Raw genomic sequence first — 60948 nt, 5'->3', positions numbered from 1 at the left:
GACTGGGTCATGTGTGATTGGAACCCAGGTCTCCCCCAGTTTGAGTCCAACACTGTAGCCACTATTCTATGCTGGCTCTCTTAAATGCAGCCTTTTAAGTGTATTCAAAGTACTTCACATTCATATTTCAGTCATGCTTACACAGCACCCTATAAAGTAGGTCACTATTAATTTATTATCTCTATATTGTAGATAGGGAGGCCTGAGAGACAATGGCTGCCCTAAGGATGCTTAGGGGGGATTCGCATAGTCAGCCCTGCCCGTGGAAGCTCTGTGCAAAGTAAAATTCTGAGGGTTGTGTTCAAAGCTCAGAGAAGATCCACTGAAATTAATGAACCTGTTAGTCATGTCCATTAATTTCAACAGGTCTGCTTTGTGTAGAACGAGCATTATACAAACCCTAACTTGAAAACAAAAACAATGAGAAGGTTTTTCACGGTAATGGTTTTTGTTGTTTCTGTTGGACTCAACACCCAACCACCCACAACAGAGGTTGGGTGGCTATCTGCCACAGATTCTTTAGCGGTGATTTCTGCACTGCAGTTGGGGTCTCTTTCCAACTCTACACTTCTACATATACAGTGGTACCTCAGGTTACATATGCTTCAGGTTACATACGCTTCAGGTTACAGACTCCGCTAACCCAGAAATAGTATCTCGGGTTAAGAACTTTGCTTCAGGATGAGAACAGAAATCGTGCTCTGGCGGCACAGCAGCAGCAGGAGGCCCCATTAGCTAAAGTGGTGCTTCAGGTTAAGAACAGTTTCAGGTTAAGAACGGACCTCCGGAATGAATTAAGTACTTAAGCCGAGGTACCCCTGTACTTGCTGATGGCTGGATTTATTAAAACATTAGCAACGGAAGGCAAAAAGTGCACCAGTAATTTTTTAAAGGTGGCTAGAGGTTGGTTTGTTTGTTTGGTGATTTATCACTATATAATATTTTGAATCTCCTCCATTAACTATAGTAATTAACAGGACAATCCAATGCATGTCAACTCAGAATAAAGTTCCATTGAGTTCAATAGAACTTATTCCCTGGTAAGGTTGTGTGATCCAGAGCATGACTGGGGTTCTTTCCATGTTTTCCTGGAAGTAAGTCGCACCCAGCTGGATGAGACTTACTCTAAAGTAATTATACAGAGGCTTGCAAGCTTTTAGGACTCAGCTACATTACTAAAAATAAAACATTATAAATGTCATATAACATTGTGACACCAGATGGTGGTGTGAAGCTGAAATCGGAACTCTGTGAAATTTTCCATTGTGAGCTTTAAAACGGTTTTTTGCAGAGCGTTTTCAGAGCGTTTTTTTTAATAGCTGTGTAGATGCAGCCTTGGTGACAAAGCAGGTGGGGAAAATCAGACCAGGAAGTGAGAGGAAGAGATCCCCCCCAAAAAATGTCTAGGGATTTGGAAAACAATTGCTGAGTGACCCACACTCTGCCTGTTTCATTCAGGCTAGCTTTGGCAGTTTCTTGGTCTGCTGTCTGGATAACCCTTCTGCAATCTCCAGACACCTGAGACCTGGAAAAGCCTTAAAGCATAAATCACTAACCTAAGATGTACAGGTCAACCTGACAAATTTGTGTCAAACATCTTTTCAGCTACTAGCTCAGTTGGTTAGAGCATCCTGCTGATAATGCCAAGGTTGCAGGTTTGATCCACTACATTCCAGGGTAGTTGGGTCCCTCCCAACTCTGCAATTCTATGATTCTATGACCCACTATTTGTGGATCAAAGTGGGGCCGATTGTCTTCTTGTGCCTGTCACATGGGAGTCACTTCAAATGGTTCCACATGGCACCTGCAATTTTCCACCAGTTTTTTTTTTTTTTTTTTTTTGGATATACAACATATTGGCCTGCAATGGTGTGGTGAAACTCCTCCAGACATTCTTTTGTTATCATGCATCCGTGGTGATGGTATCGGGGCAGTTACACATGCTCCCACTTTCGATAGTTTGCACATGGAAATGTTTTGGGGAAACATATTGCTTTGCTTGCAATAGGTACATGCCCTGTAGTTTCCTGATGAAATCCTGTAACTTTTTATACATCAAATGCTGTCAAGGTTGTTGGGGTTTTTTAAATGTTCCACTTTTGTTGCAGTATAGTGTAAGAGTGCACCCCCAGATGGTATTGGGGCAACACCACAAAATAAGAAAGGAGAATGATGTATGGATTGGTCCGGTATAAGCTCACCACTGTTACTGAGTCAATGACATGTTCCAGAAAACACCTGTCTGAAGGGGCCCCAATAGCCATCCAGTTAGCTTTTGCAAATGAACAGCTTGCAGATGCCACAGAGAACAATTTATTATGCCCTCTTTGTAGCTATAACATATAAATATACCTTAGCAACCCATGTCATGTCAAAATAAATTTCAACTGAAACCAGTGAGCAGCTGTTTTCTTGCAGAACATGAAGAGATATCCAGAGGAGCTTGACAATAAGGGGAAGAAATATATAATTTTACTGAGCTTTCAGTTTATATCGAATGATGACATCTCTCTCTGGCTGCAACATTCCAAAGCCGTATCTTTCCTTGTCGAAGGCTGGGATTGCTGCATTGGGATCTTTCAGCTCCAAATCAAAATAGCTTAAGAGGAGGAAAACACACCTGAAATGAGAAAAATAACATGATCAGTAGGGCCAAAGACAGGGATGTGACGACATGTGGCCCTGGGCCTGATTTCATGCATTCTTACAAAAGCATTTGGTGAGCTATCAGTTAGACCTCTGGCAAGATCAATCTATCTGCCCTGCTGCCGCCCACCATGCCAAGAAGCCTGTTGGGTAGGGAGGGAAAGAAAGATGGAAGTAGTGGCCTCCAAGATCTTGGCTCTGTACTTTTAAAATGTAAAATAGGTAGTATGAATATAAACCATGAGAGCAATACTTTAAACAGAGCATTCCAACAATTCCAATTTTGTAAGATGCACAGATTGCTGTATGGCCCCATACAGCACGAAGAAAGTTCTGTTTTATCCAGTAGCTCTTAACTGTAATGGAAACTACAGTTTAACAGTATAGTTTAGAGGAGCTTACTCCTGAATAAGTGTGCATAGGTTGCAGCCATACAAAGTAATCTTGTAGGCATGTCTACTCAGAAACAGCTTCCCCTGTCTTCAATGGGCCTCACTCCCATATTGTTGTTGTTTAGTCATTTAGTCATGTCTGACTCTTCGTGACCCCATGGACCAGAGCACACCAGGCACTCCTGTCTTCCACTGCCTCCTGCAGTTTGGTCAAACTCATGCTGGTAGCTTTGAGAACACTGTCCAAACATTTCATCCTCTGTCGTCCCCTTCTCCTTGTGCCCTCCATCTTTCCCAACATCAGGGTCTTTTCCAGGGAGTCTTCTCTTCTCATGAGGTGGCGAAAGTATTGGAGCCTCAGCTTCACGATCTGTCCTTCCAGTGAGCACTCAGGGCTGATTTCCTTAAGAATGGATAGGTTTGATCTTCTTGCAGTCCACGGGACTCTCAAGAGTCTTCTCCAGCACCATAATTCAAAAGCATTAATTCTTCGGCGATCAGCCTTCTTTATGGTCCAGCTCTCACTTCCATACATCACTACTGGGAAAACCATAGCTAAGTGTGCATAAAACAGTGTGATAAGCTTGTATGATTTTCTTTTAATGGAATCAAAGCTGCCGCCTTCAATGGCTTAGCAATGCTACCTAACATTTCTTTCCGTGGAAAAATAAATGGATAGTTTAGATAAACTTGAAAATATTGTGACCTGCTCATTTTAAATTATTCAAGACAGATGGGGGTGGCATCTGGTCACACCTAGGGCTCCTCCAAATGACATATTAGTTGAGCATTCATCCTGATTTGCTTGCACCAAAGCTTAAGAGGAAGTTAAATCATATCCATTCATTCATATTCATTCATTCTTATTTGAGATAATGAGCGCTGATAATGAGCGTTGAACCTGCATTCATCCAGATTTGCCTTCAGGGTGTTCATACATCTTCCCGCTAATAACATGCCCATCCCATACTTTTCAGTGCAATTCCCTGTCACTTTCCACACTGATTCTTTTTTTAAAGTGGATTTGTGGCACTAGGGCAACTGGGTGGTTTAATCTACTTTAACTGTGTAAACCTGCATCTCCTGGGATGTGCTTGAATCTCTACTGCAAAATACTGACAGTCTGGAGGCACTGAGATTGTAGCAAATAGAAGGCTCGCACAATTAATAACAACAACAACAACAACAACAACAACAACAACAACAACAACTTATTATTATTATTATTATTATTATTATTATTATTATTATTATTTATACCCCACCCAACTGGCTGGATTTCCTCAGGCACTCTGGGTGGCTTCAACAAAATATTAAAAATACATTTAAACATCAGTCATTAAAAACTTCCCTAAACATGGCTGCCTTCAGATGTCTTCTAAAAGTCAGATAGTTGTTTATTTCCTTGACATCTGATGGGAGGGTATTCCACAAGGTGGGCGCCACTACCGAGAAGGCCCTCTGCCTGGTTCCCTGTAACTTCACTTTTTGCAGTGAGGGAACTGCCAGAAGGCCTTTGGAGCTGGACCTCAGTGTCCGGGCTGAACGATAGGGGTGGAGATGCTCCTTCAGGTATAGAGGACCAAGGCTGTTTAGGGCTTTAAAGGTCAGCACCAACACTTTGAATTGTGCTTGGAAATGTACTGGGAGCCAATGTAGGTCTTACATTGCTTTCTATCAATTTGTGCACACTGTGGTCTAAACCACTGAGCCTAGGGCTTGCCGATCAGAAGGTTGGCGGTTCAAATCCACGAATGGTGTGAGCTCCTGTTGCTCGGTTCCTGCTCCTGCCAACCTAGCAGTTCAAAAGTACGTCAAAGTGCAAGTAGATAAATAGGTACCGCTCTGGTGGGAATGTAAATGGCGTTTCCGTGTGCTGCTCTGGTTTGCCAGATGACCCGGAAGCTGTATGCCGGCTCCGTCAGCCAGTAAAGCGAAATGAGTGCCGCAACCCCAGAGTTGTCCACGACTGGACCTAACGGTCAGGGGTCCCTTTACCTTTTAACTGTGCAGCATTGTGACCATGAGCTGAACGGTGGCACATCACATTTGATCACTGCCTTGAACTCCCTGGAACCTCTAACTTCCTCTGCATCCCCTGCAGATGTGCAATGCTGGATGACCAGGCAGCTTCCATTTAAATTTCCCACAATGCCCCTTGAGCAGTGCTATCTTGGAAACAGCAGGTGCCTGGCACCTATTTTAGGAGCAACATCACTAGACAAACCTGCCAGAGGGGTCCACCTGGGCAGGAGGAGGAGCTGTACCAAGTATATTCAAGCTGGAGCCAGCCCCACAGGTTACTGAGTAGCACTGTATACACACTGTACACACAACCATTTGCCTAGATCAGGGGTAGTCAACCTTTTTATACCTAATGCATCTTTTTTGATGGTAAAATTTCCAGTGCTCAATGGAAGGAGGATTCAGCTTGTGCCTTAGAACCCCCTACCTCCCACTTAGAATCCTGAAACGCCCACTAGTGGGCGGTAGGGACCAGGCTGACAACCCCTGGGCTAGATAGTTGCTGGTGTCAACCTGCTAACTCAGGAGAAATTTTTCAAAGCATGCTTTAAGTATCTGATTGGAAATGCAGGACAGCAAAGGAGTGGGAAGTTTGTCTTCTGTGCCTGACAGAACTCCGATGGCTTTTCTCTATATTGATGGAACGTTTTCGCTGCTATTTTATTGGGTTTATTTTATAGGCTATTGTACCGCTTTTATTGCAATACGTTGTTAGTTTTTTTCCTGATTTCATGCCATGCTTTATGCTTTTGAAATTCGGTAAGTCACTTGGAGAGTCCTTATGTGTCAAGCAGCTCATAAATCGAATTAATAACAATGTAAGTTGTTCCTCTGAACTATGCATATGGCTGGGAGGACGGCTAGGAGCAGGCTCTGCCCCCCCCCCACATGTGTTGGTTGCGTATCTCCCTGCAATATGCCTACATACACTGGGCCCCTTCCATGTGACTGGGAATCCTGTATGTGATAGGAAACTGCCATATTGGTCCATCTCAATATTGTCTACACCAGCCTCCACCAACCTGGAGCCCTCCAACTGTTGTTGGGCTCCAGTCCCCATCAGCCCCAGCCAGCATAACCAACTGCCAACAATGATGGAGCTTGTAGTCCAACCTGGGGACATCAGGTTGAGGACCAGACAAGTCTACACCGACTAACTTTCCAGCATTTCAGACAGACCAGGGATATGGAACCTGTGGTTGAATGATGATGGACTCTAACTCTCACTGGTCCCCAGCCATCATGGCCAGTGCTTGGCTGCAATGTAACTTACTAGGGAGTAATTCCTATCAACCACTTTACTTCTGAGTAAACGCCATGCTGTCATTTTCTGTTACAAGCCAGTGCTAGCTTCTTACGGTCGAAATTATTGCGAGAGGTGGTCATTATATCAACATGACAAATTCACTCACTGTTTGATGCTATTGACTGCAAGGAACTTTCCGATACAGACATTTATTCCCGCTCCCCATGGCATGGAGTAATACTTGAGGCTTTTCCCTCCTTTATAGAAATCTGTTTTTTCTGTGCCGTCTGAATTGAGGAATCGGTCATATCTGAATTTCTGAAAGAAAGAAGAGGTTCAAAGTGAGCAAATGTTTCTTTTAGGAAACATTAAAAATGCAGCGTGCAAGGATTTAGAGTCATGGGCAGGAATCTGTTTGGATTTTTAAAATATATATATACTGTAGGGGTGACTACAATAATAAAAGAATAAAAGTTTCTGTGATAAGGCACATTGTTTACATGTAGACTAGAGATAGCCCATGTGGTGTTCTTCAGATGTCACTGGACTACAATTCCCATAATCCCTTGCTGGCTGGGGCTGATGTCCAGCAACATCTGGAGAATATCACATTGGCTACTCCTGTTGTGCCCTTTTCAGTCACAAGATACAAGAGGAAGCTTAGAGTGGCAACACAGGGGAAAATCCACAGTAAGCTCTCCTCCACAAACTCTGTTAAAATTAATGGGGGTTTCCTTGGGGCAGATGGAAGTAAATGCATCTTTGATGCATTGCTTTCTTCTACCCAGTTGTCTGCCTGAGGCCCATTCTGACAAAGGAGGAAGGAGGAAGAGCATTTAGAATTGGCTGTTGAATGTATTGATGCTCAGTCTAAGTCTCTTTGGCTGTCCTTGGGAGTGGAATGGGGGAAATGGAACAACATTTCAAATCCAGAACCTCCTCTACACCCTTCCAGTCAGCCCACAGCACCAGTCTCCCGTCTCATGGCTACAGTGCCACTTTGGCATTGCTTTAGGCATTTAGGCCCATTTCCTTCTCCTCTACAGAATTCACATCTGGATCCTTTAGCAGGGGATGGAAGTGCCTGGGGAGCTGAAAGATGTTTGCTCTGGAAGCTTAATGGGGCAAAAGTGGAACATTTAATTGCAATTAAGGTTAACAACCTTATTTTTTTCTAAGCTTACTCAGACAGACTCTGCTTGCTCCAAATTAAATCTGTCATGTAAGGCATTGATGAGCATTTTGAGAAATACTTTAAAACATGCTGTTGGGTTTTTTTGTTGTTTTTGGATCCTGAAATAGAACACAGGAATTTACTTGCTAATTGAGAGGCAGGTGAGCCTCGTGCAACCTTACAAACAATAATTTAATGAGACTTGAGTTACAATAATATCAGCATCGTTTCCACCATAATGGTCCCTGGGAGGCTGTTCATAAGAGGAAGCAATCCCAGTTTGATTCTTTGTTAACAAAGAGAAAATTAACGTGGTGCTGGTGCGAGGGAGGTAGGAAGACAGAGAAGGAAAAACTCATTGATATATTAAAGAAGTGCCTTAGGTTGTCACAGCAACAGCCAAAAAGGAATTCCACTTATCAATTCTGGTCTGCACTTAGCATTCTTTACATCAGTGGTTCCTGAACTTTGCCCCCCACCCCCCGGACCATTTGAAAATTACTGATGGTCTTCCCAGACCATTAATGATTTTTCTACCTGTTGCAGCCAGTGTAATTGTAAAATAAACAATAAAATTACAATTAAAATTGGTATGAATATATAATTCAGATATGCCATCTCGTAGACCACTGATGGTCCTGGGACAACAGTTTGGGAACTCCTGGATTACATCATTCTATTTTTACATCCAGAGAGTTATTATTTTTACTCCTGGAATTGGTCCTGAGAGCCAATTTTTGAGGGATACGTATTACCTGAGCAGGTTCACACGTGACTGTAAAACCAACACATGCTGCGTGTGTGAATGAGCCACTTCAGATCTAACATCAAAGGTAGAAATTTTGTCATCGCCCAATGCCATCTTTTCCCCCAATCAAATCAGTTCACCCATTCAGCAGCCAGTCACCAAAGACAAAATAATCAGGTGTAGGAAAACCATATGTTTATGTGTCCATATGTTTATGTGAACCAGCAGCTCTTTGTGATTTGGATACAAGAAATCATAGCTTGTTGGCATATCTAATATCTAACTTGCAATGGCTGTGTAGATCCATTAAGTTTTCTACCGCAAGAGTAATTCCGGGAGCACTACCAAGGGTGGAACAGGTGAGCCAGATCAGTGTTGACAGTAACAGCTCAGGCACTTACGGATGGAGGATTTCGCCATTTCCAGCCAAGCTGATACAGTGTATGCGACATCCACAAACCATGAGGACTTTTGCCCCCTCTCTGTTGCTCTCCACTATTTCACATGGCAGGCCGGGAGATAAGTGAGATCAGTATGTCCAAATGATGAATTGCAAAAGGACAGTCTGTTTTTCTAGGTCTGCCTTGGCACTCCTGTCAAGCAACACATTTCATATAGAATGTGCTTAAGGACATAAGAAGAGCCCTGCTAGATCATATCCAAGACCCTTCTAGTCTAGCTTCCATTTTCCTTATAATGGCCAGCTAGATGCCATGGGAGACCCTTAAGAAGGACATGAGGGTAATTCTCCTCCTGTTGTTCTCCAGCAACTGATATTCAGAGGCATCCACTGGTAGCACGATCTTCCATCAATTTGCCTCCCCCCCCCCGTTGCCTTTTAAAATAACCTAAATTGGTGGCAATTGCCACGTCCTGTTGAAGTGAATTCCATAAGCTAACATGGCTTAAGCTGCAGGGGTCAGCAAACTTTTTCAGCTGGGGGCCAGTCCACTGTCCCTCAGACCTTGTGGGGGGCTGGACTATATATTGAAAAAATAATAATGAACGAATTCCTATGCCCCACAAATAACCCAGAGATGCATTTCAAATAAAAGGACACATTCTACTCATGTAAAAACACCAGGCAGGCCCCACAAATAACCCAGAGGTGCATTTTAAATAAAAGGACACATTCTACTCATGTAAAAACATGCTGATTCCCAGACTGTCCGTGGGCCAGATTTAGAAGGTGATTGGGTCAGATCCGGCCCCTGGGCCTTAGGTTGCATACCCACCTAATGGCTTAAGGTCATTAGGTGCAAGGTGCAGCGTTACTTCTGGTTCAGCTAGTCTTTGGTGGGGCAAAAAGTCTGCTGAGCATCCAAACTGCCTTTCCTGATCACTGGAAATTGTACCTCCCTCCCCTTTGAGATGTCAACAAGTGCTTTCAAACCTATCTCTCTAGCTTTAAGGGCTAAAACTTGTTTCTTTTAGAAGAAAATGGAAATCCTTGAGAAACTGGTAGCAGTACCAGTTTGTACGCTAAAGATAAAGGTACCCCTGCCCATACGGGCCAGTCTTGACAGACTCTGGGGTTGTGCGCCCATCTCACTCAAGAGGCCGGGGGCCAGCGCTGTCCGGAGACACTTCCGGGTCACGTGGCTAGCGTGACAAAGCTGCATCTGGCGAGCCAGCACAGCACACGGAAACGCCGTTTACCTTCCCACCAGTAAGTGGTCCCTATTTATCTACTTGCACCCGGGGGTGCTTTCGAACTGCTAGGTTGGCAGGCGCTGGGACCGAGCAGCGGGAGCGCACCCCGCTGCGGGGATTCGAACCGCCGACCTTTCGATCGGCAAGACCTAGGCGCTGAGGCTTTTACCCACAGCGCCACCCGCGTCCCTTGTTTGTACGCTAGCATGGTGTTAAGAATCCTGAAACATGTGCTATCCTCCCCAGAAAGCTAGGTTGTTTTTAGGAATGGGATTGTTGACTCTGTCAATATTGTGCTATTTCCACATGTTGGCATGGGTTTTATGCCCATGTCAAGCTTTAAGAGAAATGAGAATAAACAAAGAGATGGAGCAATCCCCCGCTGAGGAATGATTGCAAGGTTGCAGCATTCGGGACTTTTTAGTTTAGAGAAAAGGTAATTAAGAGGAGACGTGATGCAGGTGGTCAAAACTATGCAAGGCATGGGGAAAGTGGATAGAGAAAATATTTCCTCCCTCTGTCATAATACCAGATCTTGGGGTTCATCCAAGAAAGCTGATAGATTCCCTTATTCCCACAGCAGGCAGCTAAACTGTGCCATTCACTCCCGCAAGATAGAATGAAGACCACCAACTTGGATGGCTTTGAAAGAGGATTAGGCGGAATCATGGATGTTAAGGCTTCCAGTGGTGACTAGCCATGAAGTTTCTGTTCTACCCTCATCATCATTGGAGGCAGTGTGCCTCTGAATACCAGTTACTGGGAATCACCAGTGGCGAGGGTGCTGCTGGGCTCGGGTCCTGGCTTCCCATAGGCAACTGGTGAGCCAGTGTAAGAAGAGGACGATGGATTAGATGGGCCATTGGCCAGAGCCAGCAGGATTGTCTTGTGGTCTTAAGGATGCTGCACATGGCATTGTCACAATACTCGACCCAGTGGGTTTAAATAAGCCACGCAGTGAAAGGAATCTGTGGAGGAAACTGTCAGGAGGAACATGATTCAGAACGGTGCAGCTTTACCTCTGGCTCCTCATAAATTTCAGGGTCCATTTGAGGGCTTATAAATGGAAAGAGGCAAAGCCTATCTCCTTTTCTCAGGCTGTACTCTTTGCCGTCTGCCAGTCTCAGGCGCATGTCTTGAAGGACCTCTCTGGTGATGAAAGGAGCTGCTGTCAAACGTAGCATTTCATTCAATGCGCTGTCTGTACAAACGGGAGAAGCAAAGGGGGGAAATTACTGCGTCCAATAAACATGCAAAGGAACAAAGGTAGGAGCAGCTGCCTTTATCTCTGTGTCCCAAGGAGATGGCTCACTTTTCTAACACTGCAAATTCACTTAAGAAAATTCCACCATGAGATAGAAACTGAACTGGCAGCAAAGGAAAAGCGATAAGGAGTCTAGTCCAATGAAAAAGGAAGAGGCTTGCAGCTGTAGCTCAATGGTACAGAACATGCTTTGCATGCAGAAAGTATTGGGTTCAATCCTGGGCATTTCCTGGTGGGGCTGGGAGAAAGACCCTCTGTGTGAAATCTGGGATAGCCATTGTCCGTCAGTGTATTACTGAGCTAGATGGAGGAAGGGTCTTCACTTAGTATAAAGCAACCTTCTCTGTTCCTTAGGTAAAGGTAAAGGGACCCCTGACCATTAGGTCCAGTCGTGGCCGACTCTGGGGTTGCAGCACTCATCTCGCTTTATTGGCCGAGGGAGCTGGTGTACAGCTTCCGGGTCATGTGGCCAGCATGACTAAGCTGCTTCCGGCGAACCAGAGCAGCACATGGAAATGCTGTTTACCTGTTTACCTTCCTGCTGGGGCGGTACCTATTTATCTACTTGCACTTTGACATGCTTTCAAACTGCTAGGTTGGCAGGAGCAGGGACTGAGCAATGGGAGCTCACCCCGTTGCAGGGATTCGAACCGCTGACCTTCTGATCAGCAAGTCCTAGGTTCTGTGGTTTAACCCACAGTGCTACTCGCATCCCTTAGATTCCTACTATTACATTTGCCAGTCTGTTAGATTCCTTCTATTTGCAATTCCTTACATTTACCAAAGGCACATCACGGTTACACCAAGGTTTCCTGCTGCAAATACATTAAGTGCAAACAGCAGGTGTGTGCTATTCCCCTCCATTTCTTTATAAAACCACCATCCCATTCCTTACAGTTTATACCATAACAGTACAGATTGAAAGATATTCTGTTTCACGGCATTAGATTTCTAGTGTTCTACCCTTAAATCCATCTTGATGGCTGAAAATGGTATATGTATATATTTTAAAAAATAATAATTACTACTAGTAATGCACATATATTGTACTATACTTATTGCACAGCACTATGACCATTCATATATCGTACCTACATCTCAAAGACTTAAGAACTCCCTCCAATTATTTAAGAACACAGATTTGTGTTCTTTAACAGTGTGGGAGGCCAGTATGGGGTCACTGTCAGAAAGTAAAGACTGGAGCCACGTGACTCAGGTTTTAATTCCCTACTCAGCCATGAAATTTGCTGGGTGACCTGTCTCACATGGATGTTGTGAAGATAAAATGAAAGCAATCCATATCTCTTCGAGCTCCCTGTGGAACCAGAATTTAGAGGCTGTTTAGAAAAACTAGTTTATAGTAAGACGAAAAAGTTCCTGAACTAGACCGCTACAATTTCTAGCTGGGAAAGAATGGAATGACCCTTTATAAATGAATGAATGAATGAATGAATGAATGAATATCAAATCCTGTACATAGAAAACTTCATGACAGGGTGAAAGCCAGGCTAGGATTTTTCTCCCAAAAAAACTACGTACTTTTCTATGAGCAGATCCGCACCATACATTCAAAGGCTATTCAACACACATTTAAAGCAAGTAGCTTCCCCCAAAACAACAACAACAACAACTGGCAATACTGGGAGCTGTAATTTGTGCATGGAATATGCTTTAAGTGTATAGTGAGGATCTGCTGATTTTTTGGAGCTGCTTCTTCTTCTTTTTTTGCCATGGGACAAGTACTTCCAAGCAGTTGTGCTTAGTACTTAGTCTTATCCTCCTTGAGCATTCTTGGTTTGAACAGGTTTGTTGCCCATCTTCCCTAGCAGCTGAAAAAGGTCCTTACACGGCATATGCTGATCTTTAGCAGAAAAAATGGTGTGAAAATGTGTCACTGCCGGGACAAATCAACCCTGTTTTAATAGCAGTTTTGAACAGAGTTAATGAACATTCCTCTTTAAGGAAACATGGTCGGTGACAAAGGCACTATGGTGCAAATGTAGGAGTTGCAGTGCTTGGAACAAGATGTAGTGACTTAAAATACTCCTTGTGCCTAAGGAGTAATCTAATGAAAGGACATGGTGATCTAGGGCTACCTTGTCTTTTAGATTTCTCAGTTCTGATCACAATGTTGGCAATGCTGCTCCACTGTTTCTCCACATTTGGAAGGGAAGAGATGACTAAACTAGGGATTTTAAAGTCCACAATCAGTTAGAAATGCTGTGTAAATTAATACCTTAATTATCTGAGTGTTCCTCCAAAAGCCAACAAGGAAATTTGGGCATTCCTCCATTGACCAATGAGATGAAATGTGGGTGGAGGGATTCTGTGATAGCTTGGGAGGCCCTGCAAAATATGACAAAGACTGTTGCCCATTCAAAGGGAGGGCAGGAGGCATGGCTGCCACTCTAATTGGACTGATGACATCATCACGTAGCCAGCCCTGATTGGTTATGTGGCACAGTGATATCATGCTGGCTTTGTGCTCCTTGACTGACTGAATCAGGCAGCCAACAAGAATGAAGATTTAAAAAATGGTGCCGAAGCAGCTCCACAGAGGGACAGTGAACCAATCTGAAAAGGTACAGATTTGGGAGGGGGTGGTGTAGAATGTGACCTTTGTAGGCCAGAAATATTCACCCATGAACATTAGGCACAACCTTCTCTTGAGAGAGGCAAATAAATTTGATGTTGAGTCGGACGCTTGTGCAATGATTATATAAGCGTATGTTGGAGTCCTACATTTGGCAGATGCTAATGAAGAAGTATTTCTCTTCTCTTTATGACTACACATTAAGAATAATCACACATTCACATAAATCTTGCAGGGGAGGCTCAGCAGCAATTTAGATGTGCATTTCAGAGAAATTTAGGGGAGGGAGAGTGAGTGAAAGAGGTATTAAGTGCCAGCCAACTTATTGCACTTCAGATATTGATTGAGGCTTCCACACATATGAGTCTTCCTCAGGGAACCTGCACATTCCAAGTGTGCCTGAGGCCCAGTAATTAATAACACTCCATGGATCACCCTGCATAGGGAGGTTTGATCTCTGACTTTATCCCTGAAGTAGTCTCAGGCTCCTCCAATGAGGAACTCCACCAACTCATCATGGACCCAAAGTTCTCTTATCTTTTGGATGAGAAGATAGAAATCGTACCAAGAGAATGCCAGGGTTCTCAAACCAGGGCTCTGCCCAAGCACTGAAGAGGCCACCACCATGACTTAGGACCTCAGTTGGTTATGTGAGCATTGTTGAAGTAATTCATGGGTGCCTAGGACCTGTCTAAGGTCCTGTAAATTTTAATAGTAACACCAGCTTCTGATGGTCTCCCATTCAAAACCAGTCCTTCCAAGTCTTGCTCAGCTCCCTGTAGGTTCCCAGCATGACTGAAACAGGACACATGTAATGGAATACTTGAGGAGGCGCCATCATATGAGAGTTATGTACCGTTTCCTGCACAGAAGTGCAGATTTTAGGCTGCTTTAGTTCTCTCCTCAGCTGATTACAGTTGTATCAGGGGAAGATGCTTTCCTTGCCCCCACCATTATGCCCTCTCATGTTGAGGCTAAAGGTCTGAAGCAGGGATCCTGCTTTAAGTATGTAGGCCCTGCCCCAATGATGATTGCCTTTCTCTTCCTAATGATAGGGCCAACTCTGCACAGATTCAGAAAGACTGAGTAAATGAGCAGCACATGGAGACAGCTATAACCATGACAGGGGTATCTGGAAACAGTGCAACTCAGACCACAGAAATGTAGGGACCCCGGAGAATCTGGTGGTGAAGGGAAATATGTGAAGGAAAATTGGATGTCAAAGAGGCACATGGGATGGATGCAGGGACTCCAGGAGCCAGTGGTACTGCTGTGAGCTAGTGTGGTCTAGTGGTTAGGGTGTTGGGCTAGGACCTGGGAGACCAGAGTTCAAATCCACACTTCTCCATGAAACTCACTGAGTGACCTAGACCCAGACACCATTTGTCAGCCTAAGCTACCTCACAGGATTGTTGAGGCAAAAAAATAGGGATGGGTAGAACCATATATGCTATCTTGCTCTCTGGAGCCAAGGCAGGATAATGTAATAATAAATAACATGTTCATTTTTTTTGTTTTAAAGTTTCATGGAAGGTATCGAATTGCCTGAGGCTGGCTCCAAATGTGAGATTACTAACCAAAAATGGGTGTGCAGTCTAAAATCTCTTGGCTGATTCCATGCATTTGTCCAATTTTTTGTCTTCTGCTTCGAAAGATTCCTTCTATTTCACCTTGAACTGCTGCCATGGCTGAAGGGTATTTTAAAAGAAACAGGAGAAGCCAGAAAACTGCAGGCCCTGCATTATTCTAAAAATAAACACAACAACAAGATTGTCAACAACAACAACAACAAAACAACAACACAACTCATGAATCAATAAAGCATCTACTACAACAACATACGGAAACAAAACACAAGTCACTGTAAATATCATTTTCATTTGTAAAGAACACCAATTGCATCCATAACATGAAAGTAAATTAACAAGAGGATGGTTCTTGAAGGATTGCCCTGAAAGGCTGATAAATACCTTTCAAGCACTTGTGCATTATTAATGATAGTATTCCCAGACCTAATCGGCTCCTTCAGAAACTCGAAGCATCTGACAATACTTTTATCAGGAAGACAATAACAGGAGGAGCCTGGACAAGCCCTGTGAATTTAGGCATATACAGTGGTACCTCGGGTTAAGAACTTAATTCATTCTGGAGGTCTGTTCTTAACCTGAAACTGTTCTTAACCTGAAGCACCACTTTAGCTAATGGGGCCTCCTGCTGCTGCCGCGCAGCCGAAGTGTATGTAACCTGAGGTACCACTGTAATTGAATCAAAGCCGGAAGCAGAACATGAAGGCTTGTACCCATGTCATACTTAGAGCAGACCTGTTGAAATCAATGGGCACCAATTGCAGGGCAATCTCAACCCCTGATTGACTATGCTGGAGAGAGTTTGGATGGAGTGTGTGTGTGGATAACTTTGCATCTCAATCTACCTCCCTTACATTGCAATGAATATAAGTTAGGAAGGTTTCATAAATATGCAAATTATGTAAGTTTTCCTCAGGGTTTCGATGCGCCAGAGCTCAAGCACCCGAACCAAGCATGGTTGAATACGTGGTGATAATGGTAACAGGAATTACGACATAAATTCAGCCATAGCAGACAGCATGGTGAATAATGTAGTATTTGGTGGAAACCAAAGTGCTGCAGAATGGAAGCAGAACAGATTGTGATGAGTACAGAAATCACTGCCTTCTCACATCCCTTACCAGAGATGAAAGGCAAGACCTTTTGCATGCATGGTGTGTGTCCTTTTACTGAGCCACAGTACATCCCTTTCTCTCTATACAATTCCTACATCTCACTTCTTGTTCAAAAACAAGGCTTCTAGCAATCTGAACTACAGGAACGAGCTGGAAAAGAATGGTTATACTGCTCTCTAAAGGCTGAACAAAGCAAAAGGGAGTAAAAAAAGGAAAAAGTGAGATATTTGCTCCCCCCCCCCCAATTTTTCCTAAACCTCATAGCTTTTGCTCTAGTCTTGTGCTTTGTTTAGACCTAGCTTATGAGGTTGGCTTGTATACACCCACATCATTAAGCTTGCTGCAGCCAATGGCCATATGGAGAAAAAGTGCCAGAAAAGTTGAACGCAAAAGGTGCCAGCTTCAATTCCAGGCAGTGGCGAAGCTACCTGCTCCAGCACTAGGGGCGGTGTACATCTGGGGGCATGGCTGGTGCACATCCCAGGGGGCGTGGCACACATCAGGGTGTGTGTGCAGCAAGCGGTGTGCGTCCCAGGGCATGCACAGCAAGCATTGCACATCCTGGGGGTGTACAGCAAGCGGCGAGAGTCCCGGGGGATGAGGGCGGCCGCAATGTCACTTCCTAAACATTAGGAAGAACTTCCTGACAGTAAGAGCTGTTCGACAGTGGAATTTGCTGCCAAGGAGTGTGGTGGAGTCTCCTTCTTTGGAGGTCTTTAAGCAGAGGCTTGACAACCATATGTCAGGAGTGCTCTGATGGTGTTTCCTGCTTGGCAGGGGGTTGGACTCAATGGCCCTTGTGGTCTCTTCCAACTCTATGATTCTATGATTCCCCTGGATGGCACTTGGGACAGACCACCCCCTCACCCCCATAGCCCATTTACAATGTTAAGCCCCCTTCCTAAATGTGTTGAACCTGGAGCAAGAGTTTGACCATCAGTGCTACATGGACAGCTGAGAACTCAAGACCTCTTTGGAAGTGCATTTCCTCCATGTAACTGGAATCATGCGAGGGACAGTTTCAGCTCCGCTTGAGTTTTTAGCATCTAGCTTGAACATGCTCCCTCCATCATGTTCTCATCATAGCCCTCCACATGTCTGGGGCTGAATTTCTGTAGCAGGGAGCCTGCTGTACACATGCACTGTACAATCTAGAACCCTGGTCTTCCAGGCTTTCAAAATGCATGGAGAGCTGACACAAGAAGAGAAGGTTGCTTGCCAAAGCAGTTCAGTTCCCAAGCCGTGGAAAGTTACGGATCTGAGAGTTCAAGAGGTGACATAAAAGGATGGAGCTGTTGAGCTCATCTCCATTCTCCTCCATGAACTATCCTAATCATGTAGCAGGTGAACTTTTGAAGAGGGTTTCAGAGTTCCCTAATTATAGAAACAGGTTGTCTTCGCATAGGGATGTTTCCCACCTGCCCCTTTGCACCCAGGATGGCAAATCTATTTCAGAATCTGGAAAATACACTCTGTGGAAAATCAAGGGTAAAAAAAATATCCGACGGAACAAGCTTTGTGTACTTTTCCTCTGCTTTTCTTTTTAAAATTGTGATGATTAAGTGAAATGCAATATAGCACCATCGCTGATAGCAAGTGCATCAACAGTACATTAAACCTAACAGAGAGGAGCGCAGGGCATGCATAATTCATGCTGTTTTTGGAGAGGAGGATGCAAGTTTATTCCGCACAACTTTTCAAGGAGGGCGATTGCTCTTTTAATTAAAGTGCAGGCATTTAAAGGAGGGGACAAAGTGCACAAGGTTTTTAATCTTTCATGTTGCAAGCAAATGCGTTTATTCGTGCTTTTTGGGGTGGTGGTGGAATAAAGTCTCTTCCGCTTCCTTGGAGACTGCATTCCAGAAAATTCCTGTCATCTGCTAGGGAAGCTGTAGGGAAACTGCCCCAATGTCATTTGGGGCAGATGCACTAATGCGTGTGGAATGTGTGTGTGTACAGGTGGAAGAAGCAGAAAAGCAAGCTGCATGCAGTGGTTTTCAGAGTGCTCAAAAAGGTGCCTGTGGATTAGGGGCTCCTGAATACAATGTTCTTCTGCCCCTACTGATACTCCCCTAGTAGTAAACTGTTTTATAGCAAATCAGGCTTTAGCCCATAAAGGTAATAGAATCACAGAGTTGGAAGGGACCCTGAGGATCATTTAGTCCAAACCCCTGCAATGCAGGAATATGCAGCTTTTCCATATGGGGCTCAAACCTGCAACCTTGGTGTTATCAGCAAGAAGCTCTAACCAGCTGAGCTATCCAGTTGGTCAGTACAGTGGTACCTCTGGATGCGAACGGGATCCGTTCTGGAGCCCTGTTCACATCCTGAAGCGAACACAACCCGCGTCTGCGCGGGTCACAAATCGCCGCGTCTGTGCATGTGCACAACGTCATTTTGAGCGTCTGCGCATGCGCGAGCAGTGAAACCCGGAAGTAACGCACTCTGTTACTTCTGGGTCGCCACGGAGCGCAACCTGAAAATGCTCAATCTGAAGCTACTTTAACCCAAGGTATGACTGTATTATTATTATTATATTTTTTTAAAAAAAATATTTTTTATTAATTTTCTTTTCTCAAAACAAATATCTAATATCATTGTTAAACATACATTTTCCAATTTCCCCCCTCCCTGTTGACTTCCCTCAACTACCATTTCTGGTTTATTACATCAAATGAAACATTCTGCTGTTTATATACAATATTATGTTATCACATTGTTATACTTCTTCTTCTCGGTCAGTATTATTTTAAATGACCTCCTCAGCCCTAAATGGAGATGCCAGGGTTTGAACCTAAGACCTTCTGCATGCAAACCTTGTGTTTCCACTAGGATACAGAGTCCCTCTTGAGAAGCAGATTGTCACTGTCTAAACACTGATAGCTCTTTGGCAAATGCAGGCATGCAGGTCTTCATAGCAAATATCAGAGAACCTATATACAAATGCAGCAATCACATTCACGTGCTACATTTACATGAATGATAGGCCTTTAGATTAAAATGTACATGTTCCTAACTTCACCCATTCATGATAAAAAAAATTGAGGTTGCATGGAAGTTTGGAAGTGGAGAGTCAGGCCTATCGTTTAAACTCCAAAAGAAAAGTGTCGATTGAGGAAGTGGGATGGTGGCATTTCCTACCTGAGTACTCCAGAGCTGCAACAGCATTGCTCTTGTCTGCATATTTTCATCTACTCCAAGGTCCACCAAGTGCTGTTTGTAGCTGTCAAGCCAAACACTTCGGTTAGCTCTGCAATCCAGTCCCTTCACAGATAGTAACTTCCAGAGGTGCTTCCTAAGGCTGTTGATTTCCTTCTTTTCCGCTGCACATAGAAAAGCCAGTGGCATCAATATAGATGTTGTATTATTGTGATTGCACTAATATACCTCCCCCCCCCCCAAGAGGTCACAACAGCACATATAGGGCCGTCTCATTTTATCCGGACAACAACCCTGTGAGATTATCTTAGATTGCCATAGATTATTGCATTATATGCATTAATTCCAATTTTAATTGTTAGCCATCTTGAGGGTCCTTGTTAGGAATGAAAGGTGGGACACAAATGATTTCATAAATCAGTAGGTATACTGAAAGATTCTCCAATGCCACCATTCATAGCTGAGCAAGAATTTGAATCCAGGAGAACTGGGATTGTACCCTGGGATTGCAGAGATAAAGGGAAACACACTCTGGTCTTTGTCAGTGAGCAGAGGCTGAAACCTTTGCCTCCCAGGAGGTGTATAATGGCATGTTAAGGACTAGTTGGGCCCCATCAACCAGCTAGAGGAGGAGGAACTGTTCAGATACTTGCTTTCCTCTTCCCTCCCCATTCCCCTTTCCTTTTGAATCATGTCTACTAGACTGTAAGTCTGTAGACAAGGACTGTTTTATCTTTTGATATGTGTACAGCACTGAGAGCAGAATCCTAACCCCATGATAAGCACTACTGGGAAAGAGGAGTTAGGATTAAGTGGTGGTCCCTCTGCTGGGCTATGCCAGTGGTGGAACTCTGCTGCCATGGAGGTTTCCACTGTCTTAGTAGTCCTCATAGTTTTTCCACTATTCTGCAAGTATCATTCTAATGGGTAACCCATGGGTAGGCAAACTAAGGCCCGGGGGCTGGATCCGGCCCAATTGCCTTCTAAATCCGGCCCGCGGACAGTCCAGGAATCAGCGTGTTTTTATATGAGTAGAATGTGTACTTTTATTTAAAATGCATATCTGGGTTATTTGTGGGGCATAGGAATTTGTTCATTTCCCGCCAAAAAATATAGTCCAGCCCCCCACAAGGTCTGAGGGACAGTGGACCGGCCCCCTGCTGAAAAAGTTTGCTGACCCCTGGGGTAACCAGATCTATCTATTCCTTAAAAGACAAGCAAACCACAACTCCCTGCAAGGCAAAAGGACCTGAAAGGTTGCACAATAGCACCATCTACTGCTCATAATAGCTTCTGTACATTAAGTAGTCTAATCCTTCTCGGAAGCTACATTTCTGTTACTGTCAGATCACATTTATGCAGCAGTGTTATGGGCTCGTTTTTTGCAACTGGGAACATCTGGTTAGTTGAGCAGCAGCTGCCGCCGCCAAAACTCTGAAGACATGAGAATGAAACTTGAGAAACAGGGGCTAGCCCAAAATGCTCCCAAGGTAGAGATGGCTCTGGCAGCGGTGGAAAAGGAGTGTGATAGAAGCTCTGCTGGTTTAGCAAAAGAGCTCAACGGTGATGGGCCACCAGATCTAGATGATGGTGCAGACTTGTGTTCTTTTGGTCCAGCGGGCAAGACAAAACAAAGGGGTGGAAATTGCAAGGAGGCAGACTTGGGCATAACATGAAGAGAAAGCTCCTAATAACAAGAGCTTTTTGGCAGTATAAAAGGCTTCCCTGGGAGGTGGCAGCCTTGCTTTCACTAGGTGAACTAAGAGGCCCATCAGGCCCATCTGCATAGGAATCTGTTATTGCAAAATTCCTGCACAAAGCAGGGAGGTTGGAGTAGATCGCTTTCAAATTACCGTACCCTCCGGTTCTGAAATCCTATGGCTATCCAAGATCCGTTAGAGATCTGTGCGCTCGTGTGTGTGTGCATGCACACACATAGGCATATGCATTTATGCAAATACACATAACTTAATTTTAAAATGCAAAAAATAAATTTACATAAATAAAGGTGTGTTGGGGGATAGGGCAGAGCCGACCCTACCGTTAGGCAGATTGAGAAAGCCACCTCAAACAGCAAATGCTGGGGTGGGGCAGCCTCCTACAATTCTCCAGAGTCCCATGAGCTCACCCCAAGTCTGGTGCCTCAAGCAGTTAGCTCTGCCTACAAAGGCTGAGAGATGGATTTCTGGGTTTGGTGATGGAGTGCGTTGTTTTTGGAGGCCAAGCCACACACCACTTCCAATTTACCAAGCACCAGAGTTTGGGGAATGATTGTTCTTGACCAGCCACACCAACCTGCACTCAAGATGGAGCGAGCAGCTTTCATCAAAAGACGGTCCAGTTTATAAAACTCAGTATATATTTCCAGGGAGAAGGCTAGGTCTTTAGCCTGATTCCTGCTATCCTCATAATCTTTGCCTTCATTGCCAAACAGTGTCAGGAACCCAGCTCTGGCAAGTGGGGATAGAAACAATAAAAATCCTCTTTAAAATACTTTTCTTTTCTTGCAATATAAATATCACAGTCATCTTGAACAAATGTATTAATTACAATGACTTTCAGTACCATTTATACGGAAATTGTAGCATCTCTACCTCTCTATTCAAACCCTTTCATCTTCAACTCATTATGCGTGCCTTTTGAAAATTCATATCTATATTAAATATCTATCTGCTTTTCTGCTATTCTTCTTGCTTGTCTCATGCTCAGTATATCCAAAACTGAGTTTTATCTCTTCCATCCCTTCTTTCTCATAATCAGTCTCCTCATCTATTGACAATATCACCATCTATGGTGTGTAATATGTGTACAATGACTGTGTACACGTTGCTGTTTACTCAGGCTCCAGTGAGTACACACAATATCAGCCACAATCCTCTTGCTTCTGGAGAAATGCTGTTCTCTGGCACATTTTCCCTCAAACCAGCTTCCATCTGTTTTGAAAACAGTGTTCCACATTGTGGAAGCAGAAGTCCTTTCCACAAGTGGAAAGTCACCTTTGGTTGCAACTCTTGATAACTTTTGTGAAAAAGTGAGGGCCAGCAGTCTTTAGAGCAGGATGGGGAAGCTGTGGCCCTCCAGATGCTATTAGCCTCTTACTCCCATTAATCTCAGCCACCATGGCCAATGTTGTGACATTATTCAAAAAATGTCTGGAAGGCCATCTGTGCTTTAAACTCTCCCCAACAGGCTGGTTTCTGAACTGAAAATGTTCCACTGTGTGATTCTGGCTAGATACATACCAATATACATGCCAGATCCCCAGTGGGGCTAAAGGTCTATTTGACATTTAAATTGTGTTTTCTTTCTCATCAAAAGTGGTGTTCTACAAGGCCAACTTCCATTTAGGCATTCAATATGTATTCTTCTCCACATCCTGCAGGATGGTGGAAGGATTTACCAGGAAATCAACTGTGCCAATTTCATTCCTAAGGACGTACCATTGCAGATTTCACTTAAGAATTAAGACCAAGCTTCCTTTCTTGGACAGACCCATGTTTCGAGGGCCTTTGGGCAAGATGCTCTCTGTGGGCTCAGCACTTCCTCATTGCTATCTCCCTTGCCTATTTGCTTGCCCCTCACCCTATGGGCTGGTCCAGTTTGCAAACTCACCCAGAGGGAGAGGGCAAGGTCTGATGGATGCTGCTGTTCCTTCTCTCCCTTCCTGTTGCTGTTCATTTTCCTTGTGAGGAATGGCAAACAGGTAGCAAGAGCAAGGAGGAAGAAAAGCAGAGGGTTGGCAATGGGTCCCTTGCTGAGTTCGGAGCCCCAGCTGGTACCCAGCGATGCCCCTGGGTATCTGATGTAAGAACCACCTGATCCCTTATATCCCTGCCAAGTCACTACTGGTGGTCGCCCATGGTTCAGATGCATGGCTTGTATCCACAAGGAGCCATTGGGTTGGTATTGCGAGCCCAGTTTTATGAGATGCCTTTCCAGTTGAGATAGACAGCCCTCTCCCCACCTGTTGAACTTCCAGCACCCATGGAATACTTTTTTTATTCCAGCAGGCAGCTTAATTGAATTCTGACTTTGTAATGTTAACTGATTATACTGAGTTTCTTGTGCATCACTTAGAGATGACGGCAACTAAGCGGTATATAAACCGTCTGAATAAATATATGCTGGCCCTAAGCGGACCTCACCGCCATCTTCCTGTATCAGAGGAAAGGGCTTAGGTATGCTGTGCTCACCTGAACATTGTACTGTAGGAGAGGTGAAACAGACCGTCCTCTTTCCACTGCTGGCTGCCTCTACTTGGGTCAGAAAGCAGAATGGTTCGTAAGTTGAAGAACATTGCCTTTGTTAGGGTGGGGAGATTCTTGTTCTGCAGAGTCCTGGAGAGGGAAAAATGGGACAAAACAAACCTCTTTACTTTAGAAGAATAAAAGCGATAGCTTATTAAAGGTGTAGTGTAACCATTCATAAGACATAAGTTCCTTCTCTTTTGTTACAGGCCCTGTTACAAAGTGTAGAATTTAAATCAGGGACAGTAGCAATTAAAATAACAGTAAGAGGCAAGATTTAGAATGTTTCAGTTGTGAACAATGCAATCCCATTGAAAACTGCAACATGTGACATTGTCTTTCTTATCTGCTGCGTACACACTGTGAGTTCTTGAAGGGCTGAACTCACAAAACTACTGTTAATGGTGAAAGAATCAGTGTTAAGAGTCTCCCTCGGCTGTAGTCATTTTTCCTGAATACAGTAACTTAAAGCTCCCCACCACCCCATCTGGAGGAGAAGCTGTCACGGTGCCAATTAAGGGGCTCTCATCATATTTCTCAGCAGGAAGCAATACAAAGAGCAGGACTTGCAAACAGGAGTCTTTAAATTAAAGGCATGATCATCCACAATTGCTTTGCCTGAGCTGCAGTCCCATTCGACTACAGCAGCTAAAAATGCCCACAACTGAGATCTAAAAAATATGGGAGGACAACACAGAAAATACTGGACTGCAGCAATTTAACAACGGCATCATCTGGACTCTCCATAAAAAGCATACAACCAAAGGGTGGCAATTCCAGAGAAAAGGGCTAATGGAAAATGTTATGTACTGAGTTGAATAGGATCCAAAATACAGCAGTCTGATTGGTCCTAGAACAATAGGATTCAGAATGCAGCAGTCTGATTGGTCCTAGAACAATAGGATCCAGAATGCAGCAGTCTGATTGGTCCACAGGAGCCACCCATTCCAGCTCCAGGTGGAAGTGAATCTGCAACCTGATTGGCCTACAGAAGAATCCCAGAATTAGCCAATCACATGGGGCCCATTGTGTAAATAATGTATATAAAGCAGACATTCTGGGGGAACTTCCATTCCTCCTCACCACTATGAGCTGAATAAAGAGCATGAAATCCACTCTCGACTCCGAGTATATTTCAGAGAAGCAAGCATAGATAGTGGTTTGGATGAACTCAGAGGTCCCAAGTGAGCCGGCAAGCTTCCCTAAAATACGTCTACGTACCATTATCAATATTTCCCTGCAACAACTGCTGGAGAGGACAGGCGTACTTCGGGGTGCATTCTTAGTTCATTAATGGCAGCCAATTTGCCACGTGCCCTTTTTTGTACTGAACATGAAGCCTAGAGTTTATTTCTGATGTTCACGCTTCAGAGCCACTGGACATACATACAGGCAGGCCCCACCTGGACCATACATTGAAAGCAGAATCATACCACTTTCAACAGTCCAAAGGATCCTGGGAACTTCAGTCTCTTACGGGCACTGAGAACAGGTTAGGAGACACCTGCTCCCCTCATGGAGCCACAGTTTTCAGAGTGGTTTAACCATCCCTCTTTGCAGGGAGCTCTGGAAATTGTAGCTCTTGGGCTTGTTTTTGTCAGAATAAGTGTAAAGGAACTAGCAGAATATAACATGCTGAGGGAATAAGGTCTTGAGAAGAGACAGAGGAAGGCCCCCACATAACAAGACCCAAAGCTGACAGTGTGGCCAACATTACTGTATGGTTTGGTGCCCTTCTGAGCAGCCACTATCTTCTATTTACATATCTGTCACATTTGCATCTCATCTTTCCTCCAAAGAGGTCAGGCAGCATTTCTTTCCATTTTATGCTCACAACAACCCTGAGATGTAGGTTAGGCAGGGAGAAGATGTCTGGCCCTTAAATTCTGCAGCAAGGTTCACTACTGAACTGAGACAGGAACTCTCCTCATTCTGCCCCACACACCATGCAGCCTTCATTACCCAAAACTACATCGATTGCTTCTTTGCAAACCATTCTGTTACTGAACACCTCAGAGGACTAAATGACTCTGTTTTTCTTGGCCCGCTCACTGGGAAACTTCCACAAGTAAAGCTTTTACAAGGAACTTGCATCCAGCAGAGCCACGCCTTGTTTACATTAGCCAACATTAATTCGATCTGCTGGTTATGCTTTTACCTAAGGAGGTGGTAATGCACATCTTTGTGATCCATTCAACTGAGGTGTAATAAGAGTACTACCAATTATTAATATCAGAAGAAACTAGAAGCAACAGTATAGTGTCATCTTTACAATAAAAGAATCATCGGCTGGGGAAGGAATAGGAAACCATTTCTTTTTTATATATAATATTATTTATTAATTTTATAAAACAAAAATCCACATAGATAACAACAAGGTCTTTCTCATTAACCACGTTTCATTCACATCTTTGGACTTCCTCACATCTCTTGTTCCTGCTTTCTAAACACATAGATTTTTCTAGCAAATTATTCACTTAATTCAATTTATATCATTTAATTATCCAATATTAAATCTCAAATCTTATAATTTAAAACACTCTAGTTCTAACATATTGTTCATCCAAAATTTATCTTTTCTTTCAATCACATTTAAATTTATATTCTTTATAACTAATTTGTTGGAACCATCTTATTGCGGATCTTACATCTTTCTTAACATTCATACAGTTTACAATATTTTTGTAGATAGTCCTTAAAATTCTTCCAATCCTCCTCCACCAATTCTTCTCCCTGGTCTCGGATTCTGCCAGTCATCTCTGCCAATTCCATATAGTCCATCAGTTGCATCTGCCATTCTTCCAATGTGGGCAAATCTTGAGTTTTCCAGCTTTTAGCGATGAGTATCCTTGCTGCTGTTGTGGCATACATAAAAAAGGTTCGGTCCTTCTTTTGCACACTCTGGTCCACAATGCCCAAAAGGAAGGCCTCTGGTTTCTTAAGAAAGGTATACTTAAATACCTTTTTCAGCTCATTATATATCATTTCCCAGAAGGCCTTAACCCTGGGGCAAGTCCACCAGAAGTGAAAGAATGTTCCTTCAGCTTCTTTACACTTCCAACATTTATTATCAGGCAAATGGTATATCTTTGCAAGCTTGACTGGGGTCATGTACCACCTATATATCATTTTCAAAATATTTTCCTTCAAGGCGTTACATGTGCTAAATCTCAGACCTGTAGTCCATAACTTTTCCCAGTCAGCAAACATAATGTTGTGCCCTATATCCTGTGCCCATTTTATCATGGCTGATTTGACCGTTTCATCCTGTGTATTCCATTTTAACAGCAAGTTATACATTCTTGACAGTATCTTAGAGCTGGGTTCTAACAGTTCTGTTTCTAACTTTGATTTTTCCACCTGGAATCCTATCTTTTTATCCAACTTAAAAACTTCTTTAATCTGAGCATAATGTAGCCAATCTCGCACTTTATCTTTTATTTTCTCCATACTCTGCAACCTCCAATTATCTCCATCTTTTTCTATTATAGAAACCATTTCTAACCAGCAGGCCATATCCTTATTTCCCCACCCCTGCAGGGCCACACACCTGTCAATCACCTGATATCATAGTGACATCAAGTAATGCAGTGCTTTGTAGCACCTGCTGTCAGAACTTCAAAGTGCAGCATGGAGCTATTTGAAAACCCCTTTACAATACCCCCAAATGACTCTCTGAATCTCCAAAACCAGAAGTTAAAAGAGCAACACAGGACTGTTTGCAAAAGAGCTTTCAAACAGCCCCACACTGCACTTAGGCTGTGCACACCTGTTCCCAGCAGGGGAACAGGCAGGTACAGCCAAACTGAGCAGGATTGTATTGTCCACTCATCCTGCTGGCTGCAGAAGTCTGCTTCAACAGCATGCTTCCCACAGATTATCCTGCAAGCCAGAGGTTTCCCGCCCCTGAGTTGAGACAAAGAGACGGAAAATGCAGACCAGGTTCCAATCTCACCTTTGCTATGAGCTCACCAAGTGACCTTGCACAAGCCACTTTCTGCAAAATTTAGAAATAATCAACCAGCTCCTCAGCTAATGCCAAAAACTCAAGAGAGTTGGTGCCAGTTGTATCTTGTAGGGGAGGGAATTCCAGAACTGGGGTGCCACCACCGAGAAGGCTGTCCCCCATATTGCTGCATAATAAGCATCAGCTAAAGGCAGGGCAACCAAGAGAGCCTCTCTTGCAGATGCCAGCAATTGGAGAGTCATAACCAGATGACATCAGCTGTTCTCCCAACTATCCAGGCCCAAAGTTGCATATGCCTTTACAAAGCATTCATATAAGTGCTGGCATTGTAAGGTTGTTGTCAAGCAAGTGCAACTTGCAGCATCATTCCCTGCCCCCGCCCAATAGTACTGAGCTGTAAACACAGTTATCTAATGCTTCCAGTCATGTGACTCCAGCTCCATCAAATGAGCATTTATCCTCAGTGTTGTTGTTTTTTCCTTTTCGTTTGCCAGTGTAAACTCTGAGGTCTGGTTGTTTATGTTCTGCTATTGCCTTCTCCCTCTGCCCTCCGCCTCAGTTTTAAGGGTTTAATGCAGTTTGTGGCTATGCTAGAGATTCCTCCTCCCCAGGTACAAAAGATTAAAACCCAGATACCATTCAAAATTTGAGATTCTACAGGAAGACTCTGAAAACAACAATATTTACAAAGCCAAGCTGCTTATCCATCTCTTCTTGTAAGGACCTTTAAAGAAGGAAGAGGAAAAAGCAGCCCTCTGGATTGCTAGAGCGTGAGATTCTTAATATCAGGGTCATGGATTTGAGCTCCACTCTGGGCAAAACGATCCCTGCCTTACAGGAGTCAAACTGCCCTGAGACCCCCGAGTATAGGGCGGTATATAAATTCAATCCATCTATCTATAGAGGAAGGGATGTGGGTGGTGCTGTGGGTTAAACCACAGAGCCTAGGACTTGCCAATCAGAAGGTCGGCGGTTCGAATCCCAGTGACGGAGTGAGCTCCCATTGCTCGGTCCCTGCTCCTGCCAACCTAGCAGTTTGAAAGCACGTCAAAGTGCAAGTAGATAAATAGGTACCGCTCCAGCGGGAAGGTAAACGGCGTTTCCATGCTCTGCTCTGGTTCGCCAGAAGCGGCTTAGACATGCTGGCCACATGACCGGGAAGCTGTACGCCGGCTCCCTCAGCCAATAAAGCGAGATGAGCGCCGCAACCCCAGAGTCATCCGTGACTGGACCTCATGGTCAGGGGTCCCTTTACTACTTTATCTATAGAGGACCCTTGTGGTCCCTTCTATGATGTTGGATGCCAAGTCCCTTTAGGCCAAGCCAGCTCACTGGATGACATTAGGCCAAGCGTTGCTGCTCAGCCTAACCTCACAGGGTTGTTGTGAGGATAAAATGGGGAGGGGGTCACCACCTTGAGCTCCTTGGAGGAATGGTGGAACACAAATGCAACAAATAAATAGATGGTCCATGGTACGGCGGCTTGGCTTTTGCAAGCACTGTTCATGTAAAAAAGGCACCTACATTCTCATCATGACCTTTTCCGCATTAGGGTCATAATCTGGCAGCTTGACTTCAAACATTCGGTCCATTAAAATGCGGGCATACTGGCCAAAGTCCAGCTTGGAACGTGACTCCCAAAGCACTGCTTCGTAGGAATGGGGGTCCAGTAAAACGGTGACAAATTTCCCTGCAGCTTGAACCTGAAATACAAACAAGCCAAGCAAATCACGAAAATGCGAAACTCGTGCGTTATTCATTAAAGGAAGTGAAAATATAAATGTGGCCCTAGAAATAAATGTGTCATACAATTGCTTTCCAAATCCATGTTTAACCAGTAGCATTGTAAACCCCCAAGAAATAAAAGCAAATGCAATTAGGTGCCATATATTTATAGCACCAGAAACGAAACAGCTCCATCACAAACTTTCCATTATTCCCTCTTGGGAAGGTTCTTAAATGAGCCAATATGGTTCCTATCAGCCCCATGTTCTTCCCCATCACAGCACTGCACTGGAAGGGGTGGTTCCTCTTCTCCCTGCATCGTGTTGTGATGGGTGGGAAAATATCTGTCACTGCTCTTCAGAGACTACTCTGGGAAGAGGAGAGGTGACGATTCCCCCCTCCTAGGTCAGCACTGGGTTTGATGGAGAGGTTTAGAACCTCAATCCCATGCTGAGATGCAGAGATCTCCCCAAATGCAGCACTGAGCTTGGTAGAAAGATTTAAACCTAACCTCTCCACCAAGACCAGCAGCACATCGCAATATTATATAATTAAGGCTTTTGATCTTTGATTTGCTTGGAAGAGGATAAAAGATTCTCCAATTTGTTAATATTAGACAGAAGAAGGATCTCATTAGCCACTGGAGAGATGTTAAAAATCTTTGGACGGTTTCCTAGAATCTGTGTAGGAGCTGTGTCACACTTTTAAATTTGGAAATCCGCCATGATGGAAGTCAAGACCGAGCTGCAGAATTACAAATAGCCATAGGGGGAGGTGAGCCTTTAATATTTGTATTTCCAGTTTGATTTGGTAAAACTCCCTTGGAAAGGCCAATGTTTGATGCAACCGGTCTGGGAAAATTAATGAGCAGATCCTTAGACTTGATTTCATCGTAACTGAGTGAAGATGGCGGCTGCCAGAAGCAAAAAGACCTTTGGATTGATTCGGCAGAAACACCAGCATGTGAGGAGATGCTGCAAACTTATAGAGGGGAATCATAGACATAAAATCCACACAGAAACACATCATTGCTAGTTTCAACTCGCTTGTGGGAACAACTCAGAGGCCATGAAAGAAGGAAGGTTAACAACAGGAAGAATTAGAGGAACCATCGAAAATGACTATGAAAAGCAGTAGAAGTATGAGATGATCAGAACCCGCCGAACTTGAAGCATGGGAAGTCCTATTAAAAAAATTATAATTTTGCAGAATATTTGGATTATTTGATATGTATATGTATAATTTGGAATATTTGATGTGATTTGATTGGATTGTTAAAGTGGAAAATTTAATAAAAATGATTTTTTTTAAAAAAAAAAAGACCAGCAGCACATCGCACAACAGTGTGGCACGTTCCTGTCTGTGTGACATGTGGGTGGTCTGCGTGTCTGTGTTAGATAATGTCACAGAGGAAGACTTCTGATCTGCCTTTGGTGCCTGTTTCAATTCTGGTGAGTGTGTGTGCTTTCGTGTGGGTTTATATGAGCTGTATGTGTGGTGGCGCCATGCATTCTGGCCAGAGCATGTTTTCAGTGGCAAAAGCGCCCGCAACCACCACTCACAAGTGGCCTTTGGAGAGTTGGCTAGCCTAGAGTGGAACCCCCAGGCTGGAAAGGGGTCAGCTACTTCTGCGATACAATGAATAAAATTCAAGGGTTTCCCAAGTGGTAAAACTGTGTCATAACTTTGCTCACTGATTCCTGTGCGTAGGGCTGTCGCCATGCGTTTCCCTTGAAGCAATGCTTGAAGAGAAGAAGGCTGTGGGTCAGCAAGAATGGCTGGTGTTCCCTAATAGTGCAAGATCTCCCTATGAGTTTATTTCTCTCTCTGAAGAATTGTGCATTGAGCAACAGGAGGCCACACTGATGAGTTGTCTAAACATGAAGGCACTGTGTCATTATGTAAAACTGACGCTGCTCTGTGACCTGTAAAGGGAAGATCACATAAAAGCTATCCCTGTGTAGACTATTTTGTACACAAAGCTTCTCACACGTAAGGTTGCTTGGTCATCATCCAGAGATGGTGCCTGGCTTTTGAAAAGCTGCAAGACAGGATGCAGCTGGTCTGCCTTGTCCAACTATCTCATCACCCACCTTCATCTCCTGTGAGGCAAAAGAAGAATTTTGCTTGCAGGCACAGGCACGAAAGAAGTGGAAGAGGCGCAGGAGGATTGAAGGCACAGCAGCTGCATTCTCTCTTGCTTTTTGGAGTGTGAAATTGGCTCTTGGGATACAATCAGGGCTTTTTCTTCAACTGGAAGTCGCCAGAACTCAGTTCCGGCACCTCTCAGGAGGGCACCATTATAAGAGAACAAGGGAGGTGTTCATGGTGAGTTCCGGCACCTCTTTTTCTAGAAAAATAGCACTACATATAATGCATTTGGGTCGTGAATGGGCCTTATGCTGGCTGGTGATAGCAGTGAGCTCAGCTTGGGATCCAGCAGATCCTGGGCCAGCTCAGCCCTACCCACCTGTTATGTACTGAGCTGAATCCTAGAGCAATAGGATCCAGAATGCAGCAGTCTGATTGGTCCGCAGGAGCCACCCAATCCAGCTCCAGGTGGAAGTGAATCAGCGACCTGATTGGCCTGCAGGAGCAGCCAATCAGGTTCCTGGATGAAGTGAATCAGCAACCTGATTGGCCTGCAGGAACAGCCCAGAATTAGCCAATCACGCGGGGCCCATTGTGTAAATAATGTATATATAGCTAGACATTTTGGGGAAAATTTCATTCATTGCTACTATGAGCTGAATAAAGAGCATGAAATTCACACTCGACTCCGAGTATATTTCACTGGCGACGAAGGAGGGATTCTGCTGAGCTGACTGCCACGCACAGCACTGCAGCACCGCCAGTGCCGCACCACTGCATCACACCGTGCATCCAGACTTCAGCTCCGGTGCCCTCCTTCAGGGCTTTCCACTGGGTGGAGATAGTGCCAGTAGACCTCTCATTTGCCCACCTATTCAGAACCAAGTGGAGCTGGGCAAATGAGAGGTCTGGTTCAGCTAGTAGAGCTGGGTGGACAGACACCTCCACTCAATCCAAATGACCCACAACCCAGTGTCAGAGTTGGATTGGTCTGTTAGTAAAGTACTTGGAGCAGAATGAAAGCATAGAGGGAAACGGGAGGCTGGTTATTGAGAGTGAGGGAGAGCAGAAGATCTAGGAACTTTTTCTAGATTTAGACCAGTTTTCTGGGATCACCTGCTTCACAGGACTCAAGGGAATTATGGGCTTCTCCTACAAAACTAGGGTCAACAAGTTGTCAGCAGTTCAAGAATGGCTCAGGACACTGAGATGCCCAAGGCAAAGGACAAGATAGAGATAGTGCTCTTCTCAAACTCAACTAGGCAGGCATTTAAATCTTACTGCAACACTGGTGGTGGGACAGTGTCATCCACAGCAGCAACTTCAGGGGTGCTGGACTGGCCACCGGGCACACACAGCTCTGTTAGGCAACACTTCGCTGCTTCTCCCCAGCCCTTAGCACAGGGCTCACCCATCTTTTTAGGCCTATGGGCACATTTAGATTTGTGAGTGAGTCCCATGGACACCTGCTCTAGGGTCACTTTCTTCCTTACTCCCTAGATCACATGCACACAGTGCACACACATGGAGATACAGAAAGAGAAAGTGCATACACATATCCTAAGTAATTTGGTTAAAAGTTGGACCCAGTAGAATTAATCTGAACCCTGGAAAGCAAATACAATCAAAAGAGAAAGAGGGGATGTGTGTCACCCTACCAACTTCCTCCTTCAGCTTTATGTACTCAAGGGGGGAAAAGGTAAATATCTTCACCACTCATGACAAAGAGGGGCAGTTAGTGGGTGGGTAGAGGCTCAGAGGCCTTTTAGGCCCCCCCCCAAGGGTGTTATTGTGTCCACAGACACCATATTGGTGACATTTGTCCTAGCATCTCTCTGCTAAATGCTGCTAATCTCCTGCCATGCTACAGGCACATCCTCTGACCAACAGCACTGGTGATGTGAAGAGCAGGAGACCAGGGCCTGAGTCATGGTGGCACCCATTCATCACCTTCGAAAAACAATAATGTAAAATTAAATGCTAAGATGACTCACGCAGAGGACTTGGTACTCACTGTGTAAATATCCCCATGCTTCTTCCTCATGTCAGTCATGAACTTGGCGGCATCTCTGCCAAATTCCAGCGCGTGCCCAAGCCAAGGAATGAAACCTTTGTCAAGTGGAGGTTCCCCCGGTCGCCTGGAAATAAGACCAATATGGAAACTATTAACTATATTGGCATTTAATCATTCCAAATTCTTATCATTAGCATTCCAAACTCCCTTATACAGTGGTACCTCGGGATGCGAACAGGATCCGTTCCAGAGCCCCGTTCGCATCCAGAAGCAAACATAACTAGTGATGGCATGTCTGCGCACGTGCATGTCGCTTTTCGCCACTTCTGCGCATTCGCGTGATGTCATTTTGAGTGTCTGCGCATGCGCGAGTGGCGAAACCCAGAAGTAACGCGCTCCATTACTTCCAGTTGCCACGGAGCGCAACTCGAACGCGCTCAACATGAAGCATATTCAACATGAGGTAGGACTGTACAACAGCTGCAATATTAATGACATCTATTCATCTTGACACATTGAGTGATTTTTAAACCCGTAGGTGAAGCATTCTATATCCGTATTCCTCCTGTGTGTGACAATTATTCTGAATAAAAAGACAGTCCTTTATTTGAAAGATTTCTCTCTTTGAAGGGTTTTCCAGTCCAACCAGTCTGCTGGAATAGCTCAGTCGGCACAACATGAGACTCTTAATCTCAGTGTCGTGGGTCCAAGCCTCACACTGGGCGATAGATTCCTGCATTGTGGGTATTAGAGTTGGTGACCCTTGTGGTCTCTTCCAACACCACAATTCAGTGATTCTATGATTTCTTTAAAGAAAAAGACCACAAAGAAGGGGAAATGGAGGCTTTGAATGTGCCTATCAGCATTTAGCACTGCGGGAACAAACTGATGGATTATATTTCTAGTTAAAATAATTATATCACGCGGCTGCAGGAATGCAATGGATAAAAGACTGGATTACGTTAAAAGAAACTGACGTGTTAGATCTAGAAGGCCACAATAATAGGTATGGCTGGCACACGTATTTAGTATATGACAAAGTGAAAGCCCACAGGGGATTTTTGAGCCATGTGATAAGGAAATCATTATACAGTACAAAATATGGATTAAATACAAAGGAATATTGGAGCCAAAGATACCCCTGTGGACCTCACCCACAGAAGCCATGGCAGTTAAAAAAAGAAACATGAAAGGAGAATGGCTGACATACAGATCAGTCTTGGAAGTAGATAAGGATAAACCAACATTGAAGAAATATGAGGAAATTAAAAACTTGTTAACAGATTGGCTACAATATTCCAGCTACATCAAAGATTAACTATAGATTCAAAACAAGGAATGCAAAGGAAACATCTAGATTTGAAAAAGAATTAATATTTAACAAAAAGGAAAATATTTCACGAGTGCATGAGCATCATCTGGAATGGGAAACAAAAGAGGAACAAGTTAAAGCAGTTATGGTTAAATGGGTGCAGGACTTTGGGCATAATATACTTATGGAGCAATGGGAGAGATTATGGACAACAGACATTAAATTCGCAGCATGCTATAATCTCAGGGAAAACGCCATGAAAATTGTATATAGAAGGCATCTTACTCCCAAAAAGCTTGCTGTATAAAGGGAAAACATCAACCTATAATAATAATAATAATAATTTATTATTTGTACCCCGCCCATCTGGCTGGGTTTCCCCAGCCACTCTGGGCGGCTTCCAACAAAGATGAAAAATACACTAAAATGTCACATATTAAAAACTTCCCCGAACAGGGATGCCTTTAGATGTCTTCTGAATGTCAGGTAGTTGTTTATTGCTTTGACATCTGATGGGAGGGCGTTCCACAGGGCGGGCGCCACTACCGAGAAGGCCCTCTGTCTGGTTCCCTGTAACTTGGCCTCTCGCAGTGAGGGAACCACCAGAAGGCCCTCGGAGCTGGACCTCAGTGTCCAGGTAGAATGATGGGGGAGGAGACGCTCCTTCAGATATACTGGACCGAGGCCGTTTAGGGCTTTAATGGTCAGCACCAACACTTTGAATTGTGCTCGGAAACGTACTGGGAGCCAATGTAGGTCTTTCAAGACCGGTGTTATATGGTCTCAGCGGCCGCTCCCAGTCACCAGTCTAGCTGCCGCATTCTGGATTAGTTGTAGTTTCTGGGTCACCTTCAAAGGTGGATTAGTTGTAGTTTCTGGGTCACCTTCAAAGGTAGCCCCACGTAGATTGCATTGCAGTAGTCCAAGCGGGAGATAACCAGAGCATGCACCACTCTGGCAAGACAGTCTGCAGGCAGATAGGGTCTCAGCCTACATACCAGATGGAGCTGGTAAACAGCTGCCCTGGATACAGATTTGACCTGTGCCTCCACGGACAGCTGTGAGTCCAAAATGACTCCCAGGCTGCGCACCTGGTCCTTCAGGGGCACAGTTACCCCATTCAGGACCAGGGAATCCTCCACACCTGCCCACCTCCTGTCCCCCAAAAACAGTACTTCTGTCTTGTCAGGATTCAACCTCAATCTGTTAGCCGCCATCCATCCTCCAACCGCCTCCAGACACTCACACAGGACCTTCACCACCTTCACTGGTTCTGATTTAAAAGAGAGGAAGAGCTGGGTATCATCCGCATACTGATGAACACCCAGCCCAAACCTCCTGATGATCTCTCCCAGTGGCTGCATGTAAATGTTGAAAAGCATGGGGGGGAGGACAGAACCCTGAGGCACCCCACAAGTGAGAGCCCAGGGGTCTGAACACTCATCCCCACCACCACTTTCTGAACACGGCCCAAGAGGAAGGAGCGGAACCACTGTATGACAGTGCCCCCAGCTCCCAGCCCCTCAAGACGGTCCAGAAGGATGTTATGGTCGATGGTATCAAACGCCGCTGAGAGATCCAGCAGAACTAGGAAACAGCTCTCACCTTTGTCCCTAGCCCGCCGGAGATCATCAACCAGTGCGACCAAGGCAGTTTCAGTCCCATGATGAGGCCTGAATCCCAACTGGAAGGGATCCAAATGGTCCACTTCTTCCAGGCGTGCCTGGAGTTGTTCAGCAACCACTCGCTCAATCACCTTGCCCAAGAATGGAAGATTTGAGACTGGGCGATAATTGGCCATCGTGGCCGCATCTAAAGATGGTTTTTTAAGAAGCGGTTTAATAACCACCTCTTTCAGTGGGTCTGGGAAGGCTCCCTCACGGAGGGAAGCATTCACCACACCATGAAGCCCATCGCCCAGCCCTTCCCGGCTAACTTTTATAAGCCAGGATGGGCAAGGATCCAGGAGACAGGTGGTTGGTTTCACTCGTCCAAGCAGCCTGTCCACATCCTCGGAGGTAACAGATTGGAACTGATCCCATGCAATTTGACTAGACAGGACTCTAGCACTCTCCTGCCCCGGCCTTGCTCCCACGGTGGCGTCTACCTCTTCCCGAATCTGAGCGACTTTATCTGCAAAAAACTTTGCAAAATCATTGCAGGAGATCATGTGGCCCATACTGGGCCCCGATGTCGCAGGTGGTTCCGCTAAATTGTGAACCACCTTAAAAAGTCTCCTGCTGCTGTTTTCTGCAGATGCAATAGAGGCGGCGAAGAAAGTCTTCTTCGCCGTCGCTATCGCCACTTGGTAGGCTTGACGTTGAGCTCTAACCTGTGTCCGGTCAGATTCGGAATGAGTTATCCGCCACCGGCGCTCTAGCCGTCTCAACGATTGTTTCATTGCCCTCAGATCCATGGAAAACCACGGGGCTGTCCAGGCTCCATGCAATCGGAGAGGGCGCTTCAGAGCCAAACTGTCAATAGCCCTGGTTAACTCCACATTCCAGCGGGCCACCAGGGAATCGGCTGAAAGGCCATCAACATGGGATAAAGCATCCCCTACCACTCTCTGGAAACCATTTGGATCCATTAAGTGGCGGGGGCGGACCATCCAAATCGGTCCCACCTCCCTGCAGAGTGGATGGGTCGCAGAGAAGTCCAGTTGCACCAGGAAGTGATCTGACCATGGCACTTCTTTCATTTCGCTTTTACTTAGTGTCAGATCACCAACATCCATAGAGGTAAACACCAGGTCCAAGGCATGTCCTCGGCTATGGGTTGGGCCAGACTTATTCAGGGACAGCTCCTGTTGGAGATGCAAAAAAGAGGAGTGGTCATACTATCATATGTGGTGGACCTGTGTAGCCATTGGCAAATACTGGAATGATATTTACAACGAGTTTAAGAAACTATTTAAAATCACCTTCAAAAAACCCCCAGAGATTTTCCTATACTACTACCAGAAATTAAAAAAGATATAAGAACATTGTTTATGTATTGTATAACAGCAGCTAGAACCCTTATAGCAAGGAACTGGAAGAATGAAACGGAAGAATGAAACGGAAGAATGAGATTACAGATTGGCAGATACTCATGTTAGAATATCTACAATTAGCAAAACTGATGGAATCAGTTAGAGGAATATTGAAACAAAAACAAAACAAAACTAGAGAATGGATAATATTTAAGAATTATGTAAAACTTTATTGTACAAATAACTCCATATTAGAAGAAATTGTGTGATATCTGTAAAGAAAAAGATCAAAGGAATGTATACAAAGCAGAAAGAAATTATATTAAACAATGTAAACCTGTGTAAAAAAGAATGTTATATCAAACAGTATAATGAGAAGGATGGGAAGGATTGTGCCGATGAGTACTTTCACTGTGTAAATAACTTTGTATTTTTTGGTTTTTTATTTGATTTCTTTGTTTCTTATCTGTTACTTCTTTATTTCTTCTTCTTTTTCTTTATAAATTTTCTATTTTATATAATTTTCTCTTTTTTTAACCTGTTAAGAGATAGTACATAATGTTTGTACAGACATGCAAATTTTTTAATCCATAAAGAATTGATAGTTTAAAATAAAATAAAATAAAACAAGTTAACAGTCCCAAGAATAGGGTGGGTCCTAAAAAATAAAGATTTCAACCGTAATATATATATATTCTAAATTTGCATCTATACACATAAAGTAGCCAAGGCAAAATTTATGCAAAGCCATGTCTTCATTTGCTCTCTTTATTGGTAATTCATCAATGGCCACTTTAATTGAAGGTCATCTGCAGTGTCACAGATATTAACAGCCCAGGCTGAAGTTGCATTTGCTCTCACACACAATGCTTTTTGTGCTCAGCTTTCAGACATACGGTAATCACGTGTAAAGAAATCAAGTAATGCACATGCTGTCTGTGTTCAAATGGGGGGGTGATTATCATTTTCCTCTGCAAGAGGCCGGTGCTGATACTGCAACCCAATCTCAATTGTTTACCTATGTCTTAAATCACAGTGATTAGTTGAATTAATAAAAGGCTTAAGAGGAATGGAAATCTGCTTTTCTGTTAGCCAAAAACCAGCAGGCCACACAGGATTCTGCTGCTAACCAATAGCTTAGCTTACGTAAACTGTGGGTTAATCTATTCTAAAAATGGACGGGCAGGGTGACATCTTGGCTCCAAAGCCTTCCTGCAGTTTCAAAACCAAAATGTTAAAAATACAGCATTACAAAAAGGCGTTTATTATTTCAGTTTGATTTGAAAGCGCCTCAGGCCTTTCCTGCATTTTGTACGCTCTTTTAAAAGTCAGTAGAAGCTATGTGCAGGCAGGTAAGCATGCTAGATTTTTCCAGAAAAACACTGGAGGAAAAGAAAAGTGGGGCAGAACGTTCTGGAATGAGTTGTTCTCCAAACTCCTGAATTAATTCCTGTTTATAACCCTACCATGGAATCCAAAGCAGCAAACATTTTATTTAATCATTTCATTAAATTTATAGGCAGCTTGATTGTTTAAAAAACTTCAAAGTGGTTTACAAGAAGATAAATCGACAAGAAAAATTCACAACTCTACTTTAAAACATACAAAAGTTAAAATGCTAAAACAGATTAAAATTACCTCAGCTTCCTAAGCATCTGGGGACAAAAATGTTTCAGACCATACCCTGGAATCCTCAGACTTACTCAGAGTTAACATACCCTGCAAGTGTCTCAGGAAAACCAGGACATTCAATTTTTCTCCCCACAAGAGCACAACACTGAAATTTCACCCTTTTTTCAGGGCTGCAATCTTGCATAGTGCCCCAAAATGCACGCTTTTGGGCACAGTGAGAGCATGACCCAGGAAAAAGTGCCTAATTTGGCCTTCATGGTCATGGTCACACAACTTGTGCAGGAGCATGGATGGGAAGATGTGCCTCCTGGTTTTGGGACTCAACATGTTGGAGGGTAGGAAGTAAACATAAACTGTTTCTTTCAGAGGACCAAAAAGAAGAAGTGGATCTAACGAAACAGTGGGCTCACTGGGCATTTCCGTATCCCAAATGAGGAACTGGACACGGCTGGTTTTCCTAAATCAAAGAGGTCTAGCTTATTTAGAGTATGGCTAGTTCAGATCACGACATGTTGAGCTACTCTTTCCAAGCATGCAATGCACCACTCCAGGCTTCTTTAGAAGGAAGGGTGGGAGATCAATATGACAGACCCTCCAAGTCTTCCTATTTTCCAGGGACGTCCCTGATTTAGAGAAGCCGTCCCAAATTCTGATTTGATCCTAGAATGTCCCACTTTTCCTTAGGATGTCCCTATTTTCTTTGGAACAATGTTGGAAGGTATGGAGTCATCCGACCCCCAAGCCATATGAAGGCAATCCAGTATAGGGAAGGGTTTTTTTTTTAATGTTTAATATTTTATTGTGTTTTTATATATGTTGGAAGATGCCCAGAGTGGCTTGAGCAACCCAGTAAGTGTGGTATAAATAGTAAAATTATTGTTATGGAATGGGACGTCCCTATTTTCATAGGAGAAATGTTGAAGGGTATGATATGATAAATCAAAGAATACATTCAAAGCCTCAAGATCCTCGTGGCCAAAGCAATGCCCACAAACATATCTGTCTCTGTTTAGATTTTTATTGCTGAGTTTTATATCCTTGAAATGGGAAAAGACCACAGCCAGAGGCCACGAGGAAGAAGAAGAAGAGTTTGGATTTGATATCCCGCTTTATGACTACCCGGAGGAGTCTCAAACCCCTCAAACCCCCATCATTCAGCCCAGACATTGAGGTCCAGCTCCAAGGGCCTTCTGGCGGTTCCCTCACTGCGGGAAGTGAAGTTACAGGGAACCAGGCAGAAGGCCTTCTCGGTAGTGGTGCCTGCCCTGTGGAATGCCCTCCCATCAGATGTCAAGGAAATAAGCAACTATCCTATTTTTAAAAGACATCTGAAGGCAGCCCTGTTTAGAGAAGTTTTTTATGTTTAAAGCTGGGAAACCCAGTCAGATGGGCAGGGAATAAATAAATTATTATTATTATTATTATTATTATTATTATTATTATTATTATTACCGCATGCCCTGCAGCTCTTATTACTGACAGAAGAAGATTGTCTGCTTTCTCCAAACATTCACAATTTTCTAAACCCCTGTCAGGTCCTCAAAAAAGGACAAACCCCAAACCCTTTAGCCATAGTTTAGACCCTCAACTCATATATCATTTTAGACTGTGTATTTTCCTGACAATAAACCCACTGACTTACTTCCCAAGAAACATGCTGGGAACCGAGCTGCCCGTTTCTCAGTTCCCTATTTTGATTAAATACGATGGCTTGAATTAACGCCTGTACATCGGCATGCCACAACTTTACATAATCACTGTGTTTTCTGGTTTTGGCTACCAGACAAAATAAAGCAAAGGACGCAGGAATCCCGAAATAAACTGTCTCCCCCACCCACCCCCCGTTTCTACTGTACAAGACAATTTACAAAGAAATACATTCTGTCCTGTCAGTGGGAAAATATGATGGCCAGACATTGTACACTATTAGCAGATGGAAATAGCACATTATTAATTAACTAAATAATCAGATAATTAAATTTATATCCCAACCTTCCTCCCCATGGAGACTGGGGTGGCAAAACAAACACATCATCATTATTATTATTATTATTATTATTATTATTATTATTATTGGCCGAGGGCTTTCTGGCGGTTCCCTCATTGCGAGAAGCGAGGTTACAGGGAACCAGACAGAGGGCCTTCTTGGTAATGGCGCCCGCCCTGTGGAACGCCTCCCTTCAGATGTGAAGGAAATAAGCAGCTATCCTATCTTTAAAAGACATCTGAAGGCAGCCCTGTTCAGGGAAGTTTTTAATATTTAATGCTGTACTGTTTTTAACACTTGATTGGAAGGCGCCCAGAGTGGCTGGGGAAACTCAGCCAGATGGGCGGGGTATAAATTTTTTTATTATTATTATTATTATTATTATTATTATTATTATTATTAAAAAAGAATTTAAAAGAGTTCTAATATATTAAAAACAGTTCTAACGCAGAAGCAGACAGGGAAAGATCTCAACTTAAAAGGCTTGTTTAAAGAGGAAGGTCTTCAGCAGGGGCCAAAAAGAGATGGTACCTGTCTAAATTCAAGGGGAAGGAATTCCAAAAGGTAGGTGCCACAAAACTAAATGGGGTAAATACTTCCCCCCCTCAAGGTCCATCCCCAGTAGTGCATTTTTTAAAAAATGTTTTCTATAACAGCAACAGTAAATAATAAAGTTTGGGTATGTTTATTGAATTTTTAATGATGGTCCAGAAGACCATCATCATCAATGATATAGAAAACTGCTGATCCTCTTCCCTCTCCCTCAAAGGTCATCCGTCAGGGTGACCAGGGCCAATTCCATGTCAGATCCAGACTGGAATGAGTCCAGATAATGAGAGTTTGAGTCCAACAACATGTGGAGGTTCTCCACCCCTGTTAATGGCTTGCTTTTGTGCCAATGTGCTTATGGTATCTCTTTATTAACAACACTGAATTATATATTCAATATATTCAAACCACTGTACAACTACTCACAACAAGAAATCATCATCAATAATTTATTTAAAATCATAATACTACAATCACTAAGGCTAAATACTTAAATACAGTGCTTTACAGGGCATCTAGCAAGCAAAGCTGTTTCTCCCCCTTTGCTTCCTTCTTTATTTGTCCTACTAGTTTGGGACATTTCAATTTATTCCAAGATTAACAAACAGTTCTGAAGAGTTGGACTGGTGCATAGAGGCACTTTGTATGTGCTTACAGGATTTTACATTCCATGACTATTACTCTTTTTTTAAAAGGTTGGGAGGCATTCCCCCCATTTATTTTCTTATTTCTGCTCTGTTTTCCCTCAGTGAGACCAAATAACAGCTATGGAGTTGGTGTGATTTAGATTTGGAAAATGGCAGGAGAGAAAGAGTTAACCCTCCCTCCCTTAGTATGAAAGCACAGATACACCTTTTCACCCCCACATAAGCACAACCACCCCCAACAATTTGTTTTTGTTCCAATAAAACAAAAAAAGGAAATAAATGTTCTGAAATTGTATCTTAAACCCCTGTGCTGTTTGGCCCATTCTTTCTTACAGGATTTTCTCAATGTCCCATCTCCTTCCTTGATCTTCAATGTGCAAACTGGAAATGTCTTAATGCTCCCATCAGCCTCTGCTTTCTGCTTCTCTGGTGCCCTGTGCAAAAGGGAGATGAGCTGCCCAGTTTGCGTTGGTGAATTCTTTTGCTGGTTTTGTGGAGCTAGCAGACGGCTGGCCGCATTTCCCCTTCTCGCCTTAGGGGCTTCCTTAAGCAGATCACTGGGACAATGACAGAAGCTGAGTGCCAACACAAACATCTTTTGAGCAGATAATCTCACACACACAGCACGGAATGGGGCAGGAACAGCTTGGCTCAGTCTTGAAGTGAAATTCACACGGCAAGAGTGTGGTCAGATCCTCTCCTTTCAGTGTTTTCAAAACTTATAGTCTTCTGCTGCTGGCTGATTCTTCCTTATAATACCCATCAAGTCGGTTATGTATACTTTTAAAAGCTCAGACTTCTCAACAAGTCCTGTACTTGTGAGGATAGAATGCATAAGAAGAAGCTTGCCAAACCAGCCTTTGCTGCCCAGTTAAGTACAGTGGTACCTCTGGTTGCGAACGGGATCCGTTCCAGAGGCCTGTTCGCAACATGAAAGGAACACAAACCGCAGCGCCGCGTCTGCGCACGCGCGGGTTGTGATTCACCACTTCTGCGCATGCGTGTGACGTCGTTTTGTGTGTCTGCGCATGCGCGAGCAGCGAAACCCGGAAGTAACCCTTTCCAGTACTTCCAGGTCGCCACAGGACGCAACCTGAAAAAACATAACAGGAAGCAAACGTAACATGAGATATGACTGTACCTCGATTGAGCACCACCAAAGAAGTTTCTCTGTGCCACAGAACAAATGGGTAGGCCAGGGGCAGGCAACCTAAGGCCCAGGGGCCGGATGCGGCCCAATCGCCTTCTCAATCCGGCCAGTGGACGGTCCGGGAAGCAGCATGTTTTTACATGAGTAGAATGTGTCCTTTTATTTAAAATGCATCTCTGGGTTATTTGTGGGGCATAGGAATTCATTCATTATTATTTTTTCAAAATATAGTCCGGCCCACCACATGGTCTGAGGGACGGTGGACCGGTCCACGGCTGAAAAAGGTTGCTGACCCCTGGGGTAGGCCTTTCCCCCCCACACTCCTCACCTAACTGCTACATAGGAGAACAACAGCCAGAATTGTGAGTGAGTGAGCTGCTGCTCTGTGGTAGACTGTGGGCTGTACTGAAAACCCAAAGGGGAAGCAAGATCTATGAGAGCGTTAAGGCTGGGAACCCTTCTTCCTATGCTCAGGTTGTATAAAATAAAGCTATTCATTCCAAGGAAATAAAGACCTCAGTAAGTGCAGGTAGCTGCTTGAAAATTGGGTGGGAAGTAACAATATCCACGTCCGCTCTGAATTAAGTCTCATTCACTTTAACAGGACTTACTGAATATAGAATTGCACCCTTACACTAAAGGTAAAGGTAAAGGGACCCCTGACCATTAGGTCCAGTTGTGACCGACTCTGGGGTTGCGGTGCTCATCTCGCTTTATTAGCCAAGGGAGCCAGCGTACAGCTTCCGGGTCATGTGGCTAGCATGACTAAGCCACTTCTGGTGAACCAGAGCAGCGCATGGAAACGCTGTTTACCTTCCCGCCGGAGCGGTACCTATTTATCTACTTGCACTTTGGCACGCTTTTGAACTGCTAAGTTGGCAGGAGCAGGGACCGAGCAACGGGAGCTCACCCCATCACAGGGATTCAAGCCACCGACCTTCTGATCAGCAAGTCCTAGGCTCTGTGGTTTAACCCACAGCGCCACCCGCGTCCCATTCCTTACACTAGGCATGTCCGTTTTGGAGACCTAATCTGGCCTACCGTTCGATTTAATCCATCCTCAGTATATGTCCTGGGGTAAAATCCCCCAAAAAGCTCAACTACTTCAATCCTAAAAAAACCCAACTTCACTCGGGCCTCACGCGAGTTCACTTCACCAAATCTGGCCCTCTTTGAAAGAAGTTTGGGCACCCCTGCCTTACACTGTTAACCTGGAAGTAAACTCCACTGAACTAGGTTGGACCTGCCACAGAGTGGACATGAATAGGATTATGGTTTATGGGTTGTTGCCAATGCTAGTCCACCTTAGAGTAGAACCACTGAAATTAATAAATATGACTATCTTAGAGCCATTAATTTCAATGGGTGTGCTCTGTGTTAAACATGCTTTCCCAGAAGTAAGTCTCATTGGACTCAGTGGGAATTATTTCTGAGTATACATGCAGAGATTGCACTGTATTTTCTTAAAGGAGGAGGAGGAGGAAAATAGTAATAGCAAACTCTTCCAGGGGTTTAGCATTGTTAACCTGTTGCAAGAAAACTAAGGAAGAGTCTTAAAGGAGCCCTAAGATTTTGAGTTGTTTTAATAAACGATTTTTATTTATTTGTATAGTACCACCTTTACAAGGAACATAAGAAAACAGGTGTCCCTATCTAAATCTTCTCTGGCATCTGCCTGCCCTGGGAAGCATCAGGAAAGGAAATTCCAGAACAAAATGCTCTTAGAATTGTGGATAGGTAAGAATACTCTGGGGGGACCACACATCAGTGGGAAAGCACATTCCAGGCTTAGTCCTTGGCAGGCTTGCTGAAATGTCCATCAAGAAACAGCTCGGGAAAACCTTTTTCCTAAGACCCTAGAGAACCTCCACTTATCCGAGTAAACAAATATTTATTTTACATGTTCTTTCTTACTATAAATCCACAATACAGGACACCAACATATACAGCATGCAGTAGAGAGATCGCTTCTGTCCCTCCTGATAATGCTTTGCATGCAGCAGATTTATCAACTATATTTCAAACGGTTTGCAGAGGGTCTTTCTGTCTGGTATGCTGGTGGTTGGACACTTCCCTGGCTTCAAGGTGTGAAATGGAACTGGGTGGGATAGGGATGCCCTCTATATATAACAGTGGACTCCAGGGCATTTTTTATTCAGTGCTAGTCCTACTCAGCATAGACCCATGGAATTTATGAGCATGGCTAACTTAGGTCCATGAATTTCAATGGGTCTATCCCACATAAAGCTTAGTTGACTACAACCCTACATAACTTTGAGCCTCTATCCAATTTCCATGCATGCATTAACATGCTAAATGCAGGCCAGGAAGACAATGCGGCTCAAATGTACATATTATCTAGAAAACTTGGAAATGACATTTGGACAGCATGTACACGATGCAAATCCACAAACCTATATTTGTATACTACCCATAAAACTGAGTTCTCTAGGTGGTTCTATGCCAGCAAATAAATCTAGCACACATATGCTGGAGGGATAGCCCTGTTTGTCTGTTGCAGCAAAAGCAACAGAGTACAGTGGTACCTCTGGTTAAGAACTTAATTCGTTCTGGAGGTTCGTTCTTAACCTGAAACTGTTCTTAACCTGAGGTACCACTTTAGCTAATGGGACCTCCTGCTGCTGCCGCACTGCCGGAGCACGATTTCTGTTCTCATCCTGAAGCAAAGTTCTTAACCTGAGGTACTATTTCTGGGTTAGCGGAGTCTGTAACCTGAAGCATCTGTAACTCGAGGTACCACTGTACTGTGGCATCTGAATGACTAACAACTGTACAGTATTATGGAACAAGCTTTTGTGGACTACAGCCCACCTCATCACAGTCTTTAAGGTACTGCAAGACTGTTTGTTACTTTTTCATGCACGTTTATTGATCCTCAAATGATGACTCTTGCCACATGGTAAAGACTGACAGATTGGTCTATGGCATAAACTGTCATAGACCAGAGCAGCTTCATCAGATTAATTAAGCATTATCTTCAGATGATAGATATATCTGTTAAAACACATGCAAACACAGGAGTAACATCCAGCACCCACAGATTATGGCATTATTAAGAGTCATGCACTACCGGCTGAGCTATCCTAATGGTGTTCAATCAGAGCATTAAAACACACTAAAATAATTTTTAAAAAATAAGATACAAAACGAATGACCAACACTAAATGCTCCCCCTTCAATAAAAGACCAACTTTTGGATTTGCTTATTCAATCCTGCCTCAGGTCCAATCCCATTTTATGTATTTCCTTATGTCCCTTTATTTTATTATGCCACGTTGTTCCATTATGGAACCCAATACTGCAAACATATATTATATACAAAAACAAAAAATGAAACAGAAAACACGCAACTCTCAAAGCAGTTCACAAAAAGAATAAAGCAATGAAATTATAAGTGAAAGCAGTTGTTGTTGTTGTTGTTTTAAAAAGCTATTTAAAGCATTCCAAAAATGATTAAGATCAAAAATAAGCTAAAAACCAGGCTAAGACACGTGCCTGGATTCTACATGCCTGGATAGGCTTGCTGAAACAAACATGTTTCTAACAGGTGCCAAAAAGTACAGTGAAGGCGCTTGCCTCGTGTCAATAAGCCGGGAGTTCCACACTGTAGACCGCCACGCTGTCACCCTAAAATACCGTCTTCTTACAAATGTTGATGGAGTATTAAGGGGCACATGTAACAGTGCCCGTTTTAAGCAGTTGAATGGGCATCCATGTGTCTAAGGCGACCTCGCAGGTAAATCCAGGAGAAATGTCCCACATCCAGACCTGGAAAGCGCCAGAACAGGTGGAAGCCGCCGCGAACCCCAACCGCTCACTCACCGCGCTCTGCCGAAGCGAGAAGCCAGCAGCAGTAGTAGCAGCACCAGCAGAAGCCCCAGCAAGCCGGCGGCGAGGAGCGAGGCCATGGCACGTCGGGGCAGCTCAGGAGAAGCCGGCGCCGCGATGGAGACCTCCTGCTCTCGGGCTCAGCCTTACGCGCACGCTGCCTCTGCACGCGCTTTTGAGTCCCTCGATCCCCGCCCCCGAGGCTCCTTTCTGCCTGCCCCCACCCGTCCAACCGCAGCCTGGCTGGCCGTCAGACCGCAAAGCCCTCCTTGAAGGCGGCAGCAGCAGCAGCAGCGCCCTCCGTCCCACCGCCTGGGAGCGTAGCTCTGCCTGCCTCCCCAAAAGAGGCCGCGCTCGCTCTTCCCTTGGCTCTCGCCAAGGCAGGTGCTGGTGGCAGCCGCCTTCGCCGACCCACCCACCCCTCCAGAAGCTCCAGAAAAGCGAGAAAGGCACGGCCGCCATCCCAGGTGGGGCAGGCAACGTCGGTTCCCGGGCTTCACTTCGTCTCCATTTGGGCGAGAAGAGCCAACGGTTCCAGTGTGCGTCGCGCGCCCAGAGCGCGTGGATGCCACACGAACAACCTCCAGCCTCGCCCAGTGGACGGGTGCGAGGCTGCGATTTCTTCCCGGGAGTGGTTGGATCGCTCTTGGGGTTTGGGTCGCACTGGAGCCCTCTCGGGCCTCCAAGAACAAAACAAACAAACAACAGTGTCAGGACCGCAGGACGCACCGTTGGTGCACCGTTCCCTGCGACCGTTGGTCGCACCGTTCCCTGCGTAAACGTGGTAAGCCTTCAGAGGTCTCTGGAAGTGTCCTCAAGCCCAGAGTTGGCACTTTCCTCTTTGGCTGGGTTCACACTCCCGTTTGCACTGAGCTCACTGCATTTCCAGCGCTGGGTTTTCAATCCCTGTTCACACGACCACGTTATCCAAAATGCATCTCTCTCTCTCTCTCTCTCTCTCTCTCTCTCTCTCTCTCTCTGCTTCATTATAAAATACTACTGTTCGCTGAGTTGTTTCTCAAACCAGCTTCATGTTCAGTCATCTCTAGCCAAGGGGTGAAAATACCTTTGTATAGGGTAAAAAAATCAATGCCTGTCAATGCTCCCTAGCGTGTACAGAAACAGAAACGATTTTGACCCTAATGAAGCCATGCTGATGTGAACCCTTAATGGGGGTGACCCCTGACCATTAGTTCCAATCGTGTCTGACTCTGGGGTTGCGGCGCTCATCTCGCTTTGTTGACCGAGGGAGCCGGCGTACAGCTTCCGGGTCATGTGGCCAGCATGACTAAGGCACTTCTGGCGAACCAGAGCAGCGCACGGAAACACCGTTTACCTTCCCGCAGGAGCGGTACCTATTTATCTACTTGCACTTCGTGCTTTCGAACTGCTAGGTTGGCAGGAGCAGGGACCGAGCAATGGGAGCTCACCCCGTCGCAGGGATTCGAACCGCCAACCTTCCGATTGGCAAGCCCTAGGCTCAGTGGTTAATGCAGGGTGGAGTGGGGGGCAACTGCACTGCTTTCTGAAGTAGTACTGTGAACATGCCCTTAAGAAAGCTTTGGACAAGGTACTTCAGCAAAGTCTCTTCTGGAGTAAGGCTTAGCAGTTATAGAGTAAGAGCAGAAGTTCTCATAGGGATTAAGTTAAGAAACAAGAAGCAGAGAATAGGAACAGACAATTTGCTGAATGTAGACGGTGGAAACCATCAAGGAACAGTATTGGGAATGGGACTTGTGCTTTTTATCTTGCTTATCTATATTTAGGGGTTAGCAGTGAGCCAGCAGCGGATTTAGGATGGCATAGGCAGTACCCACACACAGGGAGCTGAGCCAAGGGGTGTAAAATTGAGAAGATCCATATAACTGATAAGATCCATTTCGAGGGCACCAAATTTTGGCCTCACACAGGATGACATATTACAGAAAGATTGTTTGCCCTGAGTGAGGTAGTCAAGTTTGATGGCCACCAATTTGGATTGCTTTAAAAGAAAATTAGTCAAGCTTATAGCAAAAAAATTAAGGTAGGTAGCTGTGTTGGTCTGACACAGTTGAAATAAATAAATAAATAAATAAATTGTCCAGTAGCACCTTAGAAACCAACTAAGTTTGTTCTGGGTATAAGCTTTCGTATTTGAAGAAGTGTGCATGCAGGTGCTACTGGACATATTTTTTTTAATTAAATTATTGTGTTGCTTGATTCTATGGACTTTCACTTGTAGATGTTGACAAATTCAGTGAGATTTGTTCAGAAGCAAGCAGGTTATCAGACTGCAGCCTTGTTTGCAGTACAGTGGATGAATTACAGAGAAAGTCATTATTCAGTTAATCCTCCCTCCCCATTATTTTTTAGATTTTTTTGTTTGTTTAAAGTCTGCAGATCAGATGTTTAGCGCTGGCTCACCATTCACCCATTCCTTATTTTTGCACTTGACTTAAGTGATTTCAGATGCATTTCACAGATTTTACATTGTTATCCAATTCCTGGTTTTATATACAGTATCTTGATATATTCCTCTCTCTATTTATTTTTACAATCACTGCTATATTTTGATATGATGCCACCAGTGTGTGTTGTAGAAACAAATACCTGACCACCAAAAAAACCCAGTCTCCATTTGAGTTAATGCCCCCCCCTTTCTTGCCAAATGCAAACTGTGACAATGCCCTGGTTGCAAGTTGTTCCTTGTGTAAGCATGTCCAGATGTTCAGGACTGGCTTAGCAGTACATGGATATTACAGGATAATTCAACTAAAAGTACAGGAATGCAGGAAACTGTCTAATGATCCACCTAGTCCAGTTTACTGCAAGGGTTCTCAAACTTTCCATCCTTAGGTAGTACTTGAGAGGGTCAGGGCTGAAGCTCACCAGTCACAAAACAGTAGTGCAGGGGCAGAGCCAGTAATAAAATGGCAGAGGATGGAGATTGAGATTGGCGTAATTAGTGGGCAACGACTGGTGTTTTCTCAATATCACCATCTTAAATAATATTTTTAAGAATGGCTAAAAAATTCCTAATTTCTTTTACAGATTTTCAGCAGAGAGTTCCAATGTTTCACTTTTCCTGAACTAATTAGGACAGGCACTAGCAGTATTATGATGCAAGTAATAAATAACACTAGAGTTTTGTTAGCGTTCGTTGTTTTAATTTTTCAGTTTATTCACATTTTTGTGTGCTCTGTGTTATTTCGTGAGTCACATGTATTCAGTTTCTTGATTTTATCTGTATTTATATTATACAACTTGGTAATTTTTTTTATTTGTATAAAAAGAGAGATAAATATTGTTTATTTTTAGTAGGTGCCATATTCCATTAAAATATTTTTGTACATTTTGTACATATGCATTACATTAGTTTGTATATAGTCTTCTGGTCCCAATTTTTCTTTACTTGTGGTATTAATACTCAGCCACCCTATGTAGGCAAAAATTCCTGATCCAGATAGTTTAAGTCAGCGGTAGCTAACCCCTGGACCATTGGTCAGAACCCACCAATTTTTGTACAGTGGCAAAAGGGGCAGGTGGAAATGTAAAGCAGAACATTGCTGGAGTTTATGGAAAGGTTAAAACTGAGCTTTAAACTTGTCTGTGATGTGGATGGCATCAGATTGGTCATCTGAGCAGTGAGAGGGCAATAACCTTCTCCTTAGCTACACCTCCCACCCCATTCTTGTTGACCCAAGTGTTGATCAAGGATGGATGATGTTAAGTTGTGGATGAACATACCAGACGACACAGCGATTCTTCAAACAGCTCTTGGTTATTCACAGGCCAGAACAGAACTGAACTAAAGGGTTCAGCCAGCCTGCTTATATAGAGCTCCAGAACAACGTAATTGTAACAACTTTCTGTAACTATCCAATCACTGAACGTCACTTTCAATCCCTTATTTGCATATGTGGACCTGAACTATCTACAGTATCCCCCTGCTGGCCCAAGGTGAGAACTTCAGTACATAACAGATGAGACTATTTTTTTTGTCCATGAGCTAAAAAGCGGGGTAGCCACCTGACCTCTACTGTAAGCAGAGGCTTTTGGTTTTATATTTCCTCTCCATGCCACATTTCACTCAAAGTAATTTTACTCATTTCCTGCCGTTTCTTCTCCCCTTTTCTTTTCATGCTTAATTTTCACCCTATTCCCACTTGCAACCTACTGATTTCTCACACTGTTTACTCCTCTCCTACAATTTCTTCTTCCATTTTCCTTCCTTTCTATTTATTACATTTCACTTGCACTTCCATGCCCACCTCCAAACTCCCAGTTTCTCATTTCTCCTCCTCTTTTTACATTCACTTCCTCCTCCTATAACAGCTTCCCTATCTTATCAATTTCCTCTCTATTCTCAGTTATTACTTTTTAAAACATCAAACTTTTATTTCTCTTTCTATGTCCCTTCAATGCCTTTTCTGATCTTTCCCACTTAGGTGAGCAAGAAGAGACTTCCTGGTTCAGCAGGAAGCTGGAGTGTAGAGGACTGGACTATGGCCATGGTTGTTGTTGCACGCTGAAACTAGTAGGATACAAGACAGGGAGGCCAACAGTAGGGGGAGCCAGAGCCAATGACAGGTTGAGCCAACTCATTCTAGCTTTGTCCCCATCCCCTTCCTTGTTGAGTTCTATGAAGGAGCAAGATGCCGACAACCAGTACCACCCTCTGGACTGGTTGTAAGAAGGCAGACAGATGGGGACTGGCTGAGGGTAGACTGGGGCAGAGCCCCATTCCCCTTTGATGGACAGACCTGCCGTGGTAGATATGTAAAGGATTATTTGAAACTTGAAGGTCTTAAATCATTCTCCTGTCTTAAATCATTCTCATTTATTTGTGTGTGTTTTTAAAGAAATTATACTTTGCCCTCTTAATGGAATTGCAATGCTAAATATGACTTACAACAGTTAAAAGCAATAAAATCAAAATGATTTAGTAGTATTTTGAATTATGGTGCTGGAGGAGACTCTTGAGAGTCCCATGGACTGCAAGAAGATCAAACGCATCCATTCTTAAGGAAATTTGCCCTGAGTGCTCACTGAAAGGACAGATCGTGAAGCTGAGGCTCCAGTACTTTGGCCCCCTCATGACAAGAGAAGACTCCCTGGAAAAGACCCTGATGCTGGGAAAGATGGAGGGCACAAGGAGAAGGGGATGACAGAGGATGAGATGGTTGGACAGTGTTCTCGAAGCTACAAACATGAGTTTGACCAAACTGCGGGAGGCAGTGGAAGACAGGAGTGCCTGGTGTGCTCTGGTCCATGGGGTTATGAAGAGTCGGACACGACTAAACAACTAAACAACAACAACAACAACAACAACAAACATTCTGATGCTGTCATCCAGGTGTGCAAACTGGAAAAGTATCTTAAGGATAACAACAATGGATGGGGGGAAATCCCCAACTTTCCCCTTGTTACTGCATTGTATAGAATAGATCATTTTCTTGTATATGGTATTATCTATTGTCATTTTGATTTGTTTGATTTTTATTTTTTTGCTTTGCACCTTGTGTTTTGTCTTCCCAAAATTCAGCAATTTGAAACTTACTGCTTTTCCTAGACTAAAGATATAGCAGTATGAGGTAACTGCATCTATCTCATTTCTGCCTCGCATAGTTAGCTACTGGGTGTTATAAAAATAAAGCAGCAGCCTCACTGAGACATTTGTAACACAAATAGTGCATTTGCACATTCATGCTCTCAGATTTTGTTTTGCTTTGAATAGCAGATTTGCAAATAATAGATGCAGCCAACTGGCATCCCCGATATTTTGGCAGCTCAAAAGGATAATAATTTTAACGTGCAATGTGGGGAATTTGGCATGTGCAGATAGCTCAGCAATAAAATATCTTTTTAAAAATCCCATTCACTGCTCAGAAATTGCAAAACAACATGAAGTAGCCCTGCACTGAAAGCAGATTCCGCCCTCAAAAGTACTTTTATAAAGACTTAACTCCAGGTAAGCAGGCACAACAGAGGATACCTGTAATTATTATTTTTTACAGTTGTCTCTTCAAAAGAATTTTAGCCACTCCTGCATTACTTGCTTTATCATTCATAAATGTACATGCTACTTCATATAAAAAAGAAATCTCTAAGTGGTTTACATAAAATACAAATTTTAAGAAATTAATATGAATCCATATAAAAATACTACAATGAAATCAAACTTGCAAACAGCTAAATAAAAGCAGAATAAAACTAGATAGAATAGATCAGTGTTTCTCAGACTGTAGCCTAGGGACCTTTAAGTGAGGCTCCGCTCACTTGTAGGTGGGCCTCAGCACTGCAGTCCATCTCTAGGTCATGCAGTAGCTTTTGGTTAGACAGACACAGAAACATCTCCAAAAGTAAATGCAGTAAACTGGCTTCTGGAGGTGAATCTCAACCAGCTTACACCCACAAATATTAGCCTGCTTCAGCCTTGTGGCATCCACCGGTTTCCGAATGCTAACTCCACCAGCTTCCACCCACCAACATCTGCCAGCTGCATTCCAGCTGTGATTCTGCTCTGCAAGTGAACTTGCCTTATAATTGTTGGTGGTAAGGGAAAAAATTAGGTATAAAAGGAGAATTCCTGGGTGCCAAGATCCAGGATTGGGGCAAGCACTCTTTGGCGAAACAAACCCAGCAGAGATTTAAAGGTATGCAGCAAAGCAAACATGGACATATAGGTTCTTGGACCTTTAAAATATGCCATTGTGAGTTTCAAGGTTTTCCATACAGCATTCGGAATAGGCTGCACAGGAAGTAAAACTTGGTTTGGTTACGGTAGTAAAAGTTCCTAAATTATTGGTATAGGAACTCAATAAAGGCTTATCAGTGCCTTTGGTTGCTCCAAGCTCAGACCTCTTTACACACTGAGCTTCTCTGGTAGATTGGGAGAGTACAATAGGCCTGGTTGCCTAGTTCCTCCCAAGGTGAGCTAAGCCTGGCAGGACAGCTTACTCTATTATCTTAACCCCTTCATGCCTTAACTAGCATGTTGGTTATATGGGGCTGGTTATCCTGCAGTTATCACTCCATAGCATCCCACAGCTGATTGCCTCCACCCACCTGCCGATTGGCTCTCTCCAAGTGGATGAAAGGGGGGGGTCCATAATGGAGGGAGTGCTGGAAACAGAGACTATAAGTTAGCAGAAGGAGCAGGTGGAACATGGACAAGCTTAATCAACACATCAAGAATAATTGTTGATTGCTGTCCAGAATTCCTACCATTTCAAAATGGCTGCCATGTAACACAACTGTGGAACTTTTTCAGAACGTCTGACAACGACACCAATTTTCATTCTGAAGTATTTTTAGAGAGAGATTTTGCCTTTGGAGAGAAACTAACAACAACCACAAAATGGCAAACTCCTCTGTCTGTGTACATTTCACCTTTTCAAACTGCAGGCACTATGCACGCATTCGCTTGTTTCTTGGCTTAGTTGCAAATGCAGTTCAGAGGATCAAAATGCTTGAGTCATTTTGAATGGAAAAAGTGATGCTGAAATTAACAGTGTTTTGTTGTGGACTCCTTCCCAGAGTGCATGTTGGCTGCTGTGGTTCCTTTCTTTGTTTTTAAATTACTGCACAATTTAGCAGATGAAATATATATTGCTTCACTTTAATAGTAGTTTCCCTTGATTTTTCTCATAAGGTTCCCATTTGTGGAGGGGAGGGAGGGTAGATTAAATAACCGTGGTTCTGGTTTCAATGTCCAGTTATTGACCCAGTCCTGTAACTCCAGCATCGTTTAAAAGCAATTGCAACATCCTAAGAGGACACGAAAAGCCTCCTGGATCAGACCAATACCCCATCTAGCCCAGCACCCTATGCCCACAGTGGCCAGCCAGAAGCCTCTTCTATAACTGACAGGCATAGATACCCAAGATAAATTATTAAAGTCATAGCGTTGCATCCCGAAGTAGTGACACTTTAGTTCCAGTGGAATAACATGGGAAACATTAACTATGGATAATAGAATCCCATGGATTTCATTGGTGCTAAAGTATGACCAGGATCACAATCCCAACCTCCCAATATTGATGGCTTGGGGGCTGGTGGAGGGGGAGTTAGAGTGGTGTGTAGTGCAGCCAGTGTGGTGTAGTGGATAGATAAATAGATTAGATAGATAGATAGATAGATAGATAGATAGAGATAGGTAGATAGAGATAGATGATAGATGATAGATAGATGATAGATAGATAGATAGATAGATAGATGATGATAGATATAGATAGATGATAGATAGATAGATAGATAGATGATAGATAGATAGATAGATAGATAGATAGATGATAGATAGATATAGATGATAGATAGATGATAGATAGATAGATAGATAGATAGATGATAGATAGATAGATAGATAGATAGATAGATAGATAGATAGATGATAGATAGATGATAGATAGATAGATAGATAATTTTTTATTATGGTTGGAGACCAGCTTATAAAACACACTTGGGGGTACAGTCACAGAAGGGAAACAAACAATTATAACAATGTACAACAATAAATTTAAAAACAATGTACAGCAATAAACTACCACAGGGAGTTGACCCAGAGTCACCCATGGAACCAAGTTTGGGGATTTTCTTAACGAATTAGTTTGAGTTGGGAGATGGTCTGCGCCTACAGATCTGTACACAGAATCTGGCGACCATCCGGGTCATCTTCTGATCTTTGCCTAACAGGAAAAGGTCAGATTTTTGCTTTTCCGGGAGGTCAGCGAGCCTCATCAGTAGGAGATCAATGGTCTTACTACTTGCCTCTTCATAAAAGGGACATCTAAAGAACAAGTGTTCTCTCTATCTCCCCCAATGAACAAGCGCAAAGTCTCTGAGCATATGGGACTTTTTTAAAGGCTCCTTCCAGGACCGGCGAGGGCAGAGCCGAGCTTCTGGTGAGTGTAAAGGCCCTTCTTGCATTTTTAGATACGAGAAAGAAGAGATATGCTGCCGGTGCAGATATATCTCTCTCGATTTCGCCAATTTTGTAGTTGGGGCACCTTGAGCAGTCCTGTTGTCTCTCGGTGTCTTTGATCCTTTGCCTGACCGTAGCTTTTGCCTGGCCCAACCCCAGGCTTAGAGGGGCCTGAGGGGCTTGAGTAGTTAGAGTTTCTGATTAGAACCTGGGGGACTAGGGTTCAAATCTCCACTCACCCATGAAACTCACTGGGTGAACTTTGGTCATCCACTATTGCTCAGCCTAACCTACCTCACAGTGTTGTTGTGAGACTAAAGTGGAGCGGCGGCGACACCATATTGCTGCATCAAGAACACGTTGCAGAATGACTCTCGATAAAACAGCAGTCACCTCTCTGCTAGCCGAGAGGAACACTGCCACTGTAGTAGTAGAGGCGGTGCTGCGACTCTGCTGGAATGGAAGCTCTGAGCTTTGTCATGAGCTACCACCAGTGATCCTTCTGCTGTAAGTAGTCAGCCAAATGACCTCAAAATGGGGCATACTAGAGTGGGCTGCCAGAGGCTTGGGATCATTGGGCCCCTCAACTTAGAGTTGGCATAAGTGGGAAGGAAGGGAAGGAAAGGAGACTTCTATCCTGGCCAGCAGAGCTTTGGCTGTGGTGGTGAATCTGCCACTCTATATCTTCCCGGACCCTTATTAGAATTCCTCTGTAACATCCTTTGAATCTGACCCATAAGAACCCCAGACTTAAAGAAAAATGCCCATGTTTTTGTGCACTTAATGCAACACTCTGCAGGGTACATTTTATAAACCTGTTAAGAAGACAGTGTTGATATGAATGGATCTTAAAAACTCTAAAGCCATTCGTGAAAACCATTCTAGTTTATTATTATTATTATTATTATTATTATTATCATCATCATCATCATCATCATCATTCTTTTAAAGGACAATGTGGCTTTCATGGAAAGGATTGAACTTAATAATAATAATAAAATATAACCCAAATTAAACCAGGAGCTTTCAAAAGCCAGCACCACACTTGTATAAAATTAGCCTTAGCAACTTGCAAGAACAATCCAAAGCCAACTGTCTAAATTAAAAGCCACTCAGAATTGGTGGGTTTTCAAGGCCAATTTAACAACCAGAAATGCCAGCAATATACGTTTCTTAAGATGGCCACTGAGGTGACATCAAAAAAGAAGGGCTGAGCTGACAAATAAGGGGGGGGGAGTGCACAGATTTGCATAAATTTGCATACATTAATTTATATGTCTAGCTGCTAATTTAGAAAGAACCACTATAATTTATGGTTAGATTTTTTTTAAAAAAAATGAGATTTCTCCTAATAGAATAAAAGTATCACTATAATTTAAATAGAAGTTCAATACATCTCACCACAGTGGAGAGGACTGTGCCCAGATGGGCTCAATCTGCTGTCCAGGGGCAACTTCAAGATCCCTCCTGCTCTCTGTTCTGACGGCTCCATATATTTAAGAAGGAGTTAGACCACAGCATGTTATTCTTTGAAGGAGATCTACCTGAAAATGATTTATAGATGGTATTTAACTCTGAAAAGACTTGCTAAAATGTGCAAGTCCAAATCAGATAAGTGCTGGAGTTGTAACAAGGCTGAGGGTACGTTTTATCATATGTGGTGGACTGTAAAAGAGTATTGGGAAATTTGGGAAATGATATATAATGAATTGGGGGGGAAATGCTTAAAAGTACCAGTAATGGTTCTAGGGGTTGCTCATGCGTAAGTTGCCGCCACTCTTGGCTTGGTTGCCTGGTTGAACCCTTTCTGACTGGACAGCCCTTCACTTCGTGGCTGTCTCAGTCGCTGGCAGAATCCGTCAGTGGGCGTTTCTTGAACCTCTTCCAGCAAAGAAGTTCTTTGACGCCCAGTCGCCTCCTACTCTCCCTGCGCGGAAGTCTTCTGCGCAGGGAGGGTGTGGGCAGCGGAGGACCCGTGCTCTCCCCGCTGGTCTCCGGTGAGGAGTCCAGGAGCCTTTTCTCCAATTCCCCCATTTGCCCCCCTTCTCCACTGGTGTTACGCTGATTTCCTTCCCCAGCAGATGGGCTGCCTCTCTCCCTACTGGGACCCTCTCCGGCATCCCTCTGGAGCCCTCTCTCCTCCTTTGGCTCCGATGGCAGTTCCCTGACAGTACCTTTCCAAAAAAAACCAGTCTTTTTTTGTTGGGGATAATTCAGAGGGAAATTCTCAGGTGTCAAAAAAAGACTATTTATGCATGCTACTACTGTGCCCCGTGTTTTGTTAGTCCAAAAATGGAAAACAAGCAAGGTCCCAACCATTATTCATAAGGTGCTGGTTGCACTGAAGATGGAGATGCAAACCACCGAGACGTCAAGAACTGTACAGAAGTGAATGGAAGCTTTGGGAGATTAGTTTCTGGTACGCTGCAGATAAATATACTTAAGATGTTAATAGAGACTTCCCACCCCCTATCAAAGTTATTTCCATTTTTGTTTGAATTCTTCAGTTCTGCCTATCGTAAACGGCCACACACTGCACACCCCCGTAGTGTATATCCCATGATTTAAGGAGCACCACGAACCTATTACCAAGAAGTGTAAATATTTGTCAACACTTTTTTTTTTTTTTACTAGACCAGTTTTAAAGTTCATCTAGTAGAGGAAAAGTTGTCTAAGGAAAATCCCTTGTTTCCAAGCTTACTGAGCACATGCCTGTTTTTTAAAATTTCTGGTAGCTCACCCAGATTCCTTTATAGACTTTTGACCAGGGGTAGGCAACCTAAGGCCTGGGGGCTGGATGCGGACCCATCGCCTTCTCAGTCTGGCCCACGGACGGTCAGGGAATTGCATGTTTTTACATGAGTAGAATGTGTCCTTTTATTTAAAATGCATCTCTGGGTTATTTGTGGGGGATAGGAATTTGTTCATTATTATTTTTCCAAAATATAGTCCAGCCCACCACATGGTCTGAGGGACGGTGGACTGTCCCATGGCTGAAAAAGGTTGCTGACCTCTGCTTTTGACCATTCCTGGGAGGAAATAATACTGTAACCCAGAGACCCTGTGGCTCCTTATTCGTTCACAAAATCATGGAACTGTAGAGTTGGAAGGGACTTCGAGGGCAATCCAACTCCCTGCAGTGAAGGAACCACAGTTACGTAATCCTTGACAGATGATCATCCAACCTCTGTTTAAAAACCTCCACCTTCCAAGGTAGTTCATTCCACTCTCAAACAGCTTAGGTTCTTCCGAACGTTGTTGGATTATATCTCCCATCATCACCAACTGGCAAAGGGTTCATGCAATTGGGAGTGCAACAACATCTGGAATGCCACAGATTCCCAGCCTTCATAGGAACATTCCTGAGATAAATATTATGGGTGGCATTCAACCAAGTCATAATCAGAGTAGACCCTTTGAAATCAAAGGGTCTGAAAACAACATTTATGAAGGACTGCACATGTGAAATGGATTTTATATTTATGAAAAGCAACAGAGACGCTGCATGTAAGGAAACTATAAAGGTCAGCTGTTAGAATGGACTAACATCAAGAGAAGGATGAAGAGGAGATTAAAGAAGAATGAAGTGGCTACATCAGGAAGTGATGGACATATGTTTGCAACAGGAGCAGGAAACCTGATGTTTTAAAGAAATTGTATTAAATTTAAATAATTTGGACTGATTTGTAATTATTTGGAAAAGCAATAAAAATAATATTTTAAAAAATGAAATCAATGGATTTAGGCCAGCAGTTACTATCCCCAAACATGCTCAGTCCTCATTAGGGCGCTTGGAAGTTATTCATTTTCTGCCCTCTACTTTCCCAGCGGTTGATAGTAGTTAGAGTGTTTTCTGTGGACAGCTCTGAGCACAAATGTATTTGCATAAAATGTTATAAATAAAGAAACCATCCGAGAAATCCATTCCTGAGAAATCATGTTTGGCACTAATTGCGAGTTATAGTCATTGGATGGGTTAATGTATCACTCCGTGACTGGATGGGAAAAAGCCTAAGAGTAAATGTTTGCCTACACAAGGTTGTCTGTGTTTTGGTCTTGTGGTGGTTCTTTCCCTATAAAGACCAAGAATCTGATTCTACAAGCATCCGGCTAAGCAGAAGCGGATGCGCCTCTCCCGGCCACATTTTGCATAAGGATGTGTAAAGGTGGCTGCTGTTGTGAGTATCTGAACTGAGCTGTATGGAGGGAATTTCCCTTTTTAAAACCAAAAAGCATAAACCACACTGGCGATTCTGTTACAGGCTAGAAACCAGTGTACTGAATCAGATAATTCATGGAAT

At 43.7% G+C, this 60948-nt stretch overlaps 1 protein-coding gene across 3 annotated transcripts; it reads right to left on the bottom strand.

Moving 5' to 3' along the window:
* Positions 1 to 2290: 2290 nt before the first annotated feature.
* PTGIS (prostaglandin I2 synthase) lies at positions 2291 to 48666 on the bottom strand. Of its 3 annotated transcripts, none has more exons than XM_079979523.1 (10): positions 48475 to 48666; positions 33646 to 33769; positions 29340 to 29518; positions 23795 to 23938; positions 21897 to 22051; positions 19584 to 19765; positions 15319 to 15487; positions 10904 to 11085; positions 6476 to 6627; positions 2291 to 2620 (listed from the first exon to the last, which is right to left on the bottom strand). In XM_079979523.1, exons 2-10 carry the CDS (start codon positions 33682 to 33684, stop codon positions 2473 to 2475), a joined length of 1350 nt encoding a protein of 449 aa, XP_079835649.1. In that variant the 5' UTR covers positions 33685 to 33769; positions 48475 to 48666; the 3' UTR covers positions 2291 to 2472. The 3 variants fall into 3 exon arrangements, with proteins under 3 accessions (XP_079835649.1, XP_079835647.1, XP_079835648.1); XM_079979521.1 differs by lacking the exon at positions 48475 to 48666 and adding an exon at positions 47740 to 48447; XM_079979522.1 differs by lacking the exon at positions 48475 to 48666 and adding an exon at positions 47428 to 47468.
* Between the last annotated feature and the right edge of the window lie 12282 nt (positions 48667 to 60948).

This window comes from Podarcis cretensis, assembly GCF_951804945.1.
Source record: "Podarcis cretensis genome assembly, chromosome: 6".
NCBI lineage: Eukaryota > Metazoa > Chordata > Lepidosauria > Squamata > Lacertidae > Podarcis > Podarcis cretensis.
The sequence above is the reverse complement of the archived record's forward strand: the minus strand, read 5'-3'. Positions and strand labels throughout refer to the sequence as shown.

What these genes read in the sequence shown, in the direction of transcription:
- PTGIS (XM_079979521.1), bottom strand. Translation starts at nt 47,825, where the DNA reads ATGGCCTCGCTCCTCGCCGCCGGCTTGCTGGGGCTTCTGCTGGTGCTG. An exon ending in TCTCGCTTCGGCAGAGCGCG is followed by an intron (nt 33,770 to 47,739) that starts GTGAGTGAGCGG and finishes TCTTATTTCCAG; the next exon opens with GCGACCGGGGGAACCTCCAC. An exon ending in AGCATGGGGATATTTACACA is followed by an intron (nt 29,519 to 33,645) that starts GTGAGTACCAAG and finishes TTTGTATTTCAG; the next exon opens with GTTCAAGCTGCAGGGAAATT.